Genomic DNA, 69364 nt, shown 5'->3' on the forward strand with positions numbered 1-69364 from the left:
CTATAGTTAAAAAGCATCTTCCTCTCTCCAAATAATTTGTTTTCTCTATTATTATCATTTCAATAGTGATCTCAATTTTTTTGAAAGTAGATTTATTGAAAAAAGGATTATTGTTATTTTTTTAGTAATTAGAGAGGATGGACATGTGAAATGAATAGAACTGCGATTTCGAAAGAATGTTGTTGAACGTTTATACCATTTGAATTATAGCTTGTTGGTAAGTATTATCGTTGAAAACATGTTTCATGAGATGATTATATGAATTCATAACTGTCCCGTCATTGTTTTATTATAAATTTAAAATATATCTAATATGCAAGTACGTTTCATAACAACATTACATAGATTTTATAAAAAAATTAAACATGTATCTTAAACAGTTATACAAATAAATTTCTTCATTGTTTTAAAAATAATAATTAAACAAACTTGATGAGACAATTATACAAATATATTTCATAAGTGTATCACACTATTTTCATAAAAAAAAAAAACAAAAGTATGTTTGATGAAACAATTAGAGCACTGTATTTCATTAATGTTCAAAACAATTTCATAAAAAATCTGAAATATACAAATAGAGCCCACAACCTAACAAAATTGTAGACTAGCACTTATACCATTTTAGTTATAACTCATGGTAGAAAACACATTTGATGTTTATAAAAACTCTAAAAAACCATCAAATATATATCTAATATGTTTTTTAATAGTTTTTATGAAGAATATATTTGACTGTATTTATACATTTAAACATATTTGATAAAGAATTAATGGACAGATTTAGGCATTTAATATTGTAAAATCTAATAGAGCCCCTCCAAATCCAACCCAAACTAGTAACATAGTATTTTAGGACCAAATTTGGATAGTAATACTCCCTTTAAAGAAAGCCAATCCAACCAAGCCCAACACCCAAATCCGGCTCATGAATAAATTTAGGAAAAACAACATCGAGAAGGGAAAGAACAAGAAGTATATAACAAATTTATCAAAAAAAAACAACAAAAAAGTCAGTAATTAAAAGTAATTGTTATGAATATAATGTGAATATGGTGTATGACAAAATTACCTATCCAATTAGGTGAAAAAATTTCAACCCTCCATTTTTGACATGTATGTAAATGCATTAATTACATGGTGGGTGAAATTGCCTATAAATAGGTTTCCATCCATGTAAATTTCACAATTGAAAATACTCATAAAAGAAGTAAAATTCCTCCTAAATATTTGCTCTCTTGTTGCATTATTGAGTGATCACTAATTATTAATTAGTTTAGTCTATAAGCATTATCTATATTATCGTTAAGTTTATAACACGTTATCAGCACGATCGTTCTATTAGTTTACGATTCCCTAATCCAAGAAAATTCGGTAAAGTATTTCAAAGGTAAATCTCTAACCTTAATACTTGTCTAATTATTTAATTAATGGAAGGTTATACCTCCTACAAATTTTATTTGCTTAATATTTAATTTATTATGTTTATATCTATGTTATTAATTTTTATATGGAAGGCTAAGCCTCCTATAAATAATCATTTGATACTTTAATTTTAATCGTTGATGCTTGAGTGGTAATCCCCTTGCTATAAACGATTTTATTTAGTTGGCACTATTAGTATAAATATACATATTTTTATATCATAATTAATTTAATTCATTGTTGTCTTCATCTAAATAATTTTATTCAAAAAAAAAATAACCTAACGGCTACATAACGGTAACAAACGGCTATATAACGGTAATAAAACGGCTATATTTTTCTCTATATATACTCACTTTACTATTTATTTTCACTACACAATTTTTCATCTCTTAATCTTCAAAAATTCAAAAATGAAGCTATTTTGGATTATTATTATTATGTTACTTAGTTTAATACTCATTGGTATATTTAATCTTCCGTGGAAAGAATTTTATTTATATTTAGGTATTTTTGTATTTATTGTTCTACCTTTATTAGTTGCTGCAATAATTGTTGATTATGCATATTTATAAGCCAAAATATGATGGTTGTACTTGTTTGTTTAATCTTGAAAATAAATGATTATTATTTCTATGTTTTTATCGCATAAATAAATATTACTTCTAATTATATTTATTTTTCATGTGATAGTTTAATCATGTCAAACCTTACAAAGCTTGAATTTACGGCACTTGATGTATCTGGAAAAAATTATCTGTCATGGATACTAGATGCAAAAATACATCTGCAAGCCTCAGGTCATGAGGACACTATTAAAGAGGGAAATAATGCCTCTACTCAAGATCGTGCAAAAGCAATGATCTTCCTTCGCCATCATCTTGATGAAGGATTAAAAAATGAATATCTCAGTGAAGATAATCCACTTGTTCTCTGGAATAGTTTAAAAGAACGCTTCGACCATCAAAAGACTGTAATTCTTCCAAAAGCTCGTTATGACTGGATGCATTTAAGATTGCAGGATTTTAAAAGTGTTAGTGAATACAATTCTGCAATATTCCGAATTAGCTCAAAGCTAAAATTGTGTGGAGAAACAATTACTGATGAAGATTTATTAGAAAAAACATTTTCCACTTTTCATGCATCTAATGTGGTACTCCAGCAGCAGTATCGTGAGAAAGGCTTTAAGAAATATTCAGAGCTGATTTCTTGCCTTCTAGTGGCTGAGCAGAATAACGAGCTGTTAATGAAAAATCATGCGGCACGACCCACTGGTTCTGCTCCATTTCCTGAAGTAAATGCGAGCGCATATAGATCTCCTCGTGGTCGTGGTCGTGGTCGTGGCCATGGTCGTGGTCGTGGTCATGGTTATGGTCGAGGTGGAAATAATTACAACCATATCGGTCATAATAACTCCTTTAAGCATAAGATTCACCACCAGAAGTGGGATAAGAAAGAGGAGAAACAAGAAAACAAGAACAGTGGACAATACAAACATCAAGTGAAAAATGTCGATAGTAAATGTTATCGATGTGGCATGACTGGGCATTGGTCGCGTACCTGTCGTACGCCCAAACATCTTGTTGAGCTTTACCAAGCTTCCCTCAAGGAAAATGGAAAGAATATAGAAACAAATTTTGTTTCTGATGATGATTTTGACCACAGTCTGATGCATAATGACTCTATAGACATGACACATTTAGATGTTTCTGATTTTCTTGAGAACAATAATAATGAAAACTAATCCAGCATGTATTGTAATGTTTTTATTTACTTATGTATTGTTATGTTATTCTATAATTTCTTATGGTGAATTTTTCTTTGTTTGAATTAAGAAGCATATGGATAATTCTCAGCATATTGTTTCGTCCAAGTTCAGTAATGAAGACATATGCCTTGTGGATAGTGCGACAACCCACACTATACTCAAACACCAAAAATATTTTTCAAATCTTAAAAGATGTCAGACAAATGTCAGTACAATATCTGGTAAGGTAAAATTAATTGAAGGCTCCGGAAGAGCTATTATTCTATTACAAGGGGGAACTATACTTACCATTAATGAAGCATTATTTTCCCCCAAGTCTCAAAGAAACTTGTTAAGTTTTAAAGATATTCGTCTGAATAAATTTCATATTGAGACAGAAAATGATGATAATATGGAATATCTTCATATTACAACAAATGTTTCAGGTAAGAAACATGTAATTGAAAAATTACCCACATTTTCTTCTGGTTTATATTATACATATATAAATGTGGTCGAGTCACATATGGCTGAAAAGAAAAAGTATTGCGATGCTTCAATACTAAAATTATGGCATGAAAGATTGGGTCATCCAGGATCAATAATGATGCGGAGAATAATTGACAGTGCACAAGGACATCCATTGAAAGGTGAAAAAATTCCCCAAGTAAGTAATATGTCATGTACAGCTTGTTCTATTGGAAAATTAATTGTGAGACCTTCACCGGCTAAAATTGAAAATGAATCACCTTTATTTCTTGAAAGAATTCAAGGTGATATATGTGGGCCAATTCATCCACCATGTGGACCATTCAGATACTTTATGGTATTGATTGACGCATCCAGCAGATGGTCACATGTTTGTTTATTATCAACTCGCAATGTTGCATTTGCAAGATTTCTTGCTCAAATTATTAAATTGCGTGTTCAATTTCCTGATTACACAATTAAAAGGGTAAGACTTGATAATGCTGGTGAATTCACATCTCAAACATTCAATGATTATTGCATGTCTATTGGAATCACAGTTGAGCATCCTGTTGCACACGTACATACACAAAATGGTTTAGCTGAATCTCTAATTAAGCGCCTTCAGCTTATTGCTAGACCATTAATGATGAGAACTAAGCTACCTATCTCTATATGGGGACATGCTATATTACATGCTGCATCATTAATTCGTGTTAGACCTAGTGCATATCATAAATACTCCCCATTACAATTAGCATTTGGTCAAGAACCAAATATTGCCCATCTTAGAATTTTTGGTTGTGCTGTATACGTGCCAATTGCACCACCACAACGCACAAAAATGGGTCCTCAAAGAAGATTGGGAATATACGTTGGTTATGTGTCTGCATCCATAATTAGGTATCTTGAACCTTTAACAGGTGATGTTTTTACAGCACGTTTCGCCGATTGTCATTTTAATGAAGAAGAGTTCCCACCACTAGGGGGAGAAAATAAACAATCAGATAAAAATATTGCATGGTGTGAACCTTCATTATTGCATCTTGATCCTTGCACAAAACAATGTGAAACAGAAGTTCAAAAGATTGTGCATTTGCAAGCTGTTGCAAATCAATTACCTGATGCATTTACAGATACAAAAAGAGTGACTAAATCATATATACCAGCAGTTAATGCCCCTGCTAGAGTTGAGATTCCAAAAGAGAATTCTGAAAATAAAGTCGCTCATGAATCAAAGACACGCCAGAAGCGTGGAAGACCGATCGGTTCAAAAAATAAAAATCCTCGGAAAAGAAAAGGAGCAGACAATCTCGATCATGCTAGCAAAGAGAAAGGTGTTCCTGAAGAAACACAAGATAAAGAAAATACTCCAGAAGAGGAAATAAATGAGGTTAACCAAGGCAATGCCCCAGAAGAGGATATGAATGTAATTAATCAAGACAGTACCCCAGAAGAGGATACAAATGAGAATAAAGAAGAAATCTCAATTAATTACAATAATTCAAAGATTGTGTGGAATCGAGACACAATGGAAAATATTGACGAAATTTTCTCTTATGCTGTTGCATGTGATATCATAAATGGAAATGAGGATCCCGAACCGAGATCGGTTATTGAATGTCAAAATAGACATGATTGGGATAAATGGAAAGACGCTATGCAAGTTGAATTAGAATCTCTTAACAAGAGAAGTGTGTTTGGACCTGTTGTCCTCACACCTAAAGATGTGAACCCGGTAGGTTACAAATGGGTCTTTGTACGAAAACGAAATGAGAAAAATGAAATCACAAGATATAAAGCTAGACTTGTTGCTCAAGGCTTTTCTCAAAGACCTGGAATTGATTATGATGAAACATATTCTCCTGTCATGGATGCAATTACATTTCGATATTTGATCAGTCTTGCAGTTTCTAAGAAATTAGAAATGCGTCTCATGGATGTTGTAACAGCATACTTGTATGGATCGCTAGATAGCGATATTTATATTAAGGTCCCTGAAGGATTTAAAATGCCTGAAGCATTAAATAGAAAACCCAAAGAAATGTATTCAATCAAATTGCAAAGATCTTTGTATGGGTTAAAACAATCAGGACGCATGTGGTATAATCGTTTAAGCGATTATTTGATAAATAAAGGCTATGTGAATAACCTTATTTGCCCATGTGTTTTTATCAAGAAATCAACATCCGGATTTGTGATTATAGCTGTTTATGTTGACGATTTAAATATTATTGGAACAGACAGTGAGATCAATGAAGCAAGTGTGAACTTAAAGGAAGAATTTGAAATGAAAGATCTTGGAAAAACCAAATATTGTCTTGGTTTACAAATTGAACATATGCACAATGGTGTATTAGTGCATCAGTCAAATTATATAGAAAAGATCTTAAAACGTTTTGGTATGGATAAAGCAAATCCTTTAAGTACTCCTATGGTTAATCGATCACTGAATGTTGAAACTGATCCATTTCGTCCTTGTGGAGAAAATGAGGACATTCTTGGTCCTGAAGTACCATATCTCAGTGCAATTGGAGCACTTATGTATCTCGCTAATTGCACTCGTCCTGACATATCCTTTTCTGTCAATTTATTGGCAAGATTCAGTTCAGCTCCCACGAAGAGACATTGGAATGGAATCAAACATATATTACGTTATCTTCGTGGAAGCACTGATCTTGGTTTATTTTATTCTAACGATTCAAATCTAGAATTGATTGGTTATGCAGATGCAGGTTATTTGTCTGATCCTCATAAGGTTAAGTCTCAAACTGGATATGTATTTACAAGTGGAGGTACTGCAATTTCTTGGCGGTCACAGAAACAAACAATTGTAGCCACTTCCTCAAATCATGCTGAACTTATTGCATTACATGAAGCAAGTAGGGAATGTGTGTGGCTTAGATCAATAACACAACACATTCAAGAATCTTGTGGTTTTCCAGTCCATATGAGTCCAACTATTCTATACGAAGATAATGCTGCATGTATAGCACAAATCAAGGAAGGATACGTCAAGAGTGACAGAACCAAACATATACCTCCAAAATTCTTTTCATACACTCAAGAACTCATAAAGAATCAAGAAATTGACATCCAGTATGTTCAATCAAATAACAATTCATCTGATCTCTTCACGAAGGCACTTCCTACAGCAACATTTAGAAAACATGTTCATAATATTGGAATGCGCCATCTGCGAAATACATGAAGGATAATCTATGTTGCAATGAGGGGGAGAAATTACGCACTGCACTCTTTTTCCCTAACTAAAGTTTTTATCCCATTGGGTTTTTCTTTAGTGAGGTTTTTAATGAGGCAGTACGACATAGCGTACTTTGGAACAAACATTTTGTCATCCAAGGGGGAGTGTTATGAATATAATGTGAATATGGTGTATGACAAAATTACCTATCCAATTAGGTGAAAAAATTTCAACCCTCCATTTTTGACATGTATGTAAATGCATTAATTACATGGTGGGTGAAATTGCCTATAAATAGGTTTCCATCCATGTAAATTTCACAATTGAAAATACTCATAAAAGAAGTAAAATTCCTCCTAAATATTTGCTCTCTTGTTGCATTATTGAGTGATCACTAATTATTAATTAGTTTAGTCTATAAGCATTATCTATATTATCGTTAAGTTTATAACAGTAATAAAATAACTTTTAGAATAAATTTAAATAGTTGAAAAATAAAAGAAGTAAAAAAGATTTACTTTTTTAAAAATACTTTTTAATAATAATATAAATAGAGTGTATTTTATAAATTCTCTAAATTAAATCACAAACTCTCACAAAAAAACCACCTGTAAAACACAAGAAAAGTCACAGAAAAAAATTAAAGAAATGGAAAAAGAGGTGCTAAAATCAAAATGGATAGCAACAGTGGCCAGCATATGGATTCAGTGCAGTAGCGGTTCCTCCTACACCTTCGGCATCTACTCTCCCATTCTCAAATCCTCCCAAAACTACAGCCAACAAACTCTCGACACCGTCTCCGTTTTCAAAGACATCGGCGCCAACGCCGGTATCATCTCCGGCCTCCTCTATTCCGCCGTCACCCTCGACCGTAACCGCCGATGGCTCGGCGTATTCGGGTCTCCATGGGTGGTTCACGCTGCCGGAGCAATACAGTGCTTTATCGGGTATTTCATGATGTGGGCCAGTGTTGTTGGGTTGATTCCGCGGCCGCCGGTGGCTGTTATGTGTTTGTTTATGTGGATGGCGGCTCACGCGCAGACCTTTTTTAATACGGCTAATGTTGTTAGTGGTGTTCATAATTTTCGTGATTATGGCGGGACCATTGTTGGTATTATGAAGGTAAATTAACCTATAAATATCTTTGATTTTACTTTGTATTAGTCTGAATTTCTGTATTTTGGGTTTAATTTTATCGTTGTCTCATGTCTGGTGGTTGATTGATGTTTAAGGTTTGGATTAAGTTTTTTGTGTTGGGTTTTGGGTAGTACACAAAAGTCAATAAAGGAAAAGATTGGATTTTCGGTTGTTCAAAAACATTATGTTTGGTTCATGAAATACGTCCGGAACAGGATAGCTATAAGCATAGAAAAGCTATATTTTAGTACTTTGTTTAATGGAATAAAAACCGTTCCATGATTTTATGAAATAAACATTCCTTTGAGAAAAAGTATAGAATAGCTATTTCATTCCATGTTGTTTCATTCTATGAACCAAACATGATGCTATTTCAAAGCGATGTTCGTGAATTTGCTCTTAATTTAGTGATTGTTACGTGTGGAACAATTAGTGTTAGCTAAATCAAAGTGTTATATAATTGTCCGTTCTATATAGGTTTGCTGGAAGTTTCAAATGGATTTTTGTACCGTTTTTTGAGAATCTTGGATTTATTAAAATTTAATTTGCTCGGTATCATCTAGTTATGGTGTTTCTCAAAGTATGTCGCGTATAAGGTTAAAGAAATGCAATTTTTACTTTTATGTTCAGGGCTTCCTTGGTTTGAGTGGAGCAATACTTATTCAATTCTATCACACAGCGTGCAAGGGTGATCCTACAACTTTCCTTCTACTACTTGCACTGACACCAACAGTCGTGACTCTGTTGCTCATGACTTTGGTGAGAAATTACGATACAAATTCAAAAGATGACAAGAAACACTTGAATGCATTCTCTGGAGTAGCTCTCGCCACTGCTACTTATCTCATGATCCTTATCATTTTCCAGAACATCTTTGATTTTTCTTTGTGGATACACATAGTTATGTTTGCAGGCTTGTTGCTTCTCCTTAGCTCACCTCTTGGAATTGCAACGAGAGCCGTGAGGGAAAGCTCTGATCGATATGCACAAGCATTACTGGAAGAGAGGGGTTACAAACCGAAATCACCGATCTCTTCAAAACTTCCTGTAGAAGAGGATGATACGGATTATCATGCTCTATCTAGCAGCGAGGATCAAGAAGCAATTGCTCCTGCTAATCACATAAGTTTGTCAGATGGCGAAGACCTGAACCTCTTCCAAGCGGTTTGTACTGTTAATTTCTGGTTGTTGTTTGTTGCTATGTTCTGTGGATTAGGATCTGGGCTGGCGACAATAAACAATATCAGTCAAGTTGGAGAATCACTTGGTTACACAACAATTGAGAGAAATTCTTTGGTTTCATTGTGTAGCATATGGAATTTTCTTGGTCGTTTTGGAGCTGGATTTGTGTCGGATATCTTCCTGCACAGAGGCGGCTGGGCAAGGCCATTGTTTATGGCTATTACTTTAGCAACCTTAGCCATTGGTCACATAGTTATCGCCTCGGGATTTACTAAAAACCTGTATGTGGGTTCAATCCTTGTAGGCATTTCATATGGATCACAATGGTCATTGATGCCTACCATTACATCTGAGATATTCGGAGTGGGTCATATGGGTACCATATTTAATACGATTGCCATAGCCAGTCCTATCGGATCATATACTTTCTCTGTAAGAGTCATCGGTTACATTTATGATAAGGCAACAGCGGGAAAACATAACGTATGCTATGGAACTCGCTGCTTCATGCTGTCGTTTCTGATAATGGCATCTGTTGCTTTCTTTGGAGTTCTTGTTGCACTCCTGTTGTTCTATAGGACGAGAAGGTTCTATCAGACGGTCGTGCTTAGACGCGTGCATCATTCTTAAAGACCGTGAAAGGTAATCGCTGAAGATTTGGAGCTCTTGTTGCTCTGTTGTTGTGCTATAGGATAAAAAGGTTTAACGAGAGTTGTGATTAGACAAAGTACCTTCAAGACCATGAGAGGTAAATGAATAGTGCTCGGTTTTCTGTTTGAAGTTTGTCATGCACTACTCTTGTTCTAATGGGTGTGTATAAATGGTGTAGATATTATTCATATAAGCTTTTGCTCACATTTTCAATGTATAATCCATATGCTAATAGTAGCATATACATATCCAAGATATTCCGACTTGTGCTATTTTCAGAATTTTAAGGAATCAATTCTTTGTTTTTTATAAATTAAGCGAATGTTTAAGTTGTTTTTTCATTAATTTAAATTTGGTCGATTTTGTGGTTTGGTTATGCTTTTCTGCTTTGCACTTAATTTAATTGAATTTTTCTGTTCAAAAATCGAACCGAATTTATTGGTTCAGTATTTTGGTTTGGTTTGATTTTTACACTCTCAATTTATACACGACATGATTAATACAAAATTAAATATGACACATAGTAAAATCAAATTAACAAAATTTAATGTGCAACTTACAATTGATCAGGTAGAAATCCATCTAAATAGTGTTTTTTTTATTATAGGGGAGGTAACGTTTTTGGGAGGAATTGAATACACCACCTTAACATAATGTTGCTGAACGCTTATATTTATAGGTTATTGGTCCATTTTAACAGTGTTAATAACCCTGGAATATATATACATGAGCCTTTTCTATCATTATTTTGTTCTATCTAATATTATTTCTAAAAAGATAAACTAATTGTAGAAGGCATCTATAAATGTATTTGAAAACAATTTTAATATTAAAAGTTAAGAGATTCGGTAGATTCTGTTATGAGAACAATCAGTGGGCCTCTTCCAAGCCCAAAACATTCCAAAGAATACCGTCGTCAGTCTCCTTCCTGACTGAAAGGCCCAGCTTTTAACAGAAATAGCTGAAACTTTAGGGAGTAACCGGTAAATATTAATTTGTTTACTTTAGATGTGATAATTGGCGTCCAATTTAAAACGAAGCAATAAAGGGTTTCAATTTCTTCAATGAGTAGACCTAGAATTTGGGAATTCTAATAATCATTATCGTTATTATTTTTGTGCCATAAATATTTTGAAATGATCCATTCTTGAGAAAACTCAGATAAATTGAAAGATTGAAGAGAGTGCAAATTGTTATCTTTAATTAGTAAAAGATGAAGACGACGAAAGGAGGCAAGGTTATGAACCCTACAGATGCCTATCGTAAGGAGCTTCGCAAGAAGGAACTTAAACGGGTAATTTTAAATTATTTGGTTCCTTTTTTAATTGATTTTAACTTCTATATCATCAAATTATGAGAAAATTATCACGGGTTTAAATTTTTAAGTATTGGGTCTTTGGTTTGAAGTATTTAGTGATTCTTTACTTCAGTTAAACTTGGTTTATAATTTTGAATTGGATTTTTTTATTATTATTGATTACTTAATATTTTTATGTCAATGTGGTTATCATTGTACATGTCTTTTAGTGCTTTAATTTTTCGCAAATTTGATTGTTAGTTTGATGACTGAATTGCTTTTGTTTGGGGTTGGTGAATTAAACAGAATAAAAAAGAAAGGAAAAAGGTGAGGGAGGTTGGCATTCTGAAGAAGGATCCTGATGTGCTGAAGGACCAGATTGATAAGTTGGAAATGATGAGTAAGTTCATACTCCTCTTTTCTCTATAATTTTTTTTTGCGGGTCAGTTTTTTTCTCGATGTTTTGAATGTACGAAAATAGTTGGATGAGTAGAAGTTATTTTGAGCTGATATGAAATGAGATTGTGAGTTTCGGTTATTTCATTTTTTTAGTTGGTATTATCTTTTTAGTAGAATAGTGGCAGGTTTTTGTTGTTGCTGATACAATTGGGTTCTAAGTAAGTCATTTGTTGAAAATGGAAGTAGGGAAAGCTAAAATAAAGGCAATGCTTAATTCTCTGACAATGGATTTTCAACTCCCTCAAAAAAGGAGCTGAAGTATGACTCTAAACTAGTTTTACAATTCACTTATAATATGCCAACCAATTCTCCTGTTCTTTTTGTTCCATGCAATACTACCCGAGCAAAAATAAGCTCAACTGATGTCCATGGATTATTGTTTAACACAGAGTTGATGCCCTGACCTGCTAGTCATAGGTTGTTCTTGAGTTGCAACTGTGGTAGGCTGTAGCTGATTTGAGAAGGCTAGAAATAAATAACTATTTCGCTGTCATTGGTCACATTCATATGACTATTTCGTTGCAAAATTGTTTATGTGTAGGGGGGTGGGCCATTTAAATGCTGTTCATAGGCTGTGTTGGTTATGGGATTCCCTGTCTTTGAATTGTTTTTCTAACCTCAGAAATTTACAGGCTGTTGCAAATGTCCTTTGCTAATAGTTAGTGTAGATAAACAAAATTTCCAACTTTTGTTCCTTCTGCCGTTTGTTTCTGGGTTTTTTAGGACTATACTTCTATTGCCTAATTGTTCTTGTATACAATCAAATCTAGCTGGTTTGACTGGTATGCTAGCAGTTTCATAGTTAAACTTGATTTTGTTTTCTTTGATTGTTGCAGAGGCCGATGGTGCATTGGACAAAGCAAGGAAACACAAGAAGAGACAGCTCGAGGATACACTCAACCTTGTAATGAAAAAAAGAAGGGTAAGAGTCGGAATATTCACTACTTTCTTTTTGACGTCCTAGCATATGAAAAGAAGACTATACATGGTTGATCATATATTTGAAACAAGTTATCTTTCTTAATTGCATCACTATCATACTTCATAAGGATAGGTACTGATAGAATGCCAGACAACATAGTCAGCACCTTTAAAGTACTTGAACCTGGGGAGATGACTATATTCCAATTCACATTTTTTATGAATTATTATTCATTCTGTTTCTAGAACCATGGACCTACATCGTCTTGCACTGGAAAAATTTACAAATACAAAGTTGACAAGGAAGCTAGACATTTGCACTTTTTTTTTTTTGCTACAAGGACAATAATTTGTTTCCTTTGATGTTTTGGACAGGAATATGAAGACAAAATGAAAGAGAAGGGCGAGACCCCAGTCATGTTCAGGTAATTTTTCCTCTATGTTCTTTATATTGTTGGCTGAAATCTATTTATTTGAAAATTTTGTTTTACTAACAAACTGTAATTTATCTTCTATATTGCAGTCATTTGGGTCCACCTCGGAGAAGAACATCTGCAGAAGAAGAAGAGAGAGCCAAGCACCTTAAACCCGAAGTATGGCTTACCAAATGTAATCCTCGTTTAGTGCTATTTCATTTTTTTATCACCTTTTATATAACAGCTATGCGGTTGCAGGACTCTGTCTATTTCCACCCAACATTAAATCCTACTGGGGCCCCTCCACCCGGAAAGCCTCCAATGTATAAGTCTTCTATAGGTCTCTCTTTCTCTCCGTTTCCTTTCTGAATATGTTGCTGATTGGTGTGCTCAGTGTGTTGACATTGATTTTAACTCTGACATGCAGGGCCTAGGATCCCCTTATCTGCTGCTGGTTCCTCTGGTGGTGCCGCTTCATCTTCAGGGATGGAGTCTGAGGATGCTTTAACAATGCCTCCACCACCGCCTCCACCGCCTCCTCCTTTCCCAGATAGCAATAACATGGAACCTGGAGGCGACACTGTGATACCTGCTTCTTTGCCTCTTCCACCGCTTCCTCCACCACCAAATCCTCCTGCACCAGGCTTGGGTATGCCACTGCCCCCTCCACCTCTACCACCGCCACCCCCAGGGCCCCCACCAAAGGATCAAGTTGCAAGTCACATTTTACTTCCACCACCTCCCCCGCTGCAACAGTCTATTCAGCCACCTCCACCTGGCACTAATGAAAGTGAAAGGGACAAAATTTCATCTACATTGCCAGATGCACCATCCACTAAAGATACAGTGCAGGTAAGTTTATCTTTCACAGATTATGCACTTCCCCCACTTTAAAGGGAACATAAGCCTGGCATAGACTTTCCACAGAATGAGCTTTTGATTCAAACTTACACGTCGTAAGTGATGAAGAGCTTGCTTATTCTATGTGCATAGACTGTACATGGTTAACCGCGAAAAACAATAGTATGTATTTGGTCATCTATCTTTTTTGAAGTTTCAAACTGAAAGTCACCTAACTTGAGTTTTCAACCCAAAAAGTTTGTGCAGTTTGTATGTGAAGTCTGAACTAAACTTAAAACATGAAAATTTAGAATGTTAAAGTAATTTGGGCAAAATAATATAAATGTATACTTGAAGAAAAGTCCAGTCTAAAATTTTAAGTGGACTCTAGTGCTGATATTTGAAGCTAGTTTGTGATTTTCTAGAACTTTGAGATATATCTCTTTAGAATATTCTTTAACTTTTCCCTAAACTCGTGTTTTATTTAAAAGGGAAAAAAATGATTGCTGTTAGTAAGAAAACGGTATTGTCGTTTTTCTATGCAGTTACATCCTGTTCTCCCTCCACCTCCGCTTGGAATGCCCCTGAAATCAGCAAATATTCAGTCTGAAAGTAGCTCATCCGGAGCTGATGACAGCAATTCAACAGCTACAAATGATAATTCTAAACTGGTTCCTCCTCCACCACCTCCACGGCAACCGGCTCCATTTCCTGGGCCAACTTTGATCCCCAATTTACAGGTTGATTTATTACCCCCAGGGATATTGCATTTGCCCCCACCTCCACCTCCACCAAATATGGGGTCACAAGTAGCTCCTCTTGGACTTCCTGGCCAAGTAGCTCCTCCTGGAGTGATGTCACTAATGCCAAGGCCACCATATGGTCTTCCCCCAATGATGAGGCCACCCCTTCCACCTGGTCCTCCTCCTACCTTACAAGAGGACGCCATAATGAGACCATTTGTTCCTCAAAGGCCATCTTATGTCAAATCTGCTGCGTCTACTGTTGTTAAGAGGCCGTTAGCACAACACAATGAAGCACTTACAAAAATGGTAAGTTTAGCATTCTGATTATTTTACATTGCATCCTCTTCTCTCGTTTTTGTTCTTCTCTTGCTCTCTAGAATTATTGGATAAAGAAAGTGAATAATGAAAACAGTAGGAGCTGCATCAAGAAAAAGGAAGGGTTTTTGATTTTTTTTTCTTTTATGTGTCTTTTTATACTAGTTTGACACTTCAACACGTCTTGTTGACTGAATTTGTTCTAATGTTCTCTTTGGGAGTTCACCTCTTTAATCCTGCATTTTGCTATAACTATGCTTTTCAAAGAGTATCCATGAAATGTTTTAAGCCAATAGTTTCTAGATAACTCGAAAGAAGGCATTGGATATTTGTTGATCATTTGCACATGTTGGACCTAGTTTTCTGTTCATAACACGAGAGAAGCCTGTTCATTGTAGCTTGTGAGGAAGCCTGGGAAAAATATGATTCAATTTAATCAATTTATATACATATAACAGAAAAATTGATCAGACTGAAGCTTATTTTAAGGAAAGAGGAACCCAGTTATGAAATCGGCCATATTATATAGCAAGTAGCACGGACACTTTATTCAACCAACATTTTCCATTTCGGAAACGTGTCGGAAACTTGGCGGTTCGGATAAGAAACTTCATTTTTAACATACGAAATTTTAAATAACACTGTTTTGCTGTACTTGTGTTCTGTTTTCCCGTATCTGTGTAGCACTAGTAACTTTTCACTGGTAGGAACAGTAACATTCAAGCCTTCTAGTTGATTTCATAATAATCACAAATTTTAGCCCAACTTTTTTCTGCTGTCTTCTGCTTTCAGGTTCCTGCTTCTGTACTGGTAAGGAGAGAGAGTGCAGTCTCAAAACCAAAGCCGAAGACAACAGTTTCATCTGCAGTAGCGAGGCCAGCTGCTCCTATCCCCTTGAAGCCAGTCTCTGCTAAATCGTCATCAGCGCCTAAGAGTCAGAGCATTGATGACTCATACACGGCATTTTTAGAGGACATGAAAGCTCTCGGGGCACTCGATGGGTGAGATTGGAGTTGAAGGTAAGAGACAACAAAGTGTACAGGCTAATATGATGGATCGAGGCATTGAGCAGTGATACTGTTATTGGGTTTATCTTCATTTGATGTGTCAAGGAAGTTGCATTCTATTGTCATTGCTTCATTTTAAACATCTCAATGACTGAGAGTCGAGTCGAGGGCTGTTTTTCTCAGTGGACAATAGGGAATGTTAACCCTGAGATATAGGTGGAAACTGTACTATGTGAAATTCATTATTTGCTGGCATTCATTTTTTGTTGTGTTGTTTGCACCGAGACACTCACAACCTCCTAATTCCACCGGAATTGCTTGATATTGAAAAATTTACTGCTGTAGCTAAATTATAATGGTCGTAAATAATTTTATGCCAAGACAAATATTAAATCTCTAGTGGAATTGTACGATATTCAAGTTTTTTCTTTTAGGAGGATGGATTTTTACATTTTCTTTAGAATAAGGAGTCGTTTTATTAATCTTTCAATATCAAAAATACGAATTGAGTTGCAATTATAATTTTATCAAAAATATCAAAAATTCATCTTCCTGTAAAGAAAGTTGTGATACAATTGTGTAATTTTTCCAATAAGAACAAGCTTTCGATATCTTTATCACTTACAATCAGAGTTTTTATTTTTTAAAATTTCATTTCAAAATTTGTTATAATTATGTCTCAATTTGTATTCATATAGAAAAATAATTACGTAGGAATACACGTAATTTTATATGGGTAAATTTTAAAATATATATCACATACAAAACATATAACAAAAATTAAAAAACTCAGTATATATTATTATTACCACATAGGTAATTTTTTTACATAAATTTAAATTGAGCAACGATTATAATAAATCTAGATAAATTTATAAAAAAAAAGTTGATTTCAATTGATAACAAAAACAAAGATTTTGATTTAAATAGTGTTTATATTTTTATTTTAATGGTTACTCAAATGTTTCAAATATTTCTAAAACCACATTTATTTAAAATAATCTCAAGTAATACTCTTTTAAAAAATGCTAAACCTTTATGCTCCTGCTAAAGTTCTAAGAAAACAAAATAATGATTATCATATAAATGATTGTTATTTGAGATATAATACTGATGGTATTCTACTTTAGAATTATATAAAAGTAAGTCTAAAATAGTTGACCATAAGTAATAGTTTGGATATAGTATAGTAGAGAATCAGTGGACAGCCTAAAGAATTTACTGATAGCAGCACTTAAATAAAAATGTCCATTCAGTCTAAATCCAAATTCTTTGGTTTTGGTTTGTATTAAAATTTAATTGAATATTTTTATGTTTAAAATTAAAGTAAACCAAAAAATTTAATTTTAATTTTATCAGACCGAATCAAATGAATTTATTGATTTAAATTAATTTTTTTTATTTTTTTTTATTTTTGGATGCCTTAGTCAAAACTACTATACTCTTCCAAGGTCAACATGAAAACGGCTTTTCCCTCTTTCAAAGGATCGCCAACCTGCCAATTTGACCATACACTAATATGCAGTGATGCAGTCAAAAAAATTAATTAGAAGGGTGAACTGTTAAAAAATAAAAGTTTATAATCCATACTACAAGAAATTTACATCTCCGAATAATTCCGACCAGAAGGGACGCACGACATTGCCTGGAAATGGTTCCGCGACTGTTAGTGTCTAATTTATATATTTTATTTTCTCTCAATTTTTTTAGCCCTTAAGCCATTTGGTAAGTTAGCTGAGTTTAGTAAATCTTGTTAATCACACAAAATACTGTTTTTTTTTTCAAGAAATGAGCAAAAGAAGCTTCTCTTTACAGTTCTTGTCTTACTCTTACATTAAACTAATGCAACCATTTGCCACCATCTTTTTAAAGCAGATAATGTTGTCTGTCTGGCCTTAATTATTAGCATGTGATAGATCCCTTTTCTTTATTATCTAAAAAAAATTGTTTTTTTCTTTCACATTTTGCCCATCATATCTTTGTCACTTTCTTAATTTCATATCACCATAGTTTTAATAAGAACCGAACCTGATTGATACTTTTAAAACTAAAAATCAAAGGTTTAAACCGGTCAAACCATAAAAATCATCTTTACGAATTGAGATGTGATGATCAACGACCTGTAACTCAAACAGTATTAGCACTTTTACGAACTATAACTTAAATAGTATAAGCGTTGCGCAACATTTTACGAACCAACCAAGATTTATCCATTTTGGGATGTATGATGGGCAAAGGCAACTTTTTTTCTTTTTGACAAATAAGCAAAGGCAAGTTGATACCTTTGTTTCTCAACCACCTTATAGTTTTGCATTTAAAATGTTGATGCGGAGTCAACAATTGCTTACCCATTCAATGCCTCAACCCTTGATTGAAAGGTACAATCTTTTTATATCAATCCTTGTCTTTTTGTACCTGAATTTGAAAAATGTCAAAACCCCTATTTTGAACTTCTATAAAGATTGTTTCTTTAGTGAGATGGAAAGGGATTTGAAAAGTATTTTTTCCCTTCTGGAAGCTGACTTTCATGAGAGTTAGATTTAGATAAACCACTAATGAGAGAGATTGATTGATTAATGGTACTAAAGAAATAGAGTAGTTGGTGGTTTAGTGGGAAGAATGTTGAATACCCTGAAACGTTTTCTCCACTAAAGATTATATTTTTGCTTTTTAAAGGCATGACAAGCCAAGGATTTTGCTGATGAAGATGATCTTGGGATAGACTAAAAAGGAAGCTTTTTTGTCAGTTTGATTTGATGGGGACAGTTCTTGCTGTTGCTTTTCTGTTCTTGAACTTGCTGCTGCTTCCTGATTCTTCATTTTCACATCCGTTGTGCACTAATTCAAGTAGGTTTTGAGCTTACAGGGACTTAAATGTTTATAACTTTTCCAATTTTGTTAAAAACTGATTTTATTTCTGTTCTTTGATTAATTGATGCAGGGGCTCCTTTTACCTTGAATACCACTCTGAGTTTTTGCCCCTACAACAATGGAAGCACTTGCTGCAGTTCCACACAAGATATGCAGCTGCAGAAGCAATTTCGACGCATGAAAATCTCCGATTCTGGCTGCGGTTCTCTCTTGAAATCGATCGTTTGCGCTGTAAGATTTCTTTTCCATATTGTCAAGCTATGTAGCCTATAAAACGGAAAAGGGTCAAGGTTAAAATTTATAAATAGAAAGATTTGGAGTTTCAGAATCTTTTCCGAAAATGGAAATGAAACGCAGGAACATAGTGTTCAAGAAGTTTCCGTGCAATTTAGTTGTCGATTAACTCTTCATAAAACACATACTAAGTTATTAAATGTGACCCAGGTTGAGTAATTACCTGCTTGGGTGTTAGCACTAGTTTATTAGGTGATGTTCAGTTGGTGAAGAAGACAAAAGCTCAGAACTTATGTTAGTGCAAAGCGTTGAGCTGTAAAAAAGTGGAATACTAAATTTCCAGGATTGGATTTTGTATTCGAATGAACCATGTAACCATAAATGTTGATTTAAAGGTTGAGGTGCTGTTATGGATCGCAGTTTTTTTTCCCTAATCTTTTTGGACTCAATATTTGCAAATATAGCTTAAGTGATTTAGCAAAAACTAAGGATCGCAAGCTATTCTAGTACATATTACAATTGAAGATGCCTTGTGTTTATACTAGCAATTATTTGATCTATCTATCTAATTAAAAGATGGATAGACATGAATGCAACTGGACCCTGATCATGAAGCTAGCCACTTCAGTATCAATTTTTCCTTGGGTTTAAAGTAATCACCAGAAAGTTCTCTTTGGGGGGCTTGATGTGGTGCCATTATAAAATGAGGTCAAGTAGCTCAATATTTATGTCGTCATAATATGATATAGGATTTAAGAAGCATGATACTTCAAGTCCTCAGTGCAGGGGGCTTGATATGGTGTCGCTACGTGATGTGCATTTAACACTTTCTGCACATCCATATTCCTAGCTGATTATATTTCTCATAGTCTACGTTGTACGAAAACTTCTCCAGTATTACATTTCGGGAACAAAAACGCTTCTGAATTTTCTGAACTCTATATTTATGGACTACTCTAGTAAAATATTATTTTGTCATTTTCCGTTTCAGTGTTTTTCATTTTACTGTAGGATGACAAATGCTGTTCTTATCTATCAGATCACAGTGAAATAATTTTCAGAATGTTATTTTCTTTATTTTTGGGGGTTACAGAGATGTGATCCATTCTCAGCAGATCTATTTACAATCAGTTCTATTCCGCGGCCAGTTCCTGTTCTCTGCAATTCCACGGTTTCAGCAACTTCATCCCAGTCTGGCCAGTCTGTAAATGACTTTTGCTCTAAAGTATGGGATACATGCTCAAATGTGTCTATATCAAATTCACCTTTTGCACCTTCACTTAAAGGCCAAGCTGGATTACCTGTCAATTCCAACATCACGACATTGTCTGACCTATGGCAGTCAAAATCCGATTTTTGCGAAGCATTTGGTGGAGCATCAACGGATGGATCAGTTTGTTTTACTGGTGAACCTGTTAAACTCAATGCCACTGAATCACCTACTCCACCACATGGTCTGTGCCTTGAAAAAATTGGAAATGGATCTTATCTCAATATGGTTGCTCACCCCGATGGGTCCAACCGTGCATTCTTCTCTAGCCAACAAGGTAAGGTTTGGTTGGCGACTATTCCCGAGGAGGGATCTGGAGGAACAATGGGAATCGACGAGTCTACTCCTTTTATTGATCTAACAGATGAAGTTTACTTTAGCAGTGCATTTGGGATGATGGGTATGGCATTTCATCCGGACTTTGCACAGAATGGTCGGTTCTTTGCTTCGTTTAATTGTGATAAGGTCAGGTGGCCAGGATGCATGGGAAGATGTTCATGTAATACCGACGTGAACTGTGATCCCTCAAAGCTACCTCCTGATAATGGCGCACAGCCATGTCAATATCATACTGTTATCGCGGAGTATAGTGCTAACAATACAGCGGTTAATGCTTCCTCGGTATAATCTCTGATCAATAGTAATTTTGTGGTACTATTTTACTTCAATTACTCCAACTGACTTTTGATATTTTCCAGGCAACAACTGCTAAACCATCGGAAGTACGAAGGATATTTACGATGGGCCTTCCGTTCACAGCTCATCATGGAGGACAGATTCTCTTTGGACCTACAGATGGATATTTATACTTCATGATGGGAGACGGCGGTGGACCAGATAATTCAGGTGATCCTTACAATTTCTCACAAAACAAGAAATCATTGCTCGGAAAGATCATGCGGCTGGATGTTGACACTATACCAAGTGAGTTTCAGAGTAGACTCGTTTCCATTGAAATTCTCCAAATGAGATTATAATCCTTGTTGCATGGCTCATAGTATTGGAACTTCTACAGGCGCAGAAGATATTAGTAAGCTTGGTCTATGGGGAAACTATTCTATTCCTAAAGATAATCCTTTTAGAGAAGACAAGGGTTTACTGCCAGAAATATGGGCATTAGGCATGAGAAATCCTTGGCGGTGCAGCTTTGATTCCGAAAGACCATCCTACTTCATGTGTGCAGATGTTGGGCAGGTCAGTGACAGTTAATGTTAATCTGTACTGATATACTCTTAAATCCCTGCTGTCATTATTTAAATTTCATTATCACTTGGCGAATTAACACGGACATTTCAGATCATGTACATTCTGTTGTAATAGTCCTTCAAATAACAAGCCAAAAATTTGAAATTGCCAAGTGGGGGATTCTCTTGACAAAAAAAAAAGTGGGGGATTCCAAATTTCCACGGTTAGTTCGTGAACTTGTAAAAGTAGTAACGCATCATGTGTTTGTTGTTCTGCAGGATGTTTTTGAAGAGGTGGATGTGGTCACAAAAGGGGGAAACTACGGATGGCGAACTTATGAAGGCCCCTATCTTTATAACGCTCCATCATCGCCTGGCGGAAATACATCTGCAAACTCCATAACCCCAATTTTCCCTGTTATGGGATATAATCACTCTGAAGTAAACAATAATGAAGGATCAGCATCAATTACCGGAGGCTACTTTTATCGCTCAAATACTGATCCGTGCATGTATGGAAGGTATATAAATCCACACAATCGTCCATTTTAAAGACTAAATCAGTCGATCGTCCTATGCATAATGACTAATAAGGCTGCATCTTTGCTATTTTTGCTACATTTTCAGGTACTTGTATGCAGATTTATACGCAAGCGCGCTATGGGCAGGGGCGGAAACACCTGAAGATAGTGGAAACTTTACGAGCACGAAAATTCCTTTTAGCTGTGCAACAGATTCTCCCATAGAATGCACATCTGTTCCGGGAAGCAGTCTTCCATCTTTGGGATACATTTTCTCATTCGGAGAGGACAACAAGAAAGACGTGTACATCCTCGCCAGCAGCGGTGTTTATAGAGTTGTTCGGCCAAGTCGCTGCAAATACACCTGCACAAAAGAAAACGCAACCGCCGGTAGAATCCCAAGCCCTGCTACTACTACCAATACTACTACACCTCCTTCGTATGCAAGCCACTTACATCATTCATATAACAGTATTGTGGTAATATTATCTTCTTTGTTGCTGCTTTTGCTGGGTGTCATCTAGCATTTCATGACAGCTCTGTGTAATTTGAACATCTTTTTCCAGTTTTTAACTGTTATTTAATGGAATTTTTGTGTGTTAAATCAAGCTATTATAACATGCATGTCATATTACCAACCCTGGAAGTATTATCCAATATTAGCAAATTCCATTCTACAGCTTTCATGATGTATATAGTGGAAAAACAAAAGCTACTCCTTTGTCCCTAAAGATTTTTTTTGTTTTTTTTTTGGCTAAAAGATATAATCCTTTTGTCATTTAAATGATAATTAATACTCCATACATTCCATATATTGTACTGATATGCAAATTTTTTTGCACAAGAATTTAAAATTATAGTTAATATAGGAGTGAGCAAGTGGCCTTAAAAATAGAGCAAATTCTAATTAATAGATTTTTTTAACCAAACACTGAATTAACTATATTAACCAATATTTCAAAATTATAAAACCAAATAGACTAAATTAGTTAGTTCACTCGGTTAAATAAATAAAATATTTAAAATAAAAAAATTGATTAATTTATTTAACCAAAATTTTAAAATTATTAACCGTAATCGAACCAACTCTTTTTATTAATCGAACTCACTGAATTAACTAAAAAGTTTAGTTAAACTTTCAAAATTGGTTGGTTAATTTTGTTGAATTGATTTTTACCATCCTTAGTTATATTAGACGTTTTAATTCGTTTTTCGTTATATTTTAAATTAATTACTTTAGGTTTACACAACTTCAGCAATTTAATAGTTTAAAATATCACTTTTTCAACTTCCTAATAATAGTGATATGAAAATCAATAGTATATACAAAATAAAAAAAATAGTATTACAAATAAATTTTAAAAAAATTAGTTGACTGTTTTTTATTAGATAAAGTAATTATTAATAATGATTAACAAACGATAAAAATAGAAATTAAAACTAAAAAAAAGATTAAATTAATATTTCAGCTTAACTATTCAATCCAAAATGAAAGTTTGTTTGTATTCTTGAAGGGCTAAAACACATGAAGTATTAGTTAAATAGCACAATATAAAAAATATTCATATTAATTACTATAGCTATTTCATTATAGTGTATAATAAATTTTGATTTGTTTTTTTCTAATATTTTTTAAAATTAAGAAATTAAATAAACTTAACTAATTTTCTAAATAGAGTAGACCATTAACAGCACACAATATATATAGCATTAGTCTCTTTTGAGGTATCAAAATAATTTGAGTTGCAATGGTAGGATGTATTTTATTTTGTGGACAATGATTTATATAATCCAATGTCAACTTTGAAATTTGAATGGCCTCAGCTAGGGGTGTAAACGAACCGAGCCGTTCGCGAGCAGCTCGGTGTTCGGCTCGATAAGAGTTGGGTTCATGTTCATTCGTATTTTAAACGAACCGAGCTCGAGTTTGATTTTAAGTTCGTTAATATAAACGAGCTGAACATGAATATAGTGGTGTTCGACTCGTTTGCGTTCACGAACAGCTCGAATAAGAGTTCGTGAACAAGCTCGTGAAAGAGCTCGATTAAGAGTTTGTGAACAAGTTCATGAACGAGCTCGTATATAGTTCACGAACAAGCTCGTTTAAAACTCGATTAGGTATTCGCGAACTAATTAATATTTAAATTAATTTATATAATTATGTTTCTAATTTATTAAGCTCATATTCGTCAACGAGCTCGGTTGTATTGTTTTTTATTTATTCAGCTCATATTTGTGTTTGTTTGTTTAACAGCTCGTGTTCGTTGGTTTATTTGCTAAACGAGCGGCCTCGCGAACGAGCTCGTTTTGTACTTATCGAGCTCGCTCGCGAGCTTGTTCGTGGACGAGCTCATTAAGTACTTATCGAGCTTGTTCGTGAGCTCGTTCGCGAACTTGTTCGTTTAGCGGTTAAACGAACGAACACGAGCTGAACATGAACCGAACATGAACACTATAAAATCTAAACGAACGAACATGAACACTCCATTCAAAACTCGACTGAACATGAACCGAACATGAACACCTTGTTCGCTAAACGAGCCCAACATGAACACTACAAAATTCGGCTCGGCTCGGTTCATTTACACCCCTAGCCTCAGCTGCATCCTCAAGTACATTCCTACAATGATTCAAGATTTGCTCAAATTTATGAATTGGAGTGTCTAAGTCCATTTTTATAGTTGAAGAGTCATTATTGAATGAAATAGTATACATTAAAATCATTAAATAGAACTAGCATTATTATTATTTTGAGTTAATTAAAAGAATCATTACTTTTCACAAAGACAATTAATCCCTTAATAAGTAAAAAGAATGAGAAATTTCATTAGAACAAAGACATATACTAAAATTAAACTTGGTTGTATTAAATTTTTGCAATTGATATCACTTTATAAAAAGAAAAAATAACTAAATTAGCTAATCACACAACACAAAACCAAATTCCATTTCAAATCAAAATTTATTTCAACCTTAAATCTAAAAACTTCAAAATTAAGAGAATTTAAACCCTAAAAGTCCCCAAATTTTGACCTATAGAGTTAAAAAGTAAACAGCAAAAACTCTTACCCAACTTTTCAGGCATTCTAATAGTTTCTTACACTTTTTTTTCCTTTCAACCAAACAGAAACCTAATTTTTATTTAATTTAAATTGTAAAATTAAAAATAAGATCTTTTTATTCTAAATTCAAATTAAAAAAAAAACAATCTTTAAGACTTTTAGTCATCTATCTTCTTCTTCTTGTTCTTGTTAGTTTGTATCTCTATGATCCTCTACATGTAATCCTACATTAACTTACCCTGAACCCTACTCTCTCTTTTTTCCGATCCCTTAGCCATGTCCTCTCCGTCTTCTCCGATCCCTGAAAACGACGACGTTTCTCTTTCTAACGGCGTTAACGACGAAGAGCCATTAGAACCGACGCCTCCTCCTCCGCCTACTAGAAGTAACCGGCCGTCACGAGCGTGCACTCTACGCGCATCTGAGAGGCTACAAGCAGCTCAACAACAAGCGGCGATCGAAAGGAAGCAAAAACCTAATAGTAATAGCCATAGAAAAGAACAGCAGCACCGATTAGATGATTCGCCGGAGTATAAAGAGCAATGTGGTCCTTACAGTAAGATTATTACTCCGCTTGTCGGAGTTCCGGAGCCGGCGCAGTTGCCGAGGTGGACGCTTCGGTCTATGTGGGAGTTAGCTTCAGTTCTTAATTTCTTGCATGTGAGCTTATTATATTTTATTTGTAAATTGTGACTGAAATATGAACTTTTTTCTTAGGGTTTTATGTGAAATGGTGGCTGTGTTTTTTTTGTAGGTATTTAGGCCTTTATTGAATATACAGATTGAGTTTTCAGCTGAAGAGTTTGAAACAGCTTTACTCACACCTAATGACACACTGGGAGAAATTCATATGCCTCTTTTAAAGGTTTGTTCTAAATCGAGTTCATTGGTTGTTCACATTGTGGCAATGTGTTATACTCTTGGTGCAACAAAATGTAAGTTGATTGAATTTGAGAAGTTAGGATTGTGCTTGTGATCAGTAGAATAAGAACTTGTTGGTGACATGCAAATGTTTTTCGGGTATTTAAGTTGTGCCCTTTCTCAATATTAGTTATTTGATTCTCTAGTGCTGCCTTAGTATTTTGAAATTTGCAGTTAATGCTTCTGTTTTGATATCCTTAGTTGGCATGAAATTTGGCAATATCCAGCTTGGGGTGGGAATATCAAAGTTGTAAGCTGGGGAAAAGATAAAAGAATAGAGGATATTTATTGGAAATTCAAGATTCAAGTTTTATCTTGAATTAGGGTTCAGTCTTTCAGATGGTGATCGAATACATTGTTTTTAATTATAAAGAATTATGGGCATTTGCATGCTGTTGTTGGTAGCATAGGAAGAAAACTAAGAGTCTGGAGGGTGTAGACTCACCTATTGTACTACATTTAATAGAACTTGTAGTTCTTAGTACAAGTCGATAAAGCTTTAGTTCATATAGAGTAAGCTTGGTGCCAATGCCAGGGACCACTGAGATGCTAGTGGTGTTAGTATTATACAAATGCAGTGTGCCATTGCGACCTCCATATTTATATATTTTGATGCATCCTTATTGCAGGCAATCCCTCCTATTACACGAATGGCCCTCACACGGGATACTTGGATTACCGTCTTGTGCAGAAAATTAAGAGATTGGTGGCACTGGGTAACTTAATCTTTGTCCTTTTCTTTACAGTCATCGTACCTTTTTAGTCAGACCTTTTAATTCTGGCCTTATATGTACCTTTTTTCCCACAGCTTCTCATTGCTAAGATTTGTTCGGCATTATTTTGCAGGTTGCAGATGGGGAGCTTCCCATAGTTGCTTCGCATGGGTGAGTAATTTGGCATCTGAGCACTCTTTTAATTGTGAATATTTGTATTCTTTTGGTGCATCATGTAATTTTACTCTTTCAGGGCTGAAATTGAAGTGTATAAATCTCTTGATCCTGGGATCCGCGTAGTGATCTTGAAAGCGTTATGTGACATTCGAGTCGAGGTATCATTTTCTGTTTGTTTATGATTCTTGACTTGAAATAACTTCTTCCAGCCTTCACTTCTAAATATATCTTCCTTTTATTTTTCTACATTTGTGTGAAAGATTGTGTGAGCATACATAGTGATTCATGGATCCAGCAGGCACTAAATTCACAACATGGTTGAAATATTTGCATGGAGCTGTTAAGCTCGTATTCTATCTGAGACTGAAACATTTTCCTCTATCTAATGATGTTAGAGAACCAGCCTTGGGTTTTCTGCATATGCCTTTAATTCAAGTTAATTAGGTTTGCATTGGTGCTTTCATGCAACATTCGGCTTTTTTTTGTCCATGAGGTGGTGTTTTCAAATAGCGTCTTACTGCTTAATGACATTCAATGGTGTACATTTGGGCATATGCTAGCAGTCGTTTTCTAATTTCACTCGCAGTTTAAATAATTTTTTACCTTCTAGTTACAGCGATGGTACATTTTTCAGGGAAAGACTATATACATTCCCATAATAGTTTCTTACACGCCCCCATACTGTATTTCTATCTTTCGATTAACACATGAGGGGAGTGTAAAAAACCTGTTTAAAAGTGTATTTAGTCGTTGCCAATTTTCCCATCTAAATGCCTGTATAAGATTTCAATTATGATCGGGTCATTTTCTTTCTGTAATGTGTTATCTATTTTGTTGGTTAAGCTATCCTGAATATATCATGTGATCTGAGAAATAACTCATCCTGCATCTCATTCTCAGTCTACGCAGAAACTATAATCATGTTATTTGTTATATTCATTTTTCATACCTCATATCATATCACTATTAAACTAGCAAAGGAATTCAATCTGATTGGTATTTGCAGCAAGAAGATATCCGGAACTATATTGACAACTCGGTTAAACATGGCATTCAACTCTCAGTTTTTCGTAAAGAACGTGTTGGAGGTGATTCACAAGGAATTAATTACTGGTAACTTTGATAAGCTTATTATAAAGCATTCAGTATTACATGCTCGTTGTTCTTATTATGCTTGCAATTGATGTATAGATTGACTGCATGTATTTCTAAGTGGAATTCCAGATCTTTTCCGGTGAGGAACTATTTTGTTGTCATGCAGTACAATCTACAATCTATGTTTTTGTCGGGTGCAGGTATGAAGATGATCCAATAATTGGTCATCGTTTGTACCGGGAAATAAGGAAAATCGAATTGAAGAAAGCAAAGGCAAAAGGCTCTCAGGTCGTTCTTAATGCAACATACCAGTGGGAAACAGTTGCAACAAATTTTGAAGAATTTCAAGATGTTTCGGTAAGTCACCCCTGGCCTGTCTTGTACGCCAGTATATGTTGATTGTTGCTTGTTTAAATTTAAATGAGAAGTTGTGCATACTCCAAATTTTTTTATTGCTTTACTTCCTCGTAGTTCTTTTTAATTTTGATGCACAACACCAGAACTACTTTTTGATTTTTAAGTAATCAGTTGGTTTACACCATCATTCTTGTTTTTGTATATGGCTTTATGAATTTCTTTGTGCTCTGAGTATATTCATTCATCAATTCTCTGGAAGAGTATGCAGTGGTTTTATTCTTAGATTGCAATTTGTTAGTCTTTTCTTGGCTGTAGCATCATATTTATTCTGCAGTGGGACTTATGGTATAAAGACATTAATTCTGGACATCAAGTATTATGGTGCTTATGTAAGAAACTGCTGTTGCAAAGGATGGCGTGCACTCATCGAATTGCATATGTCATTTGGTTGTCAGTTTTATGTAATTCTCGATTTCTGAAAAGTGTGCCTAGTCTTCTTTGTCCTGGGATTATAATTCTTATTTTGAAGACGGATCTTAGGCAAGCTTCCTTGAATCAACTAGTGGGGACAGCATGTGGATTGCTGATCTCCCTGTCTCTTACTTATCACAAATTTCAGGAGGAAACAGTTTATTAATGAGAAGGTTATACATAGTTGCATATCTATCTACCTTGAGAAGTACAGCTTGCAGCAGGTTTCTTGTCGGTACTTTTAGCAGCACGCTGAATTTGCACAATCATGTCAAGATGTATGGAACAATTCCAAAAATGATTGTGGACTGGACATTAGATTGTCGTACTAACTTCTATGAGCTTTGACCCTCTCAAGACACAAAATTGTGCGGTTTTTTTGTCAGTGGAGTCAATTTCTTTGCACTAGGTTTTTCCTTTGTCTTGTTCATTTATTTTGTTTGGATCTTAGCCTAGATTTTGGGATTTATATTTGCTGACCTTATTGTTCCACTGTTATAATGCCAACTGTTACTCATGGACAAACATATAATTCTTTATGCTCTTGTTATGCGCAAGTTTATATTCACAAAGGGTACAAGGACATCCTTTGGTTTTAACTTTGAAGTAGTGTGAAATCTTTTTTTTTTTCATTCTAAAATTTATGCATTTATTTCAGAAGGAAATTTTTTACACAGTTGGGCTAGAAGGTAAAATTAAAATTGGGTTGAATACTAAAATATTATTAGGTGTTCTTAGTCATTTTTGTTTGCCTGGTCGTGAAAAGCTAGTTCTCATATGCTATATCATGGTATGAGATGTAGAAGCGTTCCAAAATAGTTGCTGCTTCCCTAATACTTGAAAATTCTGTAACTGTTAGTGATTTTCTTCATCTACTGCTGCAGGAGAAGCTTTTTGAAAGTAAAAATAGAACAGAGGCATCATTAGGAAAGAAGCTAAAGAATGACATGCTTTTTGAGATTGAGAAAGTTCATAAGGTAATAAAATAAAAACATTTTAATTAGGTGTTGTCCGCTAAGAAAGAGAAAAGCAGTTTCATTTTTGACTTGAATGCTCTTTATCTTGATTGTATGCTGGTATCAACTTCTGCTTTGCTGTAACAAGGCCTATTTGTTTGCTTGTTTCTTGTGTGCTCAGAGGAAAGAAAAGTTGCTGAAAAAACAACACAGACAAGCTCTACTTCTTGATAACTTCTTGAGTGTGGATGGTCTTGGACCAGGACGATCCCTTCGTGACAGAAAGCCAGTTACTTATACTTTTGGTAAGATGATGAATAGTTATTGATGAAGAAGCTAAAGTTGGGTTTCATATTTTTTGTTAATTGATGACAATGTCATAGTAAGGAAATATTTTTACCGCAGTGATAATTATACTCGAGACTGATATATACTTTTAATCTGATCATGGATGTTTATTGTTTTTGCAGATGATTATGACCGTTCAATCAGTGAGGCTATTAAAATAACCAAGTATGACTCGCATTATGTGTACCTTAAATTGTTTTATGTACGGATTTTTATCTGTTCTTCTGTTCCTTGAAGGAACTTATGTCTTACCTTTTGACCAATTTTTGATCTTGACGCCATATTGAATCCTTCTGATTCTCTATCTTTTGATAGGCGGAAACCACCATCCCCAGAACCTGTTCACAGAAGAGAAGGGGGTTTTAAACCTGAAGCTTCAGTTAATGGTGGGTGGAGCGGTCCTTCACATGCATCGGAACCTGGATCCTTCAATTTGACGCCCCCTGATTCCTCTGATTCTCCTGATTATGATGACATGGAAGATGAGGATACAGCTGAACAATTGGATCGAGGGTAAGATAAGTTCATTTCTTTTGTTCCTGAACTTGCACATGAACTTAGGTTTAATTGTTTTTGTTTCCCTGAACTTAACATGTGCTTAAGGTTGATTATTCCTTGCAGTAATAGGCGAAGACAGAGACCTCAACGGTATTCAGCAAAGGAGTATGTTGAAGCAGTTTCAGATAATGACGCTGACTTTGACAGTGACGATGACATAGTTGGAGAAGCTGTATATGATGATGAGTACTTGAGGAAACGTAAACAGAGGAGGAAGCTATCTAGCAGCTCCGAAGGGGATGAGGAGTATAAGTGGGATGATGAAAACGGTGAAGAAGAGGAAGAGGAGGAAGAAGAAGAGGATTCTTTAAGTATTAGTGAGGATAGCGATGAACCCCAAAAATACAAGAAATTGCCAGGTCGTACACGAAGGGAAACTAAAATAAGGTCTGTTCGTGAGATCCAATCAGGCTTAAGACGCAGTAAAAGGGCCACTCAAAACCGGATTAACTACCGGCAATATGAAATGTCAGAATCAGAGGGAGAGTCGATGAAACCTGAGAAGTCAAACGGATCAGGAGAACAGTCAGATGCTAGTGAGAATGCAGAGTTTTCAGCTGGAAGTCAAGAGTCTGATGACGATGATGTTGAAGAACAAAATATGAAAGTTGATCAGCATGCTGAAGCTTGCAACGGGGCAACAGAGGAAGTGCAAAATCAGCCACCAGAGAAGTCAAATAGCCCAGGCCAAGATGAAGTCGAGGGTGTAAAGAAGAGGCGTTTTCTTGATCTAAACGAGCTAGCTCCAGGATCTGGTTTTGATGATAGCCCAAACACAATAATGAAAGACGAAGACAGAGATAATTTTTAAGTTTCCCTTTCTGCTGGAAACAAGGCTTGTTCTATCGGGGAAGCAAGCTGAATGTATGATAAAAAGAAATTATAAATTTTGTGATAAGTCTGTGGAGGAAATTACATCAGAGGTCTTCCATGGCGTAAGTTAAGCACCAGCCTGAATGCTATCCTGAGAATATTTGGGATTTGCAGCAGGAAACTCGGTAGTATGAATTATGTAGAGTAGGTAGTCATTTTTTAGTATGTCTTACATTCATAGAAAATCTACAGTGGGTAACTGAGAATTCATTGGGAGTTCTTCATCTTATCCAATTTAATGTACAATAACCATAACTGATATTGTAACTGAAAATGTGGCTTTTAGATCTTCAAGCCTTGTAGTTTGGTAGTTCACGACAAAGATATGCCTCTTCATTATTTTTGGTGGTTCTCTGTTGTTTAATTGATTCAGGTCAGAATCTGTTTTATGGAATGGATGATCCTGCCAAGATGGTTACTAATGTGTCCATTTTTCCTATGTTGTGATTTCAACCCATTTGGTACTGTCTGTACATTCTTGTTGTGCTGAAGATTAATGGATAAAATTCCATTGTGCTGTTTATAATTCATGGAAATGCTGGAGCAGCCTTAAATTTTGAGTTGTAATTTTTTTTTTTGAAATTTCTACTATTAGTAATTGCTTCAATCTTGCAGGAAAACTTATGCTAGTGAGAATATTTAATAGAAGAACCTATGGGAAGGAGCTTGTTCACAGTTGTATATCAGCTTCTCCATTTTCATGCGGTCCAACTCCAGCGACCTTGCTCGGGTACTCTGCCTCTTCTTTACCTGCTTCTCTTCCAGTCTCCATTATTTCTCCTTCCTTGTCTTTATCAAGAGTTTCTGCTGCTTTAACTTCTTGGAGTGCTTGAATCAAATTTGATAGACATTTCTCTGCATTATCCTGTGGGGACTTGGGCATCAGGTTCTCTGCAACATCAGCAGGTGTGATCTCTGTCTCCTTGATTAGCCCCTGAATTGTATCAAACATTTTATGTTTTTCGAGTTTCAAATAATTCCTCGCTAGAATCTTGAATGCCTCAAAACTGCAATAAGAAAGCTCGATGTGCTTATCCATCCTACCCCTTCTTATCAATGCAGGATCGAGCTTCTCCACGTAATTAGTCGTAAAGACAATTAGTCTCTCGCCTCCACAAGCAGACCATAACCCATCAATGAAATTTAATAGCCCCGAAAGTGTTACCCTACTGCTGGCCTCCTCTTTAAGTTCCTTACGATGAATTTCCTTCTCTTTCTCATCATCCAAACATTTCTCTGGATTTTTCTTCTTTCTCTGACCAGTAAGATCGAGAGAACAATCTATATCCTCAATCACAATGATCGATTTACTAGTCGTTTCGATCAAAAGCTTCCGTAACTCGGTATTATCTTTCACTGCAGTAAGCTCCAAGTCATAAACATCATAATTCAAAAAGTTAGCCATTGCAGCAATCATGGTGGATTTTCCTGTTCCTGGTGGACCATAAAGAAGGTACCCTCTTTTCCATGCTTTTCCAATTCTTGCATAAAAATCTTTACTGTTGCTAAAAGTAACAAGATCTTCAATAATCTCTTGCTTCTTTTCTGGTTCCAAAGCCATCGTATCAAAAGTAGCAGGATGCTCAAAAACTATATGACTCCACATAGTTTGCTTGTAGCTTGGCCACTTATAATTAGGACTATTAGTATAAAGCTTCCTTTGCCTGTTTCTAACCCTAATTTCCTTCCCTTCACTTACCACATGCTGCAAGTAAGCCTCGGTTATCATATCCCTATCTTTCTTGTGAAAAGTGAGCTTATAGTACCGCCTTTCATGCTGCGGATACATGGATTGACTCGGTGAAACGACTTTACTCGACACCCACCAAACTTTAACGCCTCGAAATTCATCGATCACCCTCTCGTACTCATCCATGCTTAGTACTAAGTTACTACTGTCCTTACCCATCTCAGCTTTGAGCCTTTTTGCACATTTTGATGAGTTGAGACTAAGGTAAGCCTCAACAGCTGCATAAGCTTCACTTCTCTTGAGACGATCACCGGTGTACTCGTGGATTGATATCTTAATGTAGGGATAGAAAAATGTCATGATTCTTTGACTGTATTTTTCAAAGTAACGTCGAACCTCGTACGGGCAGTATTGCCGAAAGATTGCCCAAAGAAACATCAAACTTGCTATTGTTGACCCCATTGTTGCCCACATCTCAGCCATTGTTTGTGGTGCTAATATCATCATCATCAACTGTTTTGGCTTTCTGGGTATAAGCTAAAATGCAAATTGACAATGAGGGTATGATTCGAATTGCTTGAGTTCTTGCTTTGGTGTTTGTTTTGGTGTTCTTGTTTTTCTATAGGCTAATGCAAGGAAGGATCTTGATGGGTTTGCATTAAGCTAATTTAAAGCATTAGGAGAAAAGGAGAAAGAGTGGGTAAAGTAAAAGCAAGAATTATAATAACCAGTCTAAGTATTTGCAAGAAACAGAAGTATTTATTAACAATTCATTCTCATGGATGGATACAAATTCAAAAAAGGTTTATCTCGTCCCTCTACTTTAGCACAAAAGATTAAAAGCGTTCAAATTTATAGTTTTGGACAAAATAACTCACACCTTATCAATTGAGTCACTTTACATCCTAAACTTATGTTATTTTTTTATGGTCATAGATGTACAATACAATGATCCAAATTGATAAGTTGTGTTGTGGGTGTTTTTGCCTAAAATTATGAGTTTAGATTCTTTTGATCTTTTGTGCAAAGTTGGAGGGGCATAATGAACCTTTATTGGATATAAATTACAATATCAGATCGGACACTTTTTAGTGTCATTTTCTGGGTGATTAGTGGGATTTTTTTTGGATGGTACTCCTTAAAAAAGGTAATAAATACAGGCAAAGTATGAGTCAAAAACTTTGCTCTAAACAGATGCATCGTCATTACTTATTGGTTCCTGACTGTATAGCACAATAGCTATACTAGTCATTACACTATTATTCTCCCCAAAAACTGCTAAATAATGACCATTGGAAATAGAAATTATTGGACACGTGTCATGCAAATAAGGTAGGAAAAAAACAAGCTAGTGGGTCATTCATAGTTGTGAGAGCTGGGTATGTGTTGGTGGTATTCAATTTTCAAAGAAAACGGACAGTTTATTGTCTTTTTCTGCTTCTTTGTTTAGTATTACTCATGAAATCATCTGTTCAGTAATGTACACAACTACTGTTTAATTGATGCACTATCAATAGTTCTCTTCTATTTCATTTTGAAGAATTAAAGGAAAAGACTGTTTTTGCAAAGTTAGACAGCGAGAGAAGCCTTGTTTTAGTACTGTTAGAGATGCTTTTCAGAGATTATTGACTGGTTGGTTAGTCTGCGTATAGTACTTACTAACCGGTTGATGAGTGAGTCCAACCCGATTAAAATCAGCTTTTGAAGATAGTTATTATGGATTATACAATGTGATTTCGTAGTGATTCTCATTTTAATGTATCAACAAGTTTTATTGAAAAATTAAGCAACAATCACGGCTTTGGTTTGAGATGTCGTAGTTTTCGCCCGTGTATTCCTAGCGCTTTTGCTCAGTGGTCGATTGATTAAGTCTTCATTCTTAAACTAGAGGGACTCGGTTCTTAAGATAAAGTTGGCCCTGTTAGATTCCTTAGGTTGTATTTTGAATTGGAAGGGGCTTTCACTCGAAAAGAAGGACTCGAAGCGATTAACTAAGTTTGATTACGAAAACTAGTTAAAAATAAGGGAGGTTTGGCAATGTTTCTTAGTCTCTATCAGCTGTCAAGTACACAAATAATTGATTTCATAAGTTCATGCATGGTTAGTTAGAGATGACCAGATTTTATTGATGTGAAGACTCATAAAGTCATCTCATTCTCATGTCATAACTCAATAAGATTTTGATGATACTATTACTCATTCTTGCTCGACCATTTTACTGGCAGCAACTCATATATTTTTGATTGCCCCTTCAGCATCACTAAGGCTACAGCTATCTTCATTTTCATCCTTGTACATGCCAACTATTTTAACATATAAAATTATTTTCTACATGAAGTTTTTGTTTATATTATTGACAAAGACAGTTAAGTACAAATTAATTTGTAAAATGATTTGCATAATGTTGATTTGGCCAGTTGTTATTTCATTGAGAAGGAATAGATTCTCTTGTCCTCCATTTCACCCATACAGACAAGTTTGCTACAATAGAAAGAAAGCTGTTATGATACTATCCTCTAAACTGATAAGAAACGATACGATGGCCACGGTTTAGGAATCGCCGGTTTTAGTTCCGGATCAGCCATTCACAATTGCAACAAAATTAAAATTATCCTGAACCGGTCTGTTCCAATTTATGATTCTGGTTCCAGCCGGTTAAAAATATTAAAAAATAACTATGCATCCTTTATAGTCTTGCTTTAAGACAGCTTTTAAAATATGCACATTCTATAGGTAATACTTAATGGTTTGAAATTGGAATCGCCGATTCGGAATCTGAACCAACAATTTCGGTTCCTGCAAAAGGGAATCAGATCAGAACCCATTTTCCTTCGAATTTAGGCCGATTTGATCTCTATTCCAATTTTGATCGGTTTTGAGCCGGTTTAGAACTGAATTGGACGTGGCCACTTCAAATGATATTAATATGCATGATTTTGTTTCTACTAGTCCCCCAATTATTAATTTGTACAGTTTAGTCCTTAAATTTTCCCTATAGTAGGTCTGCCATTGAAGAAGAAGCCGAAGAAGCAGTCGGCATCAAGAAATATGTGGGCAGTGAATGCATAAGGCATAGGGCATGGCATAGTTGATATGACTTGGTCACTTTCATGAGTTAAAAAGAAGACGAATGATCGAGTCATATCACTCACGTGCTATAGTTTTTTTAGTAGGTATTTTTTAGGCTTTTTAATTGGTACATTCCAATTATTTAGGTTTTGGAAGCTTGTTCCTTTGTCACTTTCCTATATGAATTATCACTTATTTTCTTCTCCATCCTTGCTTTTTCATCATTTTTGTTCTTTTCTTTTCTTAGTATTCCACATTTTATCCATTTCTACGATTAACCAATCTTTTAAATAATATATACAAATATTTTATATTCAATTATTTGCAAAAGAAGCCTTTTTTAAGGCTTTAAGCATTACATTTGAAAGTTGGCAAAAAAATTAACTTTTTTTTTTGCATTCTTAATCAAAAACTATTTTTTGTCTTCATTATACGATGCAGTTTGGCAGATTTATTGATGATTGAAGCAGTGACGGAGTATACCACTAGGCTAAAAATTGCCAAAAAGGTGAAAGATGAGACTTTTTTTAACAAGTGATAGCAGATGAATTAAAAAAACTGATGCATGAATCAATCGGCTAGTATTAAAAAAATCTGAATGGTTTTTACCATGTAATTAGTTCAGTGAATAATTTTTATAAATTTTCTTAATTCGTTTTTGCATTTATAAACGTGAACCGGTATATCCACAATGGCACGAGGTCAAACGTGAATAGAAACATCCTTCATGAATCATAACCATAACATTCGATTTGAAGCTAATGTCCATTGAGCAACTCTACTATGTTTTTTATTAGAAAAAGTGAACCTAAACTCATCAAAACAGGAAACTAAATGAAAAATATCATCGCATAGCAATAATGGACTCGAAAAATACCACCAAGTAAAAAATTTAGTCCATTTTTGCTGCTTTTTAAATTTAAAGAGGTCCTGCAATATTTTTTATTTTTAAGGAAAACAATTAAAATGGACTAACTTCCAATTCTCAGTCAAATCAGTTGAACCAGACGGTCTGATTTGGTTTTATAAAACAGTGCAATGAACCCTTCAGTATCTTTCTTTCTTTTTCTTACTACCTACCAAAGTGTAGTCTAGTTTCTTTCTTTTCCATATGTGATTAAATGATTAAAATATATGATGTATTATAATTTAATTTAGATTTTATTTTCAAATTTAATCTCTTTTAATTTTAATTTTTACTTTTTATCTCTAAAGTTTTTAAAAGAAAACTTAACCTTGAATTTCATTTAAATCAAAAGATGAATCGACCTAAACCAAATTTTACCCTATTCACAAACATTACGCTTCTTTCAAATTGTAAATCAAATTTCTCAAACTCAAATTATCGCCTTTTCTATTATCCCTTTTATTTTAATATATACACAATTTCTTACTATTATATTCTTGATAACCTTTTGTTTTTCTTTCATAATTTTTTTTCTTTATTTCGAATCTTTGATTTCATAATTATTTGTTCACTTTCACAAACTACCTTACATAGTTCTTGATGGAGTCTGCCTTCTGAACCGGTGAGTGAACCTGCAAAACAGGGTAGAAGCTAACCGGACGGTGGTTGTCCGATTAACTCTCCGATGCTAAAGTCAGTTTAGAGCTTTGAGCAGCGTTTTGAGTATATGAATGTAATTGTGATTCTAGGCATACCTCGTGCTCCTTTTATAGTAGTCGAATATACCTAGTAGAGTTGTATTAGGTAGGTGAATCCTACTTTGTAGGGATTCGGCCGTATCTTAAGGATTCTCCTGATTTGTCGAGATCTACCTTAATCTGATAAGAGTCCTATTTAGGAACGTCTTCCTAAATAGTCTTATCTTCCTAAAGTAGAGCTTATCCTTCCATATGCAGTGTTTGTGTCCAAATAGGACAAGGTTTCCATATTTAGTCGTGTATCCGAATCCCGGACCTGACGCGCTCTTGGCGGATCATGTGGGATTCGGTCTTTATTAGTGTATTACCGAATCTTAGAGATTCGGTATCTCCTTCATATCTTTCCGTCTTCAGGGGGAGTCCGGTGTCGCCTGAGAGTGGATCTCCTGCAACTCGGCTCCATTATACTTACAGTAGGATTCGGTATCCATCATTAGCCCCCCCGCAAGTGAGCTGAAGTAGTTTGGCATTTATGCCTTAGTGGATTTTAGCTCTTTTGGAGCTGAGTTCTTTTATGCGGGCGAGTCGCTTTGCATTCCGGGCGAGTCGTTTCATATGTTTGTGGGTGACGTTTCTTCTTTAGTAAGATTCTGTGTTGCCACGTGTCGGCATTTAATGATTTAAACGGTTAATGATTCAAAAGCGTTTTGTATTTAATCTCTTCGCATTTCTTCTTTTCTCTCTTACTTTGCTTTTCGAATTTACTCTCATTTCTTGTAGCTATTTCCTTTTCGTTCTTCGTTTGATTGTTTGATTCTTCGTGACTTATTTTCTCCAGATTTTTCAGGTATGTTTTCTTTCGTCGTTTGGATGTTAATATGGCTTTCTTCTTTGTATACTCTCCATGCTTTATATTCTGGAAATTTCTTCTGTACTTGTTGTTCTTTGATGTGTTCTTCAACGTGTTCTTCAATATATTTTTTGTTTGATCCTTATTTTGTGTTTATGTTTGTGATTCCCTGTTCTAGGATGCCTCTTAGTCGAGTGGAAGATGCTTGCGCTGCTATGGCTTTTACCCGATCGAAGCTTCGTAGGGATGAAGTCTTAGATATCTATTTTAAGTATAGTTTTCCTTTTGATTATAGGGTAATATTACCCGGTGCCGATATGGCTGCGTCTGACTCTCCCGGATCTTCTTGTAGGGCGGTTCTTTTTGAAGAGCAATTTGCTGCTGGTCTTAGGTTTCCTTTGGATCCCTTTTTAGTAGAAGTGTGTAGGGATTTAAAGGTTGCTCTAGGGCAACTTTACCCTGGTACGATTAGAGTAGTGCTCGCCTTTTCGGAGGCATGTAGGCTCCGGGGCTGTGCCCCTTCTCTCAAAGTGTTATATCATTTTGTAGACTTTAGGAAGTGTGATGGCTGCTTCGTTTTCGCCCTTGGTAGAGAAGGGCGATCTCGTATTTATCTTCCTTGCCTAACCAGTCGCTGGCGAAGGCGCTTCTTTATTGTCTATCATAAATTTGCTTTTCTTCATTTTTCGGATGGTTTTTCTTCTCATCCAGTTCGGAGCTATTCTTCTCCTTTAAGTTTATCCGAGTCAAAGCTTGCTTTTGACATATCTTCCTGTAGTATTGTGTCGCGTCCCATTTTAGATGTCTTGGTTAATAGTCATCTTCGGAGTCGATGGTTTCCTTTGGAGGATCCTCCTCGAGGCTTGGCGGATCTTTGCTACTCTTTTGTTCAAGGTATATTAATTTGCTTAAGTTCTTTTTAATGTTTCTTTTGTAGGATGTCTTCTTCTTCTGACGATTTCCTTTCCGGATTTCAAGTAGATTTGGACGTTCCGATGGGTGGTCCTGACGTTCCTATCGCCGACGTTATTCCTGGCGACATTGTCGTGGATGGGGCTCCTGTTGATATCCCCCTAGCTCCCGCCGAGGTAGCGTTGCCTGAGGTTATTGTTATAAATGATGATGATGGTGATGACTCGGCTGTTCCAGTCGGCGACGAGGCGATTCCGTCACTACTCCCCCCTCTAGCATCATCTATCGTTTCGGGGGGAGTTGGGGGTGTGGCCTCAGAGGGGCCTGTTGTTGCTGATTCGGGGGAGATTTCTCTAGGTCGAGACCCGGATTCTCCGTCTAGAAAAAGACGTCGAGTTGTCGATGATTCTCCTACGAGGGAGAGTTTTCCTGGAAGCTCTTCTTCTGCTCCAGACTTGGTTCAATGGGTCGAAGGTCAGGATCCTGCCAGTTTGCTGAATCCGAGAGTGCTAGCGGAATATATCCGGACTTTGGCGATTCCTGATGATGTCACGTGGTTCTGTGGTAGGCCGGGTCAGGAGCTTTCCGATCTGGCTTGTTTTCATGGTTTCTCTGTAAGTGCTTTCTTTCTTGAGTATAATATGTTTTTTGTATTCAGTTGCTTTCTTATTTGTTTATTTCTGGTGTGTAGGCCCTTCAATCTGTTCTGGTATTGAACGACCGCCGACAGTGTGCCGAGGAGGAGGTCGAGCGTCTGTCTGCTCTTTTGGCGACTTCCGAGTCTGAAAGGGCGAAATTGAAGGCTTCTTTAGAAGAGCATGATTCCCTTCTGGCGCAGCTCAAGGCGCAGGATGCGATTAATGATCGCCAAGTGAAAGTGATTGAGAAAAAGACCGATGACTTGACTCAAGAGATCGAGGAGCTCATTCGGATCAATTCCCTTGTTGGTGGGGAGAGGGATAGTCTTAGAACGGAGGTTGAAGGTCTTCACATCCGTCTGCTAGATACGAAGGCTTTTTACTCTGCTCTGATAAGCGAGTATCGCCTTGCGATTGGGAAGAAGCTTCTGGAGCAGAATCCCAATATTGATCTTTCTGGGGTTAACGGGTTGGATCCCCAGGCCATCGCCCGTGATCTCCTCGTCAAGATTTCTAAAGATCGTGTTTAGTAGTTTTCTTTTGATTGTATTTGCTGATGTATTAATTTTGCTTTTTGTAATTCGCAATTTATGAATATATTTTCTTCGTTTTTCTTCGAAATGTGCTTTTGCCTTATCTTTATGTACTTGTCTTGCCTCGAGGGTTACTCTAAACCCTGTTCTTGGCGTTGCTTTTTGTAGAGTTAATCTAAACTCTTTTTATTTTTATTTTTGTTTCGAGTTAATCTAAACTCTTTTTTGGCGATTCGCCTTTTCTGAGTTAATCTAAACTCATTTTTAGCCTTTCGTGGCGATCTGCCTGGTTCGGCTATTTTGCTTTGAGTTAATTTAAACTCGTTTTCTTGGTTTTTAGCCTTTCGTGGCGATTTGCCTGGTTCGGCGATTTTGCTTTGAGTTAATTTAAACTCATTTTCTTGGCTTTTAGCTTTTCTTGAGTTTGATCTTTAATTTATTTTTTCTTCTTTCGTCTTTGATTTAATCATTCGTGGCTGTTCTTGATTTTTATTTCTTTATTGGTTCGTCTGGCTAATCAGATGGTAGCGAAATTGAATTTTTATTGATAAAAAGATGGCATACAAAGCATTAAAGATAGATTTGACGCCATCTGGTAAGACGGAGAGTCGTTACCGATGATGGGTCGTTTTTCATTCCTATTCTTCCTTCTTTTCGGTCTTGTTTTCTTGGAGATCCACCACTGATTCATCATAGCACTTCTTGGCTATTCCTTGGTCTCCTCTCAGCGTCACTACTCCCTTTTCAGTCGGTACCTTCATTGCCAGTGCTCTGATGCTGGTTACCGCTGCCGAGTCATGGAGGAAAGGTCTTCCTAGGATGGCATTATATGTCAATTCCATGTCCACTATGTTAAATAGTGACATGATTTTCTTGTTCATTCCTCTTTCTGGGCCGATTATTACTTCCAAGGTGACTGCTCCCAGCGGGGTGATGGAGGGTCCACCGAGTCCTGATAGCGGAATTGGGACTCGGCGTAACCTTGACGCTGTTCCTCCCAACATTTTGTATGCTGCATTCGTCATGAGGTTTACTGCACTTCCTTCGTCGATAAGGATCCGCTCCATGTTCCAATTTTCAATGATAGTAGTCACTACCAAAGCATCGTTGTGAGGTGCTTTGACGTGTTCATAGTCTTCTACATCGAAGATCACTGGTGGCATGTGAGTTTCTCGTATGTTCATTACTTCCTTCCTCTGCTTCCTCCTGATCGTGGAGCTACTATGCCCTCCACCATTAATCATGTGTATGGTTCCCAGAATTTTGGATGGGCGCTCGTCTTCCTTTTCTTTTGGCTTGTCTTCTCTGTTTCTTTTTTCTCCCTTGTCATTGCTCTTCTCTTTTCGGGCCACAAATTTCCTCAGTTCGCCTGTGTCGATCATTCTTTCGATCTCGACCTTTAAGTCTCTGCAGCTATCCGTTTCGTGTCCGTAATCGTCGTGAAATTTGCAGTACTTTCTGGTGTCTCTTGCTTCTGCTTTCATTTTGGGTGGCCATACCACGTTTTTGATGTTTTCTTTGATCCACATGAGGACATTAGTTCGGCTGGTGTTTAATGGAGTGAAGTTATTCTCATCATCTCTGGGATCGTATCTCGATTCATATCTTGTCTGGGGGGCGAATCGTCTGCTTTCTTCGGGTCTTCCTCTCCTGTCATCAGGTTTGGACTTGGTTTTTTCTCTGGATCTCTCTTTTGATTCTTTTCCTTTTGCTTCCTTTCCGCGAATCGCCCTTCGCCCTTCGTCTAACTCGAAGTATTTCTGAGCTATGCCCATTAAGTTTGAGAAAGTTGTGGGTTTATTGACTAGCAGCTTGTCCACCAGCTTTCCGAATCGCGTCCCGTCTCGCAATGCTTCTGTCGCCATGTCGACGTTTAGGTTGTCTATCTTCATAGCTTGCTTGTTGAATCGTTCGATGTAGCTTCGCAGGGTTTCTCCTTCTTCTTGGATACAGGCTCTTAGGATACTGGTAGTGGTTTTAGCTGGGATGTTTGTGAGATATCTGTTGAGGAATTCTGTTGAAAGCGAAGCGAAGCTTTTGATCGAGCCTGGTTTTAATTTGTTATACCATCTCTGGGCTGTGCCCGTGAGCGTGGTAGGGAAAACCCTGCAGAGGATGGCGTCTGATACGCTGAGTAGCCCCATGGTTGCTGTGAACCTAGAGGTATGGTCTCGGGGGTCTCCTTCCCCATTGAAAATTGGCAAGGTCGGCAGCTTCATGCTGTACGGGATGGTTTCCTCCATGATCTCGGGCGAGAGGGGTGATCCTTTCAACCTGAGGTCCTCTATATCCAATTCTTCAGATTTTAGTTTTTTGAGCGCTTTGGCGATCTTCTCTTCTAGATCTTCTTCCACCACATATGTGGCTTTGCTTTTTTGGGGTGTTTCTGACGATTCGCCCTCTCCTTCTTGGTGTTTTTTCTTATTTTGTTCTTTCCCTGCATCTCTTTCTTGTCGCTTACTCCTTGGTGGGGCATCTTCTTTTTCCTTCTCCCTTCGTTCGTCTCGTTTCGTATTCAGACCGCTTCGGGCGTCCTCCTGGTTGTGCTCATTTCTGGGTGCCTCTGGTGATTCCTCGTTAGATTTTTCTCTGTCAGGACTTTCCTCTTCGCTGGTTTCCTTTTCTCGCTGGTTTCTTGCTTCGTTCCTCTCTTCGTTTCCTCTGGTCCGAGGTTCCTTGCTTTTGTTGTTTTCTGCCCTTGTCTCCCATCGGCCTGGGTTTGCATTTCTTGTTCTTTCTCTTCTTCTGGGAGCTGTAGGGCTGAAGTTTTCCCTTAGCATTCTCATAGTTTCTTCGTGCCTGTCGTTTGTTCTTTTGGCCTCATTAGCCAATCTGTCAAGATTTGCCTGCACAGATTCTAGTATCTTTTTCAGCATTTCGCTGTGTGGATCTTGTGTCGCTGCATTTGGTGCTTGTTCTTCAGTGCTTAGGTTGAAAGCAATTGGGATGCTTCCTCTTATTGGATTAGTTTGGTACTGGGGTGTTGAGAAAGAGAGCCCTCCGGTGTTGCTTTTTTCCCCGGAGTTGAGAAGCCCATCTTCCGTCACGTTGATTATCTCCGGCGTGCTTTTTGGGTCCATTGGTTGTTTGTCTTTCAGGTTTACTCTTTCAGAAGTCATCTTCTTCAATGAGATTTGTTTTTGAGTTCAGAAAAGCTCCTTCTTTTGAAGTTTAGTTAAGCTTTTCCCACAGACGGCGCCAATTGATGGAGTCTGCCTTCTGAACCGGTGAGTGAACCTGCAAAACAGGGTAGAAGCTAACCGGACGGTGGTTGTCCGATTAACTCTCCGATGCTAAAGTCAGTTTAGAGCTTTGAGCAGCGTTTTGAGTATATGAATGTAATTGTGATTCTAGGCATACCTCGTGCTCCTTTTATAGTAGTCGAATATACCTAGTAGAGTTGTATTAGGTAGGTGAATCCTACTTTGTAGGGATTCGGCCGTATCTTAAGGATTCTCCTGATTTGTCGAGATCTACCTTAATCTGATAAGAGTCCTATTTAGGAACGTCTTCCTAAATAGTCTTATCTTCCTAAAGTAGAGCTTATCCTTCCATATGCAGTGTTTGTGTCCAAATAGGACAAGGTTTCCATATTTAGTCGTGTATCCGAATCCCGGACCTGACGCGCTCTTGGCGGATCATGTGGGATTCGGTCTTTATTAGTGTATTACCGAATCTTAGAGATTCGGTATCTCCTTCATATCTTTCCGTCTTCAGGGGGAGTCCGGTGTCGCCTGAGAGTGGATCTCCTGCAACTCGGCTCCATTATACTTACAGTAGGATTCGGTATCCATCAGTTCTCATTTTTTACTTCTTTATAAATTTTTTTCTTTTATGCAAGACTTCTTTATAAATCACTATCTGATAAGGAATTACTATTTGATATTGACACTTCATGTTAATCACATTCATCACGTTCTTCTTCTCACAACTCCAATTTAGTCTTTTGAAGTCATAATATGTATCTGTCACGACCCAAATTATTGAGCCGAGACCGGCGCTAGGGAACGGGAGTGGTAGCTCCGGAACCCGTAGCAAGCCTAAAACCGCTATGAATTTTTCGCGAATTAAATATATTATATAAAATATTTTCAGAAAACCCTTTTAAACTTTATTATTATAAATACTAAAACATCTTTACTACTTTCTGAAAATCATTGCGAATCATTATTATAGACTAGGGTCTTACCGAGCGACACCTCATGTCTAGCTCTGCCCTATCTCTAATCAACATCTTGACCAATTCCACTCATGGAAATTGGTTACGAAATCAACGGTTAAAATACGTTCTTTATAAACAATTATAATGTATATATACTTTTATCTCAAATCAGAGTTGCCCATTTAAATAAACCGTTTGAATATAAATCTTACATCCCATACAGACATCTACCGACTACTGCAGCTCTACGAAGAAAACGTTCTTTAACATGACCTTTCACTATTGTGAACTTCCAGAACAAGAAGGAGGAAGTCCGTTCTTCAAAATGCTTTAACCTGAAAGGAAGACTGTGAGGGGTCAGTATATGGGAATATACTGAGTGAGTTTATACATTTACTAATAAGTATCTATATAAAACATAAAGCGTAAAACAATGCAATAACATTCAAACCTCGTGCATCCAAGTACAGGATCCGATTGAAACCTTAATCCTCAACATACTAATAATCAATTGATCAACCCAATCATAAATATCAATTGCGAGTCCAACTCGCTGGTGGCCCAGCCACTAGATACGGGGACTTCCAGGCTACACCGTAGCCGAGTTCACTCTGCGTATCTAAATCATAACCCAATCATAAATCTCATATTCATCATCAGCTCCCAGCTGAGTCATATCAAAACTGGTGATCACACAGTCCTATTGTCGCCCAATAGGTAGCACGTTCCATCGGATCGATACTAGTTTCAAATCAAGCATATGCAATTCGTATAAAAGTTTCGCATATAAAACATGCAGTTTAAATAATAAGCAATATAAAATAATTGCTTAAGTAAATACTTTAAAAGCAAATCGTATAAACTCACAGTGACCGCTTATCCAAAAATACTCTGGTACTCAAAAACGCCTAGCTTCCCGAGCTCCTGGTCCAGCGGCTCCTTGCCTCGCCGGATCTAAAACTATTTTAAAAAAATAATTGACTCACGTCAGAATCCTATTCTAAGATTGACTCTAGACTCGAGATATTACACGCTAAATTCATTAACCGTCGTGCTTTCCACGTATATCCCGATAAACGGTTTTTAACTCGTTTATAGATCGAACATCATTTCTAAATCAATTCCCTTTTTAACCTCGTTAGGTTAACTATTCACATTAATCGATTAGCTACTATTCGATTTCTGATTCAATACGCGTATTCAATTAATTCAATCGAGGTACGAAGAATAGGAGTGCGAGAATCGGAGGGTGCACGTTCGTGCAGGGAGGTACACGTTCGTGTACCTTGGTACACGTTCGTGTACCATATGATGGTACACGTTCGTGTACTTTAGTACACGTTCGTGTACCATTGATGGTACACGTTCGTGTACCTCAAGTACACGTTCGTGTACCACAGTACACGATCGTGTACAGTCGTGCACGATCCCCCGGAATCGATTTCCGGGGTTTCCGACCTGCTATATACGTAAAAACGCTCCAAACTCAGCCAAAACGCGTATTCTAAGCTCAAAACGCTATATATCAATCCTATACTCGATAAAACGATAAAATCGTTTCGTGGCCTAAAACTTTGAATCGATATAACTTAAAATATATTCGTTTAAACGGTAAAACGTCAAGCTTACCGTGATTACCCGTCGAAATACGATCGTTTGGAGTTATAGAACGACGGAAATGGGCGAGAAACGAAGATCGAGCGACGGAACGGCGTTATCTCCATTTTCCTCTCGCTCTCTCTTTTTGATTCCACTGCTCCCATTTCTGGACAATCCTTCGTCTGGAAGGTTTCATATCTTTTGGCTAAATGTCACTTTTAGTCCTTAAACTCTTTAACTTAACCCAATTCTCTATTAAACTTTCTATTTTAACTTAACAATTACTTATTTACTTTAACTCAATTACGTACGTATTATTTATACCTAAATAAATAATACGACTCCAAAATTATTATTTTCCGTCAATAATATTTTAATTTCTATTCTCGAGACTCAATTGGCTAATTTACACTTTAGCCCTTAAACTTATCAAAATTTACAATTTAGTCCTAAACGCATCCGCGTCCAAATTTTAAAAGGTCTCCAATTGACCCGAAACTTTTATCACAAATACTATAAAATATTTCGCGGACCTTGGCGAACTAATTTTTATCTCGGGATTTATAATTTATTTTATATTAATTTTCTAACCCTTTTCCTTTAATCCCAATAATCCGTTCAATAAAAATTACTTTAAATTCCCGATATCATTAAATTAAATCCCTCTTGACTTAATTTATCAAAATTCACGACACGTGGCACGACTTAATTATTCTTAAAATATTTGGGGTATTACATTCACCCCCCTTAAAATAAATTCGTCCTCGAATTTAAAACTTTTGCCACGTATCTAAAGTAACTAATACAAATATTCCTAACTCATATCTCCTTCTATTATTCACGTGTACTCTTCTTACGAACTAACTCGTTCATGGAACTATTACCATAGATTCCTTTTTCATCCGCAACTTTCATACTTGTATACTGATGCTCTTTACTGGTTTTTCGTCGTACGATAATTCTTGGGTTATCTCTACCGCTTGCAGTTGAATCGTTAGAGAATTATCTCCACCGCTTGACCTTTCTCGGAATAACTTGATAAATTTTCTGATAGCTGGGTCGTGTTCAAACGTCATTGTCATCCACTACATTGCACGCTTACCTCCTTTTTCATGTATTTGACGTCATTTGGATATAACTATCACTTATCCTTCTAGCTTTCTTGTAGTAATTCTCTTATTACTTTGCTTGCAGGTTCCGGCACTTAATCTCTTATGGATACTACAAATTGTCGTCCTCATAATCTCTCATGTTTGTTTGAACTTTTGTGTTTTGTTGTTTCTTAACGACTTACTACGTACTTGCATGTAGCAAGGTTCCTTGCTTGCATTACTTGAATTACTTATCCAAGTAATTACCTCATATTTAGTTCTACTAACCTTACTCTTGTATTCATTATCTTGTGGTTATTTATCTTCTTATAATGTATGATTTCACTCTAGTTAATCATAGAGTGAAAGATTCTTTGTCCTTATTTCTATCAATTCTTTACTCTGTTGACTTGCTAATCTTCGTGGTCCTGTACCACGCATCGAATTACTCTCGAGTTACTTTATGGTGTGTATATTAAAACTCGTTTAAATACCTGTATCCTTATCCACATCCTTATGGAAGTGGTTTTACTTAGGCTAGCGGAAAACCTCTTCAGAACGTTCGTCTTTATTGTGCTGTCCGTATACGTTTTCTCAAACTTGCATCATCTAAATCCTTATTTCCTTTTCACACTTCATGATTTCCTAATCTCATGAAGTTGAGTGCACCCTTGGCACTACTTGATATGTTTAGCTTTTGCCTTCATTTGAGATTCTATTTCAAATTTCCAACTTTGTATATTAGTTTGGTAGCCTATTATTGTCAATAGCTACAAGCATTCTTCATGTTACTTTGATCTTTCTCTCGAAGTATCGTTGTTCTTTCACATTCTTTCAATAGCTTCTTATCTTAGCAACTTATTGTTTTCATTGGACATTCCTTATCTAATGACACTTAATGTTAATCCGATCTTAATCTTCACATGATTATACTCTCGTGTCATTAATGATCTTATAGATTCTTGAATAGTCCTGGTTCGATCTTTCATTAACTCTTTGGTTCTAAGAAGGTATCGGACTTAATTAGTTAATCTAGTTATTCATCTCTCTATTACTTTCGATAGGTAATTTACCTTCTTACACTTTTCCTTGTATTCGAACTCTTTATAAATACTTTTATGCACGATTTATTCTTATTGCAACTCATTATATCTTTTCATATCCCTTAATTTCATTCATTAGTACTATTTCCTTGTAGCTTTCATAATTCTTTCCACATACTTCTTTATCGTTATTCTCCTATTCCACTTTTCGTTGTCACATTTCTAATCATTGATGAAAACCTTAAACGTTACTTCCTCTAAATCACGTTAACATCCAATACATTTGTATTCACCTATACTTATGAGATGCATCCATTACTGACATTCGTTATGTCAGTGAAACTAATTTCAATCTTCTATTTTCACATTCCTTTAAAATTTCTCGATTCGTCGAGTAAAATCCTTGTTGAATCTTATACTTGACCTTAGTAACACTTTTGTATCTTTCCTCATACTAGTCACTTGTCTATTTAATCACCATGATTCGTTCCAGATGTCTTTTGAAAGTTAAAATACCAATCATTAACGTTTCACGTATCGTTTCCTTTCGTTCTAAATACCTATAAATCGTTAATAATCTTTTGATCATACTCCAAAATGATTTATATCATTATTAGCCATTTTAATCTAAGTACAGTTAATGTAACGCTTAATCTTGAAACTACATGATGTCAAACTCATCATTTTGCCTGTAGATACGATGTCCTCTTTTGTATTTAACTAGCTTACCTTGAACTTCAATCAATGTCCTTGAATTACAACTTCACTCTTGACATTCTGATCTTAACTGTTCATGTTCTTCTGCTTTTAACTTTTTCATTATATATATATATTTCTATCCATTTGCTCGTTTATATCCAATGGGAGGTATTCCTATACCCGTGTACTTAATCCATCGTAACATTCCTCATTCGTCGTCATTTCTCGTATCAAACTTCAGGATCTATTTGTCTTTATTGACTATATAGCTTTCTTTCTCTTTTACTCCTATCATAGCTTAACTCCCTTTTGTACATCGCTGTCTCGCTTTCTTTGTTTTTCGTAACGTCCTTATACGAGCATCTTCGCTCGTAATACATTATGTATCTTAAATATTAACTTGTTTCGACTTATTCGTCAGTCCTAAGATATGGAACTCCTGATTTGTATATATTTAGTACAACCTTTGTCATGAAACATGTGTCCTTCTTTCACTTGCAGCGTTCATGTTTTCCTTTGAAAATCATCATTATCAACATTGCATAGCTATTGTACTATATTCTTTGCGCTTCATCCTTCTTACCCTCATCTCAAGACGTCATTCTTTGTGTACATGTCCTTATCCTTTAGTTTGTGGGTCATCATGTACAACCGCACAGCTTGCTACACGAATTTCCAATTTCTTAACATAGTCACGCAATACACAATCCATCCTTTGACTTTATTCATCTTATATGTCACACCATCCACATCTGATACATATCTTACATTCTTTACTTCTTATACTCTCATAGTATGTTGGCTAGATTGGTTACTTCTAACCATACAAGTCTCTTATGAATAGTCTTATGAAGCTGTCGCTTAGTCTTCCGTTCGACGATCACAACGGTCAACTCTTAGTCAACCTTCTTAGGAATATTATACTCTGATATTAAACCGATCCAACGGTTCGATCATAAGATATCTCAGTTTTACTAGACTTGATAATCTTCCAATATAGTATAAAACTCACATTTTCCATTCGTGGATATTACCTTTACACCTTTAGGGTTTAAGCTAATAATCACTTCTTACACTTCTATCATCTTATAACATAAAATTCTGATCATTTCGTTCCAAGATAGTGACACCTTAATTTACTAGTCAATGAATTTCACTTCATCATTCAAACGTATCTTATTTTTCTATGTTATAATAGGTCTTAGACCTACGATTATCTTCGTATCTTCCCAAAGCATAACTTCTTGTTCGTGTTCTAATATGCGTTCTTTGTACCTTCGAGAATTGCTTGTAGGTAGATCTCGAACATTTCCCCTTTTTGTTACAGAGTTCTAGTCTAGGTCTACTTACATTTAAAACAATCATGGTTGCAACCATTTTGAAATCTTTGAGATCCAAAGAAATTAACTCTTTTATAAAATTCATGTTCAAATTCTTTAAGCATTAGTATAATTGTGCACTAGGGCGATGATGTCTCTCATCCCCAAAGAGTTGCCATAACTTACCTTTCATCTGAACATAATGCATATGATGCATGTCCTACTAATGTATGAATTCAGTTCTATTCTTTTCATTTAATGTGTATGTAGTGATGCAATTCTATTCATGTCATGGCAATAGTATATTACTATATCGAATCTAGGCACCATTATACTTTCAAAATCATTAAAACAATTAATCTTTATAAATCACAAATCTTTCACCTTGTAAGTTCTCCAAACCTTAAACTCTGTAACTTGGGAGATTCTTCCATTCTTCCGAATCCACGTTTCACTAGCGATCATCTCTTAGCGCTTATCTCGCGTGACTTTGATGGTATCGTTATACCATTCGATGTTTAGCATAGTAGCCTTGTCGTTGAATCGTATAATGTTAACTATCCACCTCATACGTGATCATACGCAACGATCATGTAATATATCAATCATTCTTACGTAAGCAAAATACTTTCGCATACGTATATCGTCTAACAATTCTATCGATCACACTAACAGACTCAGATCGTAGGGAGGAGAGTTAAAATCTTAAGATCAAACGAAAACTGATCAAGACATGACTCGAATCCCTATGTGCTGCAGTAGTTCCTAGGTAGACACACACACAAAACAGTGGTATCCTGAACCAACTGTTTGAAATCACATATTAGCAGAGGTAACCGGACCAACTGCTCTGATACCACAATTGTCACGACCCAAATTATTGAGCCGAGACCGGCGCTAGGGAACGGGAGTGGTAGCTCCGGAACCCGTAGCAAGCCTAAAACCGCTATGAATTTTTCGCGAATTAAATATATTATATAAAATATTTTCAGAAAACCCTTTTAAACTTTATTATTATAAATACTAAAACATCTTTACTACTTTCTGAAAATCATTGCGAATCATTATTATAGACTAGGGTCTTACCGAGCGACACCTCATGTCTAGCTCTGCCCTATCTCTAATCAACATCTTGACCAATTCCACTCATGGAAATTGGTTACGAAATCAACGGTTAAAATACGTTCTTTATAAACAATTATAATGTATATATACTTTTATCTCAAATCAGAGTTGCCCATTTAAATAAACCGTTTGAATATAAATCTTACATCCCATACAGACATCTACCGACTACTGCAGCTCTACGAAGAAAACGTTCTTTAACATGACCTTTCACTATTGTGAACTTCCAGAACAAGAAGGAGGAAGTCCGTTCTTCAAAATGCTTTAACCTGAAAGGAAGACTGTGAGGGGTCAGTATATGGGAATATACTGAGTGAGTTTATACATTTACTAATAAGTATCTATATAAAACATAAAGCGTAAAACAATGCAATAACATTCAAACCTCGTGCATCCAAGTACAGGATCCGATTGAAACCTTAATCCTCAACATACTAATAATCAATTGATCAACCCAATCATAAATATCAATTGCGAGTCCAACTCGCTGGTGGCCCAGCCACTAGATACGGGGACTTCCAGGCTACACCGTAGCCGAGTTCACTCTGCGTATCTAAATCATAACCCAATCATAAATCTCATATTCATCATCAGCTCCCAGCTGAGTCATATCAAAACTGGTGATCACACAGTCCTATTGTCGCCCAATAGGTAGCACGTTCCATCGGATCGATACTAGTTTCAAATCAAGCATATGCAATTCGTATAAAAGTTTCGCATATAAAACATGCAGTTTAAATAATAAGCAATATAAAATAATTGCTTAAGTAAATACTTTAAAAGCAAATCGTATAAACTCACAGTGACCGCTTATCCAAAAATACTCTGGTACTCAAAAACGCCTAGCTTCCCGAGCTCCTGGTCCAGCGGCTCCTTGCCTCGCCGGATCTAAAACTATTTTAAAAAAATAATTGACTCACGTCAGAATCCTATTCTAAGATTGACTCTAGACTCGAGATATTACACGCTAAATTCATTAACCGTCGTGCTTTCCACGTATATCCCGATAAACGGTTTTTAACTCGTTTATAGATCGAACATCATTTCTAAATCAATTCCCTTTTTAACCTCGTTAGGTTAACTATTCACATTAATCGATTAGCTACTATTCGATTTCTGATTCAATACGCGTATTCAATTAATTCAATCGAGGTACGAAGAATAGGAGTGCGAGAATCGGAGGGTGCACGTTCGTGCAGGGAGGTACACGTTCGTGTACCTTGGTACACGTTCGTGTACCATATGATGGTACACGTTCGTGTACTTTAGTACACGTTCGTGTACCATTGATGGTACACGTTCGTGTACCTCAAGTACACGTTCGTGTACCACAGTACACGATCGTGTACAGTCGTGCACGATCCCCCGGAATCGATTTCCGGGGTTTCCGACCTGCTATATACGTAAAAACGCTCCAAACTCAGCCAAAACGCGTATTCTAAGCTCAAAACGCTATATATCAATCCTATACTCGATAAAACGATAAAATCGTTTCGTGGCCTAAAACTTTGAATCGATATAACTTAAAATATATTCGTTTAAACGGTAAAACGTCAAGCTTACCGTGATTACCCGTCGAAATACGATCGTTTGGAGTTATAGAACGACGGAAATGGGCGAGAAACGAAGATCGAGCGACGGAACGGCGTTATCTCCATTTTCCTCTCGCTCTCTCTTTTTGATTCCACTGCTCCCATTTCTGGACAATCCTTCGTCTGGAAGGTTTCATATCTTTTGGCTAAATGTCACTTTTAGTCCTTAAACTCTTTAACTTAACCCAATTCTCTATTAAACTTTCTATTTTAACTTAACAATTACTTATTTACTTTAACTCAATTACGTACGTATTATTTATACCTAAATAAATAATACGACTCCAAAATTATTATTTTCCGTCAATAATATTTTAATTTCTATTCTCGAGACTCAATTGGCTAATTTACACTTTAGCCCTTAAACTTATCAAAATTTACAATTTAGTCCTAAACGCATCCGCGTCCAAATTTTAAAAGGTCTCCAATTGACCCGAAACTTTTATCACAAATACTATAAAATATTTCGCGGACCTTGGCGAACTAATTTTTATCTCGGGATTTATAATTTATTTTATATTAATTTTCTAACCCTTTTCCTTTAATCCCAATAATCCGTTCAATAAAAATTACTTTAAATTCCCGATATCATTAAATTAAATCCCTCTTGACTTAATTTATCAAAATTCACGACACGTGGCACGACTTAATTATTCTTAAAATATTTGGGGTATTACAGTATCTTAGTAGTTATTTGAAATTATATCGAGCGACTCAAGGCGAAATTTGCACGATATTAGAAGTTTTCGTAACTTCTGAATATTTTGTGGAATTTTTTATCATAAACTGTTAGGAATTTCACTTTTCTCGATTATGAAAAGTTATGGCCTTAATTTATAATTTGGTTTGTTTTTATTCTCTTCAAAATCAAATATCAATCAAATTTTTATTATCGAATCAAACAGATTTATCTAATAATAATTAATAATAGTGCAACAAAAGTTTATTTTAATGAAAAGAGTTTGAGATGAATAATTTTGCTGTGTTTTCATTAATAATGAAGCATGTATTTATAATACATTCAAGAGTCCTACTCCTATACAATTTAACTATCTGAGATGTATAGGATAAGAGATACAACTAATAATGAGTTTAAGTTTTAGCAAACAATAAAGAGTTAAGATAATGCAGTTGCTTTATCCTTATCATCCCCCCGCAAGATGGATGACCGAGAGGACAGACCAATCTTGTCTCGAAGTGTAACGAAGCGAGTGCGAGATAAAGGTTTAGTGAGTGCATCGGCAAGCTGATCTGCAGATGAGACATGAGAAACGCGCAGTTGACCATTCTGAACTTGTTCTCGGATAAAATGAAAATCCAATGCAACATGTTTCATGCGGGAGTGAAATACTGGGTTGGAGCACAGGTGCATAGCACTAATGTTGTCACAATAAATGGCTGGAACCAGAGGAAGTGACATTCCTAGTTCACTGAGTAAGGAGCAAATCCAACGAATTTCAGCTGCTGTTGTAGCTACGGAGCGGTACTCAGCTTCAGTCGAGGAGCGAGCTACAGTGCGTTGCTTCTTGGAACTCCAAGAGATGGGATTACGACCAAGGTAAACGATGTATGCACCAGTTGACGTGTAATCATCTTTGTTGTTAGCCCAATCCGAATCTGAGAAAGCATGAGTGAGAATGGAGAATTGCGATGAAGCATTATACCAATATCAATAGTGCCTCCAAGGTAGCGTAGTAATCGTTTGACAGCAGACCAATGATCAGTATTCGGTTTGTGCATGAACTGAGATAGTTTGTTGACAGCATATGCAACATCTGGGCGTGTGAGAGACAAATACTGGAGGCTACCAACAATAGCCCGAAATTCAGTTGGATCAGAAAGAGCAGCTCCGGAATGAAGGCTGAGTTGGGTATCACTAGCAAGTGGAGTTGCGATGGGTTTGGCTTCAGCCATGTGGGTGCGGTCAAGAAGATCTTTTATGTATTGTCGTTGGGACAAAAACAGCCCATGTGTACTGGGCAGGACCTCCACACCAAGAAAGTATGTTAACTTGCCGAGATCCTTGAGAGAAAACCGAGTAGCAAGCTTGCTGATGAATTGTTGAATAGGGAGAGCTTCATTACCTGTCACTATAATGTCGTCCACATAAACCAAAAGATAGAGTAATGTGCTGTCATGTTTGAAGATGAAGAGAGAGGTGTCTGCCACAGAGTTAACAAAACCAAAAAGGAGGAGAAACTGCCGAAGTTCATAGTACCATGCACGAGGTGCCTGTTTCAGACCATAAATGGCCTTTTGAAGTTTGCAAACATATTGAGGATGTTCAGGATCAACAAATCCAGGTGGTTGTGACATATACACATCTTCAGAGAGAGAGCCTTGAAGAAATGCGTTATTGACATCCAATTGGCGTAGACTCCAGCCATGACTAACAGCTAAACTGAGGATTAAGCGCACCGTAGTTGGCTTAACGACAGGGCTGAATGTGTCCTGATAATCTATGCCAGGCCGTTGTTGGAACCCTTTGGCTACTAACCGAGCCTTGTACCTGTCAACAGAGCCATTAGACAAATATTTAGTACGAAAAATCCATTTACAACCAACAATATTTTGTGTAGATTGTGGTGGTACAAGATTCCAAGTCCCATTTCGAACTAAAGCATCAAATTCTTCTGACATTGCAGCACGCCACTTTGGATCTTTTACGGCTTGAGTTACAGTTGTGGGTGGTAAATCAGAGGCGGGATGTAACTGGGCTGTGAGGTTCAGTTTGGTGACAGGTTTGGAGATGTGATTTTTAGAGCGAGTGACAATAATTCTGGGTGAAGAAGCAGGTTCATTAATCAACGGTGAAGAATCAGCCGATGGTGGTGACGGATCATTCGAAGGGGGTGTTGAAGTGGGGCTTGATGACGGTGTGTTGAGTGTCGGCAGAAAGGAAATGGAAGGAGACCATTCATTAAGAGTGGTATCATTTGTGCGGTCAAGGTGTGACTGAAGCGTGGCAAAGGGAAAAAGAGATTCAACAAATTTGACATGACGGGATGTGTATAGGCGTTTTAATTGAGGATCATAGCAGAGATAAGCACTTTGTGTGGATGAATATCCGAAAAAGACACAAGGAGAGGAACGTGGAGTTAGTTTATGTGGAGAATATGGACGTAGCCAAGGGTAACAGAGACACCCAAAGCTACGGAGTTTGGAATAATTTGGGTTTTTGTCGAAAAGCTGGACATACGGAGAGCTATAGTGAAGTGTTGGTGTGGGTAGGCGATTAATGAGGTAGACGGCAGTGGCAAAGGCATATGGCCAATATGAAAGTGGAATAGATGCATGACTTAAGAGGGATAGGCCGGTTTCGACTATGTGTCGATGTCGACGCTCAGAGAAACCATTGTGTTCAGGTGTGTGGGGAGGAGAAGTGAAATGTGATATACCATTGCTAGCTAGAAATGATGCTAGAGCCATGTATTCTCCGCCATTGTCAGAATAAAGAATTTTGATGTGCAAAGAAAAATGTTTTTCAACCAGTGCTTTAAATTTAATAAAAATATCATGGACATGGGATTTGTGTTTGAGAGGATAAAGCCAGATGTACTTAGTGAAGTGATCAACAAATATAACATAATATTTAAAACCATCAACTGAATAAAGTGGAGAGGTCCACACATCAGAAAAAATAATTTCAAGTGGATGCGAACTGGTAAGAGTAGAAGCGGAAAAAGGTAACTTATGACTTTTATTGCATTGACAGGAATTACAAGATTCAACTAAAGAGGATGAACTAGAAACATCTAACTGAAACTTGGAAACAATGTGATTGTAAATTTGGGTGGATGGATGACCGAGTCTGTGGTGCCAAATGGGAGACGAAGTTTTAATACCGGAGAAAGCTAAAATTGGAGAACTTGGAGGGGAGGCCGACCACTCATACACACCACCTTTACTATGACCTTGTTGAAGTGTTGCCCCCGTTCGAAGATCCTTCACAAAAAAACAATCAGGTAAGAATTCAATAGAAGTTCTATTAGTTCGGCAAAATTGGGAAATAGAGATTAAATTTCGTTGAATTTTTGGGACACATAAAACATTATTTAAAGTAAATGTGCGAGTCGGAGTTTGAAGTGAGTGTGAACCAGTATGAGTGATGGGAAGGCCTGTTCCATCACCAATCACTATGTCGTCAGGGCCGTCGTATGGATTATGGAGAGAGAGGTTGCCAAGGTCTGCTGTAACATGATGAGATGCTCCACTGTCAAGGAGCCAGGCTTGATTTGGTGCAGTAAGGGCAGTTGCTGTGTGTGCTTGGGCTTGCCATTGACTTGAGTTTTGAGGTCTAAATTGGTGAGACCGCGGAAGTGATTGTTTAAATGATGAACATTGTAGGACGGTATGTCCTTGTGCACGACACCATTGACATTTTCCAAGGTATGGTCGGGGTGATGGACGGTTCAAGTTGTTGTGGTGGTTTGAGTGTGAGAGGTTGGAAGATGGGTGAGAGGTTGGTGACCATGTCCGTCCTTGTTGTGGTTGTCTCTGATGAAAATTGCGAGATTGCGTTAGATGTGCGGTGGCTGGAAGCGGAGATGATTCAGAGTTTTGGGTTTGTAGAGAGAGTTCTTTATTGATGAGTTTTTCATGGAGTTCATCAAATGAGATTGGTGTGTCACGTCCATTCACAACTTCAACAATGGATTTGTATTCTTCATCAAGGCCATCAAGAATGATTTCAATGAGATCTTCAGAATCCATAGGCTTTCCGAGAGCGGCAAGTTCATCAGTACGAGCTTTAATAAACTGCATATAATCAGTAATGGTGCGTGATCCTTTAAGGATATGTTTGATTTGGTTTTTAATTTGCTTGATGTGGCCACGGGTGGGTTTAGCATAGGTGTTGGCAAGGATATTCCATGCATCAGCAGAGGTTTGAGATTGAGTAATTAAAGGAACAAGTGTTTGAGAAAGAGATCCAACAAGGGCACCGAAGATCAATTTATCTTGGCGGAACCACGTATGGTGTACTGGATTTGGTAAAGTGACGTTGTTGGTGGTGATCGTTGAGGGAGGGGGAGGATAAGAGCCGTCAATGAATTTATAGAGATCGTAACCGATTAACAGTGCTTCCATTTGTAGTTTCCATGACAGGTAATTTGTGGAGGTAAGTTTGATGGAGTTGTTGAGGTTAATGACTGTAAGGGGATGGTCAGGTTGCTGGGAATTGGGAATGGTGAGTTGGTTGTTGGTCATGATTGAATAACAGCAAAAGAAAAGAAAAGAAAAAGATAGGGTGGATCAGATCAGAAATTGAATTGCTCTGATACCATAATGAAAAGAGTTTGAGATGAATAATTTTGCTGTGTTTTCATTAATAATGAAGCATGTATTTATAATACATTCAAGAGTCCTACTCCTATACAATTTAACTATCTGAGATGTATAGGATAAGAGATACAACTAATAATGAGTTTAAGTTTTAGCAAACAATAAAGAGTTAAGATAATGCAGTTGCTTTATCCTTATCATATTTTACCCTCTAAATTTGACATAGAATATCAGTTAAGGCCAAATTCATGACTTTGAAAAGAAAACACCCTGAATTTGACATTTTAACTCGATTTATCCCCTCAGGTGATGTCAAACAATGATTATTAGAGCATCATATATTAATTGGACGATTTAAAGTTGAAGTGGTAAAACGAGCTAAAGTGCTAAAGTTCGAGGTTTTATTCAAAGTCATGTGTTTAGCATTAATTGATCTTTTGAGCTCAGTTCAGAAGGCAAAATGAAATCGTGCCATAACTTTGATCAGTCATGGCAAAACAGCCAAAATTGATAGATCTCGCAATTAAAGTTCACCTTTTTCTGATGACCCAACAAAAAAAAAACAAGTGAATCGAATTCCCACCTGGCGTCCCATAAAAGAAGTTATAATTTAAGATAAATTATACAAAATAGTGGATTATACAAACCCACTTTTTATTTCTTTAATTTCAATATTCATAGATTAGCATAAGATGGCCAATCCTTTGATCAAAACTAAAATTAATACTTTATGCAAGCACACAAACGTGTCCTTGTATCTTATCTTTATATGCATAATGTGTCCATTCGGGTAAGGCAGAACCAAACTAAAATTTTAATTTTTTGTAAAAACCGAACCAAATTTACAAAACATTTAAATATTTTAAACCAAACAAAACTAGTCGATCCAGTTCAGGTTTTTCTACTCAACTAAAAGCTGTTTTTTACTTTGAAACCAGACTGAACCAAAAAATGAAAAGTTTTTATAATGCCAACCCAAATCAACTCAAATTTATCGATTCGATTTGGTTTAGTTATCCAATTTGGTTCAAATTTTGCACATCCATATACACAAGTATAAGCAGGAATTCACTTACAGTTTGGTGCCAAAATCATGCTTTTGATTAGATAGGATAAAACCACCAAGACACCTAGCAACACAGAAAACATAACACACAAAAACATGAAAATAATTCCATTTGAACAAGCAGAACGTTACAGAATCGATCTTCAACATCAGCATAAATCAACTGCTAGCATTTAAGATTTAACTTAGCCTATTTTCAAATATTAATGCTTGTCGATGATCCCAGTAAGAATACAAATGAAAGAAGAGAGCCTATTCTATGTGCAGGATGAGAAAGGTATAAAGTTATAGCTTCTTTAAAGCTTTTATATCCGATTGAAAAAACATTGTACTCAACCCTGTAATAATAGTAAAATTTGTCGTCGTTCGTGTGCGTTTGTGAGCTTATCTATGCGTGCAAATTCTTCACATCTTCTTCCTTGGCGAACCAGCTCGGTATAATCAGGGTTAAATGAGGATATAGATCCTTATAGACATTCTTGATGGTGCCTTCCGCAACTCGAGTCGCAACGGATATATCTGCAGCGAAAGAGAATTGTTATTTTCTGAAAAAATGAAACTGGCTATTTGGACAAGAAATTTCCCACCTTTGAGAGGTTTCTTCTCATCTGATAGTTGAGTAATAATGTAAATAACAGCTGCGGCCACTGATATCGGACTCCTCCTGCCAGACAATTCAATTATAAAATTATATTTTTAAAAAGAAACCAAATATACAGTACCGCCTTTGACGTTTCAAATTATACTGGTCAACTATATGGTACATACAGATCAATTACCAGATGGTCACTTAACCAATTTCAAGAGACTTTAACATAGACCACTATAGCTTTTAGATATTCCATTATCCACTTCATTCAAATAAAGCAATATTCATCTAATGCTTCTTAAAGTCATGATCCAACTAATGAGAATTATACAATAATGAAAAGAATAAGTCCATGACTGAAGAAATGTAACCTTTATACTATAAGAGGACAAGGAAATGAGAAAGAGAAACATGCAATCTAGTGGGGGTCATTGTATCAAGACAAACTAAGCAAAGGACACCAAAAAAGTACAGATATGACTCATGGAAAACGGCTTTATTTGCTTTAGCAAAAAATTGCTTACATTTTTTAGCCTCCATGTTTAAATCGACCAAGGCCTAATCACTCAAAAATACCAACCTTTTTGACTTTTTCATTTATGGCACAAGCTTTCTACAACGTTAATTTTCCCTTAGTACATTTCAATTATAGCCAACTACTCAATACTTCAAAAAAATGCCAAACCATTTCGATTTCTTTTCATTTATGACCAAACCTTTTAATTTCGTCAATGATAGCCTAATTTAGAAAAGTATCTTTCAATTGGGAAAAAAAAAGTTAGGTTTGGTCATAAATGAAAAAGTTTTTTTTTTTATAAATATGCCTAGTTGGCTACAATTAAAATGTGCTTATCAAAATTACGCCAAAAATTGACATTTTTAAAAAGTTGGCCATAAATGGAAAAGGTTGCATGTTTTTTAGATTAGGCCATCGACCAATCACATGGCCCTTTATCATCTAAATGGATCTTGTGGTATAAACTATAGTAGATATAGTTGAACACAAACAAGTAAGCCCAAACATTTTGTGCCTGGCAAAAGAAAAATAGCAGCCCAATGCTACTAAGCTTGATAATCAAGCAAATAATGGTGCTGCTGCCTTAGGCAAAGGCCCGCCTTTTAGACCTCCAAGTATCCTAAGCTCTGATTTAAACTTTTTTTTCCAAGAAAGACAGTTATTACAGTAAGAATTTCAATTTCTATAAGCCAGCTAGAACTAACCTTATGTCAAGCTCTTCAGATTTCTGGACAGCTTCTTGGGCAGCCTTGACTGCTTGATTGGTCATTCCAAGGTTCGAGCAAAAGCGTCTCTACAAGAAGGTTGACATTTTGCATTTATTACGGCATAAGACAACAAGCAAGAGTAAAGCAAGTAAAAGGATAACAAACTCACTAAATAGTCTGCAGCATGGATAGTTCCTATTTCCACATGCCCCATCTCTACCTCCAGATGTTTCATTATAAACTCTTTAGCTCGGCCAATTTCTTTCTTAGTTGCCCCATTGACAGCAGAGCAAATCTCTAAAAGCATGCATAAATTCAGGAACTCTCACACTCAAACAATGACAACCCAAGTAACTGCTGGGCGGGGTTAAAATTGATGTATACCTTTTACAGTTCGTGGCTTGTTCTCTTGACGACAGGCAATGTAGAGACAAGCAGCTGCAATAGCATCTTGATTCCTCCCTTTTAAAGGTTTCTGATCTTCCACCTTCTTATATATCTCATTAGCTCGATCCTTGAGATTTCAAAAAAAGAAAGAAACCTATTATAGACGAGCACTCTTGATCAAGAGATATACAAATCACAGTAGAGTAGACTACTAGGTTTGCTTGCAAATCCACTACAAAGAATTTCAGGAAAACGCAAGATATAGTGATGAACTAGTTAGGAGAAAGATTAACGAGATATGTAATAGTGTTGGTAAAGTAACAGATTACATAAAGGCAAATGCTGCCTATTTGTCGTGAAAACATATTAAACAGCAACCTTATTTTCTTGAATTTCATTTGCAGGTCCAGAATCCTGATTAATTGCTGCATCAATAACAGCAGCATGCTAATTTATTTAGCATTTCACCACAAACCAAACTTAATGTCTATGCACACTAGGAGTAAAACAAGGGTTAGCAACACAGCATCCACTCTTAGCTACATCAAGGACAACATAACATCCACTATATCCTATGTCATGCGTAACCGTAAACCAAAAATAGAAAAGCATCAAGGGGTAACACACTTAATATGTGGTCTTGTTCTCATCAAGGCATCATTAAAGTCCAAGTCTTTCGACTTCAAACATGTTAGTCAATACTTCTTGACTGGAACTTGACATCAGGTTAAGTCCACATAACAAATGAAATTTTTACGAAAAACTTACAAACAGAAAGAGCTATAATAAGAACCCAGATAGATATGGAGAGGTAACTTTAACCAACGTACCTTTATGGTCGTAACCAGTCCCAACCTGAAACAGGCATTATCCACTGATTACTTAATACATATAGTCAAACACCATTAAAAAAAAAACATAACAAAATCAAAATATACATAAACCAGAATAATACACAAACACTATTTAACTATCCTTCAAAATAATTTGACTAATTCTCAATCTCAAATTGGATACATTATTACATATTAATCCAGTTTTACATATAAAGCTACCATTTTGATCACAAGATTTTATTTATAGCTCAAAACCCTAAAATTCTCTAATTACCAACAATAACATGTTCAACAAGCACAAACCCAAAGATGCAAACTTTAGTTAACTATTTCATAAACAACATAAATACAAATAATCAGAAATTAAAATTACCTATCGGCCAATGCAGAAATAGACTTAAAAGCCTGAATCAAACCCCGATCAGGGTTCGAACCGCGGCTTTGCCATTTAGCAAGAGAGCCACCGGAGACCATATCATTATTAGATTTACTGCCGGTAGTTTTGGAGATAACAGTGGTGAGTCCACCGTCGGTTAAGAGCGGGTTAATCGGACCGCCGACACGGTTAGGGTCATGATCGGACGATTCGTTGGCAAAAGTTCGCCATTCTGATGACTCGTCAACACTGTGAGCTTCGAGTACTAAACCGCATTCGGAGCAGATTGTGTCGCCGGCTGAGTGGTCGAACACTACTTCGGTTAGTTTCTTGCAGTCTGAGCAATACGAATCTGCCATGTTTAAGCTTGGTTTTTGGTTCTGGTTTTGGTTTGGTATTTCTCTGTTTGTTTGCAATGGAGAGTGGTTTTGGTTTCTTATGGGTCAAGTTGAGTTAGTGTGTGGGTATGGGTTTGGTTTGTTTTCACTTTGCTAACCAACGGTCCGGATTAATTATCTTCAAATATTAAATTATCTTCAAATATTTAGTAATTATTATTAAAATTAACTTATTCTTTATTAGCTGACTTAAGACTTTTTCTAAAATAACTTGCATACCATCACTTTCATATTTATTTAGGAAATTAAAATCTAATGCAATAGTCTTACTCTTATTTGATTTTATTTTTTTGGAAACTGCACTCTTAAATTTTAATTTTAATTCAAAAAAAAACTCTCAAAGTTTAATTTACTATATAGTTATTCATCAAAAAAAATTACTATATAGTTTCTTATTTTTATTAGTGTTTCTTGATAAACAAAATTACGTGGCCTTTAAAATTAATGTTGCTTCCTGATGCAAGCAAGTAACTAATCAGAATGTGATCAATTTAACAATTAAGAAAAAAATTAAATTATAAATAATAGAATTAAGAAACAAAATTTGGATTAACTGAAATTATTCAACCAAATTTGGACCATATTATAACTTTTTTGACATGAGTTATATTGGGTAATCACATGACAAAAAAGAAATATTATACTCTTTAACATACTTTATATATACCAATAAGCTGTAACTCAAATGATATAAGCGTTAGGCAATAATACTGCTAGGTCGTAGGTTATGTTCTTCTCGCAAACATTCCCTTCCCCTAATTAAAAAAAATACTTTATATATCTACGTATTATAAATAACATAACCAAAAAAAAGTAAAATCAAGTTGAATGAATAGGTATAAAATCAGTAAAGTTGGTCATTCTTATATTAGTCATTATGGAATTTTTATTTTCTAAAGAGGTTAAATATTCCTGTAATTGGAAAAAAATGAGATTTATTTTGAAAGATTATATTTTTATTTCCAAAATAAATAGAAAAGCTTTCGTTTAAAAATGAAAATAATAAGTAATTAATAAAGGATAGATTTGTCTTAATAACAGAAATTTATCAAATTATTTTTGGAATATCACGTATAAAATAATATGCATTACAAATGTAGGATCATTAACTATAAAATTTAAATAGTAACGAGCTATAACTTATAAGCGTTAAGTAACATTCTATTAAAATCGTACAAACAAATACATTAAAGTTTGACTTGTAGAAGTTCCCAAAGGTTAAAACGCTATCTAAATTGCTATAAAAATATGATATTTCAAAAGCCGAAATGTTTTAGAACAGTGCATTCAAACTAAAAAGTCTTATTTGGGCAAGAATTTTTCTATATCCTAGGAAGGCTTATTCCTGTTTAAGTAGCACATAGTTTTTTTTTTTTTTCAAGTTAAGGATGAAGTGGATGTTAAGTTTTCCTTTTTCATATCCCTAAATTAATTATATTAAAACAAAATATAAAATAAACTATTCATTTTACAAAAATTAGAAGGTGAAAAAAGAATTGATTAGAACTAGAATTTCCTAGGAACAACTAAGCCAGCTTCTTAGAACTAGAATTTCCTAGGAACAACTAAGCCAGCTTCTTCTTAGCAAAATATACAATACTTTGATGCTATAACTGCAAAACTTCTTTCTGTGACCTCTCTAAACTTTTTTGTCATAGAAAAACTCTTATCTCCGATCACCGTCATCCCACGTTCCACCACTTCCGTCACCAGATGGTTCACGCCGGTATTCTGAATTTGCATTCAACAGGCATCAAGATTTGTCATCTCATGTTGCAGCATTGGGGCTTACCCGGCTTCTGCAATTTATCCCAAAGACAAATCATCTGCCTTGGAGACTGATAATGTGCTGTGAAATAGCCTTCGATGCATCCGAATTGGCAGAACTTTAAACTGTGCGAATATTCCACAGGTTTCGAGCTGTTAAACTGCTCCACCCACATTCCCATGCTTACATCTTCCATCTTGAACAGCTGCATAAAATGCAAAGTGAAAATCAGTTGATTTCTTCTCTCTTTTCTTATGGTTCAGTAGGGCTGAGCAAAAACCGGATTAAACCGTTCATCCAAATCAAACCAACAGAAAAACCAAAGCAGCCAAAAACCGAACTTCAAACAGCATTATTTTGATTCATATATATAAATATAAACTAATATGTATTAATTTAGTTGTCATATGTAATATTGGCCTAAATTTAATACTAACCGAACTAAAAAAAAATTGTAAATTTTAATAAACCAACCCGAAATTTTATGTAAATATTTTATGTGATTTGGATTTTATTTTAGCCTTTCTAAAAGGATTTAGTTTTAGATTTTACTACACTGAACCCCTAGTTGCTGGGAGAGCAAAGTTTACTTACCCTTAATTTATGTCTCTCAAACTCGGAAACAATAAATCGCGCAATGTCAGAGGATAAAATGTAGCCAGGCCCATTGGCATAGGGTGGATAATCTTCCTCCGGCCACTCCTGAAAAAAAAAAGACACAAAGGGTGAAAAAATTGAACGCTTCACAAAAATGACCCAACAGTACAAAAACCAATATCGATAAACTAGTTCACAAACACTAAACTGATAAGATGCAGCAAAAGAAGGATGATAGAAATTCTCAGAGATAAATAGTTCAATAATCAACTCAATAAGCAGTGAGTGAGTCAGTATCATTGTTTTCGATAAAAAAAAAAATCAGTATCATTGCTATAGTTTCTTCATTCCACAATTCTAGCCCAACAACTAGTACAAAAAATTTAAGGTTCTCATAGCTCCAACAAGTCCTAACAGAATACCTAACAAACAATATAATAAGCTTAAATACAACTAAATCAGGAATGCATTAGATAAACCATTGAGCATATATGCGCAAAAAAATCAGCTTTTCCTTATTTTTGAAGAATGGAGAGCGGTGGATGATCTCTAGAATTTCATCCCAATACATGTGGTTGGAGCATAGTATAAATAGTAAATTCAACCAAGAATATTGTATTTTCTCATAAAATCTAATATCTTAAAATTAAAAATATGAAAATGCATGGAATACAACCAACATAAGCTCTGCCAAAGACCTCATAAAAATGGAATTCACGGTGTTAAGATAAGCAATCAGAAAAAAATATGGCGATAAGCATCCATACAACAAGATTCAAGGATAAAAATAAAATAAAAAATACTGAAAACTATTACCTCATATGTGACTGCCCATTTGCCAGATCGTAGAGGCTTATGGTAGTAATTTATGTTCCCAATGTACAAGCTCCTACCTTCAGGAACTTTTCTTGCCTCATCAATGACTGCATCAACTCTAACAAATGTATCATCATCACCCTTCATAATATACTTGGCACGCACAGTGCGAACCTGAGAAAAGCCAAACCCATTTTATATCCAGTTGATATCAGGAGTTGCTAAAACTGTTTACACTTCTAAATACGTTCATTACTCACCCCATATTCACATATAGCAACAGTTTTCAGAACTACAAGGTCATAGTTGTCCATGTAGGGAACAACAACAATGTCACCAAAAAATTCAGCCTCTTTCTTCAACTCCAAGTTCACTTCTTTCCGGCCATGCTGTCCAAATTTAAACTTGGAAACTTAATACCTTCAGCTATACTAAAATTAGGGTAAATACAGTTGCCATCAATTTCTTCACGTACCAGTGCTACAAAGAAACGAGCTACCACAGTTGAGGATTTTATAAGCGTGTGCTGCATCCAAGACTTCCTCACAGCCATCCTCTCAGCAAAATGGTTGCCTGCTGAAAGAACACCAATAAATAGTTCTGCAGACCCCTGAGGCAGAGGTGGTGCTCTCCATTTATCGGATATCTCTAAGTGCCTCTGGGGATCATAACTAGGATGCACTGTGGGTAACGAAGCAGCAAATACAGAGTGAACATCAATGTCACCGTTCACTGTCAGCCCAGTGGCATCCTCTAAAGTATAGCCCTGTCAGCAACACCAAAAAAATTTACAACACATCGACATGTACAATGAGATAAACATAACTGTAGAATGTTACTCACGGTGCGATATGGAAAAGACGTGACATGCCTCCCATCCACATTGATATGATAACCCTCCAAACCAGCACTGAGAGTTAGAACAAATAGCTTCTCCTCTACAAATGGATATGGCCAATCAACAGACACCTTTTTAGTTCGACCTATTAGCCGATTTAACCACCAAGTTGCTTTTGACTCCTCCGAACGATTGTCATCATCACGAATCCACTTCTCACACTTCATCTGATCATCAACTGCAACAAATTACCCTCATTAAGCCAAAATAGATAAAAGCATCTACAACTTTCTTCAATTTGAAGGCTTTCTAAATGACCAACTGCCTCAAAACAAAATTTAACTTTGAATTGACCATTTTGGCTAATAAAGCATAAACTCAGCACTGTCTAGCCTGGACTGCAGTAAAAAGTCAGATACATTTTCTCTATGATGGCGATATTACACAAAGACCTTCATTACCTACAGTACACAACCTATTAGCCAACAAATTTCAACATTTTCATTCAAATCTTATCTCTTACATTTTTATAAATCCCTTCCCCACACAAACAAAAACTTATGCCAATAAGCATTTGACAGCAACCAGTTACAGGTTTTGAATTTCAGGTGAATTTTGTTATTGCAACCTTTTTTAATAGTTATCGGACAGCTATCTCCATTCTACCAAACTACCTAACACACTCCTGTTCATATGTTACCACTTGCCATCCTATAACTACTACATTTCCATAGATCAACCATGAAAATATACAATAAAACATCTCCAATATCAATTGTGAGTTTAAACACAAAACAAAAAACACACTCAATTTATCCACTAAAAGAACTCACCAGTCTCCTCATCAGCTTTAGACTTCCACCCTTCACACCGCAAAGCAGTACCCCATTGCATCCTATAACAAGTATTCTGCTCAATAACCGGCTTACCACTCCAATCCCCTCTCAACCTCGGATTAAAATGCAAAATCCTAGGCGGGTCCTCACCGTCCACAATTTTCAATCCTTGCAACTCCATCATAAACTGAGACACCATCACAGACTCCCCTCCATCTTTCGCAAGCGAAATTTTCGGGTTATTCTCAGCATGCGCCCCTCTCGGCTTCCCTACCACAGTTACATGAGACCCTAATGTCAGTCCACAAGGCAACACCACCACCTTCCCCTGCTTCAAAAACTCAGACCGGGACAATAAAACCGAATGCGGGCACGTTTCGGTTTGGTTTTTCCCCGGTTTTTCAACTTCAGTTACCTTAATTTTACCTGAAACTATCCCTTCCCAAAGGTTCCTACCAACCTCCCAAGCAGTTTTAGCAGTCCTATGAAGCTCCACAGACCCGTCTTTTCTACTGGGATCAAATGTTTTCGGGTCAAATTTCAAACTGGACAAGATTTTAATCGGTTTTTTATGAGAGTGAGACTGAGTTGGCTGTGGTGAGTTATGGGAAACCCAGTTAACAGGACGAGTTGGGGCAACTTTATCTTGCAAATCTTGCTCGCTCTCGAGCATAGAGAGGCGAGTTAAAGCGGTGGTGGTGGTGGTTTCTTGAGAAACCGAAGTAAAAACGAAGGGGATTTCTACAGTGACGAGAAGTAAATATAAAACGCCGACGCCAATCAGGATTTGAATCGATCTTTGTCTGCTTAAAGAGGTGAAGGCGTCGATTTTATCTAATCTGGTCTCTGATTTGCCTCTTTTCATATCGAAAAAGAAAAACAAAAGTTTAGCAAATTTACGAGAGAATTAGAGAAATTGGAATCTGGGTAATTGAATTGAAGGGATTTTGAGAAGTGGGTGTGAATTGAATTGAAGAGTAATCTAGAGAAGAGAAT

General features: G+C 36.1%; 9 protein-coding genes across 11 annotated transcripts in view; 6 read left to right on the plus strand and 3 right to left on the minus strand.

The window, feature by feature from the left end:
• The first annotated feature begins 1074 nt into the window (after nucleotides 1-1074).
• Nucleotides 1075-3217, plus strand: LOC126672890 (uncharacterized). The gene is made up of 2 exons (XM_050366839.2): nucleotides 1075-1390; nucleotides 2119-3217. Exon 2 carries the CDS (start codon nucleotides 2126-2128, stop codon nucleotides 3167-3169), a length of 1044 nt encoding a protein of 347 aa, XP_050222796.1. The 5' UTR covers nucleotides 1075-1390; nucleotides 2119-2125; the 3' UTR covers nucleotides 3170-3217.
• Nucleotides 3218-7415: 4198 nt separating this feature from the next.
• Nucleotides 7416-10128, plus strand: LOC126673601 (protein NUCLEAR FUSION DEFECTIVE 4-like). Its single transcript, XM_050367808.2, has 2 exons — nucleotides 7416-7967; nucleotides 8613-10128. Exons 1-2 carry the CDS (start codon nucleotides 7494-7496, stop codon nucleotides 9792-9794), a joined length of 1656 nt encoding a protein of 551 aa, XP_050223765.1. The 5' UTR covers nucleotides 7416-7493; the 3' UTR covers nucleotides 9795-10128.
• Nucleotides 10129-10827: 699 nt separating this feature from the next.
• Nucleotides 10828-16166, plus strand: LOC126673602 (protein EARLY FLOWERING 5). Its single transcript, XM_050367809.1, has 9 exons — nucleotides 10828-11109; nucleotides 11419-11512; nucleotides 12408-12493; nucleotides 12868-12917; nucleotides 13016-13085; nucleotides 13167-13248; nucleotides 13336-13760; nucleotides 14294-14800; nucleotides 15602-16166. The coding sequence occupies exons 1-9, from the start codon at nucleotides 11029-11031 to the stop codon at nucleotides 15812-15814; spliced, it is 1608 nt and encodes a 535-aa protein (XP_050223766.1). The 5' UTR covers nucleotides 10828-11028; the 3' UTR covers nucleotides 15815-16166.
• Nucleotides 16167-18047: 1881 nt separating this feature from the next.
• LOC126673599 (HIPL1 protein-like) lies at nucleotides 18048-22500 on the plus strand. Of its 2 annotated transcripts, XM_050367805.2 has the most exons (8): nucleotides 18048-18194; nucleotides 18493-18663; nucleotides 18758-18918; nucleotides 20015-20812; nucleotides 20890-21115; nucleotides 21207-21385; nucleotides 21655-21896; nucleotides 22003-22500. In XM_050367805.2, the coding sequence occupies exons 2-8, from the start codon at nucleotides 18573-18575 to the stop codon at nucleotides 22418-22420; spliced, it is 2115 nt and encodes a 704-aa protein (XP_050223762.1). In that variant the 5' UTR covers nucleotides 18048-18194; nucleotides 18493-18572; the 3' UTR covers nucleotides 22421-22500. The 2 variants fall into 2 exon arrangements, with proteins under 2 accessions (XP_050223762.1, XP_050223761.1); XM_050367804.2 differs by lacking the exon at nucleotides 18048-18194 and having other exon boundaries at nucleotides 18209-18663.
• A 2557-nt stretch (nucleotides 22501-25057) lies between these two features.
• Nucleotides 25058-31766, plus strand: LOC126673598 (DDT domain-containing protein DDR4). Of its 2 annotated transcripts, none has more exons than XM_056104961.1 (12): nucleotides 25058-25618; nucleotides 25713-25823; nucleotides 26509-26595; nucleotides 26726-26763; nucleotides 26846-26927; nucleotides 27776-27882; nucleotides 28065-28221; nucleotides 29577-29669; nucleotides 29830-29953; nucleotides 30119-30161; nucleotides 30312-30509; nucleotides 30600-31766. In XM_056104961.1, the coding sequence occupies exons 1-12, from the start codon at nucleotides 25235-25237 to the stop codon at nucleotides 31363-31365; spliced, it is 2190 nt and encodes a 729-aa protein (XP_055960936.1). In that variant the 5' UTR covers nucleotides 25058-25234; the 3' UTR covers nucleotides 31366-31766. The 2 variants fall into 2 exon arrangements, with proteins under 2 accessions (XP_055960936.1, XP_050223760.1); XM_050367803.2 differs by having other exon boundaries at nucleotides 25065-25618; nucleotides 30618-31766.
• Nucleotides 31767-31920: 154 nt separating this feature from the next.
• Nucleotides 31921-33962, minus strand: LOC126673603 (AAA-ATPase ASD, mitochondrial-like). Its single transcript, XM_050367810.2, has one exon. It carries the CDS (start codon nucleotides 33625-33627, stop codon nucleotides 32098-32100), a length of 1530 nt encoding a protein of 509 aa, XP_050223767.1. The 5' UTR covers nucleotides 33628-33962; the 3' UTR covers nucleotides 31921-32097.
• A 4580-nt stretch (nucleotides 33963-38542) lies between these two features.
• On the plus strand, nucleotides 38543-40721 carry LOC126672891 (uncharacterized). The gene is made up of 4 exons (XM_050366840.2): nucleotides 38543-39535; nucleotides 39623-40167; nucleotides 40245-40385; nucleotides 40674-40721. Exons 1-4 carry the CDS (start codon nucleotides 38641-38643, stop codon nucleotides 40719-40721), a joined length of 1629 nt encoding a protein of 542 aa, XP_050222797.1. The 5' UTR covers nucleotides 38543-38640.
• Nucleotides 40722-59785: 19064 nt separating this feature from the next.
• LOC126673608 (transcription initiation factor IIB-2-like) lies at nucleotides 59786-63570 on the minus strand. The gene is made up of 7 exons (XM_050367815.2): nucleotides 63113-63570; nucleotides 62734-62758; nucleotides 61901-62030; nucleotides 61686-61813; nucleotides 61514-61602; nucleotides 60291-60367; nucleotides 59786-60222 (listed from the first exon to the last, which is right to left on the minus strand). Exons 1-7 carry the CDS (start codon nucleotides 63472-63474, stop codon nucleotides 60092-60094), a joined length of 942 nt encoding a protein of 313 aa, XP_050223772.1. The 5' UTR covers nucleotides 63475-63570; the 3' UTR covers nucleotides 59786-60091.
• A 1393-nt stretch (nucleotides 63571-64963) lies between these two features.
• LOC126673600 (hydroxyproline O-galactosyltransferase GALT6) overlaps nucleotides 64964-69364 on the minus strand; it is a 4500-nt gene continuing 99 nt past the window's right edge. The window contains exons 1-7 of the mRNA XM_050367807.2: nucleotides 68366-69364; nucleotides 67538-67770; nucleotides 67170-67460; nucleotides 66955-67083; nucleotides 66695-66868; nucleotides 65876-65983; nucleotides 64964-65486 (exon numbers count right to left, since the gene is read on the minus strand). The exon at nucleotides 68366-69364 is cut by the window's right edge and continues 99 nt beyond it. Coding sequence (XP_050223764.1) covers nucleotides 65277-65486; nucleotides 65876-65983; nucleotides 66695-66868; nucleotides 66955-67083; nucleotides 67170-67460; nucleotides 67538-67770; nucleotides 68366-69233 — 2013 coding nt within the window. The 5' untranslated portion in view covers nucleotides 69234-69364 and the 3' untranslated portion in view covers nucleotides 64964-65276. The remainder of the gene's footprint in view (nucleotides 65487-65875; nucleotides 65984-66694; nucleotides 66869-66954; nucleotides 67084-67169; nucleotides 67461-67537; nucleotides 67771-68365) is intronic.

This window comes from Mercurialis annua, linkage group LG3 (genome assembly GCF_937616625.2).
Source record: "Mercurialis annua linkage group LG3, ddMerAnnu1.2, whole genome shotgun sequence".
Taxonomy (NCBI): domain Eukaryota; kingdom Viridiplantae; phylum Streptophyta; class Magnoliopsida; order Malpighiales; family Euphorbiaceae; genus Mercurialis; species Mercurialis annua.

Excerpts from the sequence above, each read along its gene's own strand:
- LOC126673602 (XM_050367809.1), top strand. The coding sequence starts at position 11,029 with ATGAAGACGACGAAAGGAGGCAAGGTTATGAACCCTACAGATGCCTAT. Across the intron at positions 13,761-14,293 it reads CCACTAAAGATACAGTGCAG|TTACATCCTGTTCTCCCTCC; the intron begins GTAAGTTTATCT and ends TTTTCTATGCAG. Across the intron at positions 14,801-15,601 it reads ATGAAGCACTTACAAAAATG|GTTCCTGCTTCTGTACTGGT; the intron begins GTAAGTTTAGCA and ends TTCTGCTTTCAG.
- LOC126673601 (XM_050367808.2), top strand. The coding sequence starts at position 7,494 with ATGGAAAAAGAGGTGCTAAAATCAAAATGGATAGCAACAGTGGCCAGC. Across the intron at positions 7,968-8,612 it reads CCATTGTTGGTATTATGAAG|GGCTTCCTTGGTTTGAGTGG; the intron begins GTAAATTAACCT and ends TTTTATGTTCAG.
- LOC126673603 (XM_050367810.2), bottom strand. The coding sequence starts at position 33,627 with ATGATGATGATATTAGCACCACAAACAATGGCTGAGATGTGGGCAACA.
- LOC126672890 (XM_050366839.2), top strand. The coding sequence starts at position 2,126 with ATGTCAAACCTTACAAAGCTTGAATTTACGGCACTTGATGTATCTGGA.
- LOC126673608 (XM_050367815.2), bottom strand. The coding sequence starts at position 63,474 with ATGGCAGATTCGTATTGCTCAGACTGCAAGAAACTAACCGAAGTAGTG. Across the intron at positions 62,031-62,733 it reads GACTGGTTACGACCATAAAG|GATCGAGCTAATGAGATATA; the intron begins GTACGTTGGTTA and ends TGAAATCTCAAG. Across the intron at positions 60,223-60,290 it reads TGAGAAGAAACCTCTCAAAG|ATATATCCGTTGCGACTCGA; the intron begins GTGGGAAATTTC and ends CTTTCGCTGCAG.
- LOC126672891 (XM_050366840.2), top strand. The coding sequence starts at position 38,641 with ATGTTTTCTTTCGTCGTTTGGATGTTAATATGGCTTTCTTCTTTGTAT. Across the intron at positions 39,536-39,622 it reads TTGCTACTCTTTTGTTCAAG|ATTTGGACGTTCCGATGGGT; the intron begins GTATATTAATTT and ends GATTTCAAGTAG. Across the intron at positions 40,386-40,673 it reads AAGAGCATGATTCCCTTCTG|GCCATCGCCCGTGATCTCCT; the intron begins GCGCAGCTCAAG and ends TTGGATCCCCAG.
- LOC126673598 (XM_056104961.1), top strand. The coding sequence starts at position 25,235 with ATGTCCTCTCCGTCTTCTCCGATCCCTGAAAACGACGACGTTTCTCTT. Across the intron at positions 26,596-26,725 it reads TAAGAGATTGGTGGCACTGG|GTTGCAGATGGGGAGCTTCC; the intron begins GTAACTTAATCT and ends ATTATTTTGCAG. Across the intron at positions 28,222-29,576 it reads AAGAATTTCAAGATGTTTCG|GAGAAGCTTTTTGAAAGTAA; the intron begins GTAAGTCACCCC and ends CTACTGCTGCAG.
- LOC126673599 (XM_050367805.2), top strand. The coding sequence starts at position 18,573 with ATGGGGACAGTTCTTGCTGTTGCTTTTCTGTTCTTGAACTTGCTGCTG. Across the intron at positions 21,386-21,654 it reads TGTGTGCAGATGTTGGGCAG|GATGTTTTTGAAGAGGTGGA; the intron begins GTCAGTGACAGT and ends GTTGTTCTGCAG. Across the intron at positions 21,897-22,002 it reads GATCCGTGCATGTATGGAAG|GTACTTGTATGCAGATTTAT; the intron begins GTATATAAATCC and ends CTACATTTTCAG.